The sequence below is a fragment of the Pristis pectinata genome, chromosome 18 (genome assembly GCF_009764475.1).
Source record: "Pristis pectinata isolate sPriPec2 chromosome 18, sPriPec2.1.pri, whole genome shotgun sequence".
Lineage (NCBI taxonomy): Eukaryota > Metazoa > Chordata > Chondrichthyes > Rhinopristiformes > Pristidae > Pristis > Pristis pectinata.
In genome coordinates, this window is record NC_067422.1 from 13,328,286 (window position 1) to 13,400,374 (window position 72,089).

Below are 72,089 nucleotides of genomic sequence, written 5' to 3' on the forward strand. Positions count from 1 at the left end.
AACACTAGTCAAATCCAATCACTGTGATCACTTTTATCAAATTAAAAGCAGTGTTTATCTCTCATAACAATACACAGCATGAAATGACAGTATAAAACAATATGATTAACAATGGTTGCATGCTTAGCTGAATGCTAGTGCATAGGTGTGAATAATATTCAGAACAGCAAAATATTTCCTTTATTTCATAAGTGTTAGAATATGAAAGGAAGAGAGGCTTGCTTCAGTTGTGCTGAGCATTGGTCAAACCCAGTCAGAGCTTTGGGACTGAACCACAGGAAGGATATATTGGCATTGCAGAGCTTACGGTGCTGGTTCGCCAGAATGATACCAATGCATAAAAGCTAAAATTAAGATAAAAGGCTTCATACATTTGGTTTTCATTCCCTTGGTGTTAGAAATTAGTTGCTGTGTCACACTAAATCAACTCTAAGGTTACTCAACATTGTTAGCAACTGATGCAAGGCCTGTGTCTGGAAAGGCAATGGAATATGAAGGAAGGATTTGACAACACAGATACTGGAAATGCAGACTGAGGGAAGGGATTAAAGAGTGAAATCTGACAGACCACAACATGTGGTAGAAACCTGGAATTCACACCAACGTCCAATTAAAAGACTCAAAACTCTGGTTCAAGTGAAATTTTCAGGACTCAGATCAACAGATTTATTTTTGTTAAAATCAGGCAGGGGTGTCAAGTGATTGGTATCAAAGGAGGGTACATGGTGTTAGGTCGCAATTTATTCATTGAATGATGAAACAGATGTTTAGGCTGAATGGCCTCCCAGTTTCTACTTTCACAGTATGCAGTATTACAGAAAGCCTGCACATGAAGGAATCAATTCCAGAGTGCTGGCATCACAGCTCAAACTAAATCCCTCTGTGTATTAAAATTACCCCCTGCATAAAGAACAAACGATTGCAACAGCGATCCTTGGCTATGAGAGAACAATTGTATTACATCCAATTTGCAGTCTGCTTGAACGAGTGGTTTTCATGATTGTGTGTTTGTACTGCACATGAAAAAAAGCTCATACATCTTTTTACGGCTTTTTCCTTCAAAGTCTTCTGAAATGATCTCAACAAAATAATAGCAAGGCATTAGCAACTTGTCCTGAAGGATTTGAGAGAATGATCACACTTGACCAGTCCCAGCACACCAAAATAAAAAAAAATACAGATGTTGGAAATCTGAAATAAAAGCAAAAGTTTCTGGAGACCCCCACTGGATCATCCAGCATCTGTGCGTGAAAAAGAACAGATAAGTCAATGTTTCAAATGTGGACACATCTTCAAAGCTCATATATGAGGAAGACAGGTGCATAAAGTTGTTTCTTTTATAAAGATACATTCCCCTTCCTTGCTTTGATTCTAATAATATATTTGTCTGCCCTTTATTTTTCAGCACCCGGGATATTAATTTGTGCCTCTGCCAAAACTGCCTGATCTGTTGATGGCCAAAGCATAACTGTTTTCATTTCAGGAGACTGAAAATTCAGCTCTATTGACCAAAAACACTCACATATTAAAAATATTCATACATTTTAAAAGAAATGAATGGCTCTTCAAAAGGAAGGTCAAGCCCAACTGAATTCTGGTTCTGTTTCAGCTAATTTGGTGTGTTTCCCTTAATTAAAAAAATTGAATAAGTATCTACATTTTAATGACTATTTATCAGAATCATTTGACATTGTCTCCCATGTTCCACTGTATTCTTGAAGTGGATTTATAACTCATTTTACAGTGTTTTTTTCCTTGCTGCATCACTTTCACATCAACAGTAAAGTAGGTCCAAGGCTGCCACTGGCAGATGCAAGTCCAAGTTGATTGGGCACATAATTCCAATTTTCCATGAATGGTTTCAGTCCCTTTAAGTCACTTAGGCAGAGGGAAGCTGTTGCCATTATGGTCAAGGACAAGAGAACACAGTTTCAAGTTTTTTTTCTGACGCGATACAAGTGGGATGTGAGGCAATTGTTTTTCACTCAGAGGACAGACAAAAGTGAATTCACGACCTGTAGGGGAGGTGGAGATGGGATCAATCTGTGCTTTCAAAAGGGAATTGGATAGACACTTGAAAAGGAATAATTACCTACTGGGAACTATAGGGGGAATGGAACTGACAGGCTGTTAGATGATGAGTTGGATGGATTCATTTTATGCATAACAATGCTACAATATGATTCTGTAATATGAAATATTACAATATTTAGATTTAATGCATTATAGTCCTCTATAGGGTGGAGAATTTTCATAAGTTGCTTTTGTAAAAATGAAGAAAAACTTTGATTCCATTTTCTGGCAAGTGAATTGGAATAGGATGGAATCCTGTCCCACAGAGGAAATAAAAAAGAACAACTTGAAGTATTTGGAACAATGCTAAAACTAACTTAAAGTACATTTAACAAAGCACTATGATCTAATGTGGAAAATTGGGAGTGGACAGCAATTAATTCCAGTTCTCCCTAAAGCTAAGCACATTGGGCATCTAGTGGGAAGTAGCATGGAAGCAAAAGCTCTGGCATTGTGGTAAGCTCACTGTGCAACAACTGCGCAAGATCACATAAAATCAGTTAACGCATTCCTATGGAAAAGACTTAGTTGAACTTAGGTGCCAATTCATGGCATTGTCACAGTCAGAATCAATTTATTCAAGTGAATCATTTCAGGCCCTTCAACCTCCATTCCTGCTATTCTAACTACTCAAGGTCATTTGGAGTCACACAGAGTGGCCGATGTGGGGAAAGAAGGGGCTGGAGATTAAACTGAGTGATAGAATAGGGAAATAACCCTTTCCTTCCCCAGTCCAGGCAGATTAAAAGAAACAATGAAATAGTGGGCCTGCCTACTAGATTTTCAAGGCATTTATTAAAGCTCATTGCCGCTCTGAGGAAACACAAAGATCACAAGCATCACAATAATAACCGCACGGTCAATTTAATCAAAATAATGTTCTTTCATACTATGTGATTTAACAGGTAAGGGCGAACCACAGTCCAGATTTGCATAAAGATTACACCGGGTAGTGGTAATATGTTCAAGAAGAATGTGAGGGAAGCAGTTGGGATTGGATGACAGTCCTGCAGCCAGTCATTTAGATGACCAAGGAGCCGATCATATTGAGACAAACCATTAAAGCACAATTTTTAATTCACTTTTCAAACATCATGTAGAGTACAAAAGAGAATGAAGCATATATTTTTCTTGCTGAAGTGTCATAAATAAAGCAGTTTACCAAATTAAAATCCTTTATATTTTGAACAATTTATGTGGTAATTACAATATATGTACATGAAATGAGTTTGTTTTAGGTCAATAGTTTTTACAATGCAGTGATTATGGAATACTATGCTAAAACTTATGTAATTAAGTTTAAGATTTTTAGGACTGTTTTTTAAAATGGGACAACTTAATTTATTGCTTAAGTTCACGTCAATTCCAGTGATTTCCTTTGATTGAAGTCGAGGAGATGTCAAGCAGCAATGCTCATGGATGAAGGCTAAATCTCTCAGGATAACTTTAAGATTTCGATTTAAGTCACACTTGTATAGAAACCCTGAAGCTGCTGTCAGTTTCAGAGTGACAGCAGCAAACACAAATAATTTCACTACTATTACATCTGTAGAATGTACTAATGTGGTGAATGTTGTACAAACATAAGATTAAATGGGTCTTCGTGCCCTCAATCTAAAGGGGCTGGAACCCATTTAAAAATAAATACAGTAAGATAATGCAAAAAAAAAGATTTTTCAGTATTTTAATGCACTGGCAAAGAAAATTAAACCTCTGAGAAGAAGTAGCCCATTTCATGTTTTAAGTATGACGAGGCACAATCATTGAAAACAGTGGATTCTGGAGAATACCACGCCTCCCAATCATAAATGCTATCTCCTTGGTGTAGAAATAATCTCCTGTTGCAAATTCTGTTTTTCAAAATTATGAAATAAATCTAGATGATTAAACAAAAAATATTCTTTCACCACAGCGTTACAGCAAGTTAAGAAGAGGTAATTCATGTTACTGCAGGTTATTGAGACATGATTTCCGAGATAAGCCTCGGATTCAAAATTGTTTGGACATGTCTCCCAATAATGAGGTTTGGAATGAGCCAAGATCCACCTCAGGTAATGCATTGCACAAGTGTACGACTTGTAGTTGAAATTCTTCTCATCGGTTGGTGGTTACTTGAGCTGACAAGTAATCAGGTTTGGTAATGCCATCAAAAAGTAGTCTGCTCAAGCCGTGTAATCCTGAAGCTGTATATTTAACTTTGATTCAAACTTTATCACTGTTTGGAATGCTCAGAGAGCTGTGAAGGCTATCTTTGAATATATTCAATGCTGAGACAGCAATGATTTGGACCATGGGGAGGTTTATGGGGAACAGATAGTAAAGTGGAGCTGAGTGCAAGATCAGATCAGCCATCTTATTGAACAGCAGAGCAGGCATAAGGAACCAAATGGCCTATTCTTGCTCCTAATTCTTATGTTCTTAAAGGTTTAAGAAAACAGCTAATCAATTAAATTTGTAGTTTACAAAATCTGTTAACATTCAGTGGTCTGAGGCATGCTGTTGCCTCTGAATTTCCTTGGTGAAGCTTTGTTCCCTTAAACAAATGTTTTCTCTTTCTGGACTCTTCTGGTTGCTTTGCCTTTCTTGCTCCAGTACATATCTACTGCTGAAAGTTGCTCTCCATTACTGAATTAATTGGTATCAATGATGGACAAGCTCAAGGCTGCAAGGTTATTGGCTTTCCATGATGGTTAATTGGTCAATCAGGAATAAGGAATTGGTTTGATTAAAAGGTAATGGAGTCAGTGTTTGCAATATAACTTTTCCCTCACCAAGATAAGCCAACTGAGCCAAGACCAGAACTCGGTCCTGGAGCCTTGTTATCTGTCATATAAATCAGTGATAATAAACCTGATTCTGATTCTGTGTGTCATCATGCCTTTATCAAACAAGCAATTGGGAAAACCTCTGTGACCTTAATCCCTATGTTTAAAATTCATTAAAAACCTGAGTAGGATTTGTTGGGTTTTTTTTGTAATTTTAATTATAAACATTTTGCCATCCAGCAAACAACTATAATTTATGTGTATGTCAGTGAAGTATTTGACTACCAAGGGCATGAATGATGAGCTGACCTTTGTACGAGCATGTAACGTGTGATGACCTTGCTCCTAGACAACAACCAGGAGTAAGAACTCTGTTGAATTTTACCTGCCCCATTATCCATTTAACTTGATGCAATATTTACTCCCCATATTGTATAATGCATTAACTCTGCAGATATCAAGCCAGGGTGGGAATCTCACACACAGTATATCCCAGTACCACATCATTTACCCATTCATCATCTGAAGGAAATCCTAATTCCTTTTTATGTGCTCTGCTATATTTCAAGAAAAATATCACATAACGAGTAAGATTAGCCAAGCTCCATTCTTCGGCATAGTTTTGTTGCATTGTTCCAACTCGGTCACTAATTTCTGTATGTTTCCTTTGCAAGTTTCCTGTATCATGCAATTAAACACCCATTAAAAACACCTCACATCCACATCAGCATTAAGGCAGCAGTCTCAGATTGGAACACTTCTTGTATTAAACTCAGGGTGGCTGCATGTTCTGGCAGAAAATAATTAGGTTTATTTTATAGTATTGGCCCTTGGTCCAAACAGCTGCCTTGCCAAGTGCATGCTGCAACAAGTTAACTAGACCACATGAAAAGGGGGTCTTCAAAAAAACTGAACTCACTAATGACAGATAGCACAGTAAACTGCAGAATAGTATGGTTAGCTCCTGCATTTGTACAAAAAAAAGATCTTTTGAAGTTCATCTGGCTCACATTACAACTGTTTCAAACAATTAGCAAAGTAAAACTTTAAACCATGTGATATAACTGGTATTTACATGTTAATTGAAGTCTTCCTGTATGGCAATAATACAATAATGAGTGGGAGTTTGGTTAAATAATGTTTAAGAGGAAACAAAGTTTTGGACTTAACCATTTGTTAACTAAACTTTGCTGAAGTGTATCAATAGCTTAAATGACCTGATAATTAACATCCTTTCTTGTATATTAGACAGCAGGGCAAGCATGATCTCCTGCTGAACTACTGTTATTGAAAGGGACCATTAAAGCAAAATCTGATTTGTGTGCATATGTTTGAGAAATCCCTGTACATCCAGAAAATCAAGAAGCCCAAATATGTCATTAGAAATTCCACAGATGAATACACCATCAAGCACAATGCCATTCCTTCACAACCACTCACATCCCTGGCCAAACACCATCATCTTCCAGACTTCTGAGAACAAAAGGATATCCAGCCCAAACAATAGCTGGACACAATTAAATCATATTTTTAGTTTGACATAGCAATATGTGAAGTCATTGCATTCAAGTGGCATCTTTTGCATCCTAAGAATAATGCAAAATGCTTTACAGCCAATGAAATATTTTTGATGCAGAGTCACAATTGTGATTTGGGAAAACATAGTGGTTAATATGCCCACAGCAAGATCCCATAAATATCAATCAGTTAAATGGCTATGGTCGTGGTTAAAAATGAATATCAGTGGAGGACACAACAAGAACACCACATTCTTCACAAAGACTGCCCCATCCATCTATGGAAGAGGACACTGCTTGAACATTACATCTAAAACAGAACATCAGCAGTGCACACTATTTGAAATATTTCTTAGAAATACAGGCCTAAATGGCATTATGACCATTTCAACCTGTGTCTCCCAATTCAGACATGAATATGTCAGCACTAAGCCACCCTTGCAATTGTATATAATATTTATGTAGAAACACCGTAAATATATTTTACATGACAGAGCCAAAGTTTTAATTTGTCTCACTGACTTCTGTTGCGTGTACATATATGTAGTATTCCTGAATGTAATACTCTGGCAGTGCACAGTCCTTTTCATGGCTAAGTAATAATGCTTTCTGTATGATTTAAAATACTGATTCTATCACATGACTTTCAAAATCACCGAACTTACACTGGATTTTGTTTACTGATCAATCAGTAGATCTCTGATGTTAATCTTCTGACAAAATGCTCCTTCACATTCTACAGTACAGATTATTGTAACTTCTGGAATACCAAGTCATGATGGGAAGGGTGGATTTGTGTGACCTGACCTTGGTCTCTGGGTGCAGAAGCAGTATCTTGTCATTAGTATGTATTTCACATTGTACTAATGACTTTACGTTTGTTCTCAAGCCTGATCTACATCATAAATCTGTGAGAGGAAGAGACAACTACAAAGAAGCCATCAGAACTTAAGCTAGCATTCAGTTAATGACAACACCATTTTCTCAAGTCATGTTAATGCAAGTTCATCTTTCAGACATCTTAAAGATGCAGCGCAATTTTCTTGGTGTGCCTTTACTTTGGAGGTCTGCAGCTAAACATATATGTGTAAAGCAAATTATTTCTTTGTTGCATAAAGGTGATTCAAAGGAATTATTTGTGTTAAATTAGAGAAACACACTGCACAATCTCAATCTTTTTCATTTAGCATTCTTTAAATTACCTACTTTTCAAAAGTGTTATTTTTGTATTTGTTGTGCAAGTCATTATAATGCTCTGATGGTGAATAATTTGGAATCATGTGCCTTAATGAGATTATTTCTACTTGACAATACCAAAGTATGGATAATATGCTTGTAGCATGTAAAACTGAGACAGATGTATTCACTTGTTTTTTGTCTCCTTATTGCTGGCTTTTGGAACTGCTTGGAATGGATTCTCTCAGCTTTCAGGCACAATTGGTGAGTGTTAGAGTGGATTCATAGGATGAAGAGAATGGAAATAAAACTGTGGAAGTAAGCAAGTTTTCCACTGAAAAGTGTAGATAATTGTTTTGGTTATAGAACTTCAGGGCCAGTGGAGTCTGACTTTAAATTCCTAACCAGTCAAGACATTGGCTGTTGCTAACCATCTCACTACCAATTTCTACCCATCCCCTGCCAATCATTTTCTTTGTCCACTCGGGAAGGTCTGTGCAGCAAAGCTCCTGAATTGCCTCAAGGGCAATTATCCTTGAGCAGGTCAATATGTAGCAATCAGCCTTTCATCTGGCTAAATAGGACACACACGTAATAGTGATAAGTACAATAGCTTGTGATTCCATCACGTTAGAAGTTTTCAATTGTCAGTAATAGATGGTCCTCCTGAACTGGTATTGCAATCATCATGGAGAGCTCTGACTGGTTAATCCACTTGGTTAGTAATCTTGTATGTGTGCAACTAACTGACAAACATGGGAAGTGTAGAATTGGGATTGAAATGTATTTAACATTAATTCCTATTATAGCTGTTCACTTCACGCATAATCCTGCATCAACTAGAAGAGCAAGTTCAACACAGCTCTCAACTACTGAACACAAAGATCTCACTGCTTGTGTCCTTGCATATTTCTCCTGAAGCAAAATAATCACACGCCAATATTTCCTGGATGATCTCTTCCACCAAATATGAACAGGAATGGCAAAAATAACTCTGGCTATGATCAGTCCATCCAAACTGCGATCAAAGTACTTTGAGACTAATTCCAAAGCTACTTGGATGGCATGTTGTCTACCGTCAAAATATGGCCTGTGAAGCCACTTCTGTGAAAGTGAACTTTGCCCCAGCTCTCCGATTAATGTCCCAGCAACTAACCAATAGACCTGGATCTATAATATGTGATTTATGATTAGTCACAAAATAAACTTAAACAGCATCATTTACCATTTCAGGGTTTTCTTTTCAATGATGAGTCAAATATTCTCCTTCCTCCTGTTCTGGTGAAAACCTTCGTTCCTTATTGGGTATCATTCCAGGGGCGCCAGTCACTCTCAGATGCCTTGTCAAAGTGTTCATTGGCATTACAGCTTTGCCCAACCATGTGCCTCAATTTCCACACCCAGTTTTATTGGAAATTCCTGCTGTTTGGCAGCTTATCTTATCAATATAGGTCTGGAACTAAGGCCAGTCAACTCAGTGGAGATTTTTCAGATTTTAGTGCCTCAAAGAATAAATTACATGACCCATGGAGTAAGTCACCAAGGTTATTTCTAACATAGGATTCGGATTCAGACTCAGATTAGTTTATTATCATATACACCAGGGTGCAATGAAATTCCTTGCACGTGTGAAGCTCACAACGTGAACAGTATACACGGTAATAATAAATACAGCAGTAAATACAGCGACAAGCACAAAACAATGGGACGGTGAAACAGAATGGTGCAAAGATAGTAGTGCATTCTGCAGTTTTGCAAGAGAAATGCTAAAGTGTCAATAACAGAATAACCAAGAGAAGGAGAATTTTAAGAGTAGAGATTACTCCCTGGCTACAACATAGCTATAGAATATCCACTGGCACAATTCACACCGGGCACTGGTTAAAATCCACAAGGCTGTGTTTGAGGCAATTTCAATCAGAAATAGAGCTTCCAGAATTAAATCTGGGGATGTTTTTAATATCCGTTTCCTGCTGTTATTTTGGCAAGCAAATATAATAAATATTAAGGGCAATTATCAGTGACAGGCACTGTCAGCAATTAAACTTTTGATGACTGTGATAAGTAAGAATGTCATCAATGTACAGCAATTAACTTCAGCAGTTCTCTTAATGGTATGAATTATTTATCTTACAGTTTGCATTTAACTCATAACCATAGAAGGTAAAATGTCAATTCAACATTATAAAACTCTCCAAACTCTCAAGTATGTGTTCCTATAAATCATTGTTATAAATTACACCTTTCATTCTCATAAAATCTTTTTTATGTGTTTTGAAAATGGCAGTCTTTCTTGCTGCAGCAGTTGTCCATGTTTTTGCAATCATTCCAGATTACTATCGTAAAAATGGACTAGGAACTCTGTGAGAAGGTTGTGGTGCAGACCGGAACAGATTAAGAGCTGAAATTGTTGTTGTTTTTATCATTGAACGCAGTCGACAAAAGCACATGAAAGAAAACCACTGTAAAATTGGTTTCCGGGTTCTTTGTCCACATGTCCATTGCCAACTGCATTTGGAGAGGTTCCAAGATAAGAAATCAGAAAAGGCTTCCAAGTTGCAGTAGCCTTTTTGTTTGGGTTTCTTCAGCTGTATTTCAGACTCATAGGAAATTATTAGCGGGTGTTCACAGAAATAGTGAATGCAAAAAAAACACACATGCATGAAAAAACACCATGTTGCTTGAAAGATGACAGAGTTAGTAATGGGACAATTATCAAGGAAAGCATCAGTACTGTTTCTCTCTCCACAGATGCTGTCCAAACCATTGAGCATTTCCAGCACCTTCTGCCATTACTTTAGATTTCCCCAACATCCACAATGTTTTGCTTTTACATTCACTAGGATTTATTTTCTGGACTTAGAAGGTAAAGGAGTGACTTCATTAACGTTTTCAAGATATCGGGAGCAACAGATTCTTTTCATTCTGCAAAAATATGTTTTATTCATAAAGTATACAGTTATATAACACAGGATATTGCATTGTTTTCACTCACTGTACAAGCACAGCATTGCATTTGCTTAAAATGTTTACAGCATATCAACAAGTCACTGACACTTTATTCCCAAACATTTCATCAATGATACGTTTGAACAAATGTTACACAGAGTCCAGCTCCTCAGTGTCCATTGATGGGAAGACCCGATACTATGACTTTTCCCCACTGAGTCTCTGCAGCAGCTGCACTTTGTTTCAGAGTCAACTTCAGCACATACTCCTGCATCTTGGAACATGCTGGTTGGCATCATTTAATTATGGACAACTACTTGCACTGGAAGATCAATAAGTTTCAGGTAGACCAAATTGCATCTTTCATTGAGTTGATGATCTTCCAGCAACTGTTGATGTTTCCCTCAATATCTGTCCCAGGGAACAGCTCATAAAGCATGGAGTCCTGTGTTACACAGCTGCTCAGGAAGGATCTTAACCAAACTTCTCTGGCAAACATGCAGTCCACAAGGAGATGAGCGAGTGTCTCGTCTGTACCACAGCCACCTCAAAAGTAGTGTGCAGTGGGATGAAAACTCTGGCTGTGCATGGAAAGGGCTCTTCTCACCACCAGCCAAATGAGGGCTTGGTGCTTGTTTGAGAGTTCTGGTGATAAGACATTCTGCCAATTGGCTTTGACAGTCTGTTTGGGGAGCCAGCTAACAGGACCCACTAGCTTGACATTTCATGAAGACCACTGACTGATTGACTTGTGGTCAAAGATCTTTTTCCATGGAAGCCTTTTTACAATGGACAGATGGTGCAGTATGATCCAACTGAATGGAACCTTCCACAGCAAGAAGGTTAGGTCCATCCTTTGAACAGCAGCTCAAGATGACACTTGATGTTTGCATACCAGGTTCTACACACAGCTTGATGCTACCACACATCAGAATGAGGGGACATTAGGTGTATTTTTTGCCCCTTTTCTGGAGTCCCTTCCTCACATCCCTATGGACATGATCTAGTTTGGATCTTGAGATGAAGATGGCTCCGGTGGTTTTCATGGTTCAGGAGTGGGATATTCTCCATGTTCAGCAACACCAAGAGCATTTCACAGCTGATGACCAGGTTCTTGCCCAATTGAGAGAGAGACTTACTCCCATATTAACAATTTCTGTTTCATCTGGGCTATGCACTCCAGCCAATTCTTGCCACATGCCCCAGCATCTATAAACCATGTTCCCTGAACCTTCAGGTAATTGGACCTGACCGTGAAGGGAAATGTGGATTGGTTGGACCAATTGCTTTTGCTGTGATTGACTCTGGCCCCCAAGTGAAGGGCAAAGTGAAAGGAAAAGGCATCGAGTGGACGAGGGGAAAGGAGATTGGCAATAAGCTGGATCTCACTGTCCACAGGAGATGTGGGTGCTGAGTCAATCAGAGTTTTTGAAGGGGAATTGACCAGGATCTTGAGAGAAAATCATTTACAGTGCTACAGTGGTGAAGCATGGAATTGTGCTCATAAGGAACCAGTATAGCCTTGATTTGCTTGCTTCTGCTCTATGTTTCTACTGTAGTCTTGTGTCGGCTGTCACTCATTGATTATGAATACCAACGTACAACCACATTAAAAATGAACTGTCCCAATTATTGTTACTTCTTCTGGAGGGATAACCAAGCTGAGGAAAACCAAGTTTTATATGCTGGATTTAATCGCAGGCCTTGGCATTCATTCCTTTTTGCAGGTTTAAGTGAAAGGACAAGCATGACCTCACCCCAGTGTTGTCCATTGCAATTCTACTCTAGGTGAAGATTTTATTAAAACACAATGAATACATGCTGAGATATCTGTGTGGCAGACCATAAAATACCCATTTTGGCAGCTTTATATGTTCACCATTTATCCTGAATTATACAATAAGTCAAATCTTTCCCATTAAAATCATTCAATTTATGGCAGTTATTTAAGCGAGTGAAGGGTATTGTGGAAATTAACCCTCCATAAACCAATTCATTTGTTAATATTTGGACTGCATGCACTGATTAATTGACCACTTATTGTGTGACTACATTTCTCCAGGCAATTAACCATAAACAGCCAAAACAATGTTAGGTTTCCACAGAATTGTGAACTTCATATAGCTTTTCATATACAACCAATAAATCAAACTAATAGGCATTCTAAATGGCCGCATGCCTACTTTATTTTGGGAAAATTCCCAAAGGGTAGAAAGGGTAAAGAAAAAGTAACTTTGATTGAGAACATATATAAAAATAGAAGTGTACGGGTGTGTTTGGGCAGTTACATGAATCAGAGAATTTGCACGCCATAAACTCAGACTTGAGACTTGCAATTATTGGCTAACTCTGGAAATCGTCTAATGATTTTATAAGTTATTTCTCTGAGTTTTCTTGGGTTCAAGGAAGATTGTACCTGGATGTTGTTTGTGGTAGTCACACTCTTTTACAAACTTTTACAATTTTGTTCACAGAGCTTGACACCAGCTGACATAACTACCAAAGTGAGCTTTGCCAGATGTCATGACAGGAAAAACTGAGACTGCGTTACTCATCTCATTTGCCTCTCAGATCAACCAATCGTCAAAAGTAACTGGCGATCTCTAAAGCCAAAACCACTTTGTCCTCCAGACTGGACGTTGACTGAACTGGAGAGAGACCAACAAGGACTGAAAATGGAAAGAACATTTTCCACTTTGGAACTTGAAATCTACGCTGAACAATTGCACTGGCCCAGAATTGTGATGATGGCAAAGCTGTCCAGTTCTGCAGTTGCTTATGCTGGAGTCTGCACTTGCATATTTGAATGTGGAGTTCAGGACTTTGCTAGAGTAACAAACAATCTTCTGGAGGAAGTCAGTGGGTCAAGCAGCATCTGAAAAAAGGAATTGTTGACATCTTGGGTCGAAACCGTACTTCAGGACCTGGTGCAGGGATTCGACCTGAATCATTGACAATTCCTTTCCTCCCACAGATGCTGCTTGACCCACTGACTTCTTCCAAAAGATAGTTTGTTGCTCCAGATTCCTGCATCTGCAGCCTGTTGTGTCTCCATCAGGACATTGCTGTTTGTGATACCCCATTCCCCCACAGACTGTGCTGTTGAAGTCTTCCCAGACTCAGCCGAAATAGAATGGGGGACTTTACGCGATCTGCAAATTTAATGCACAATTCTCTCTGTTAAAAAAAATATTAAGCACTGTTGAAGCAGGTACAATTGATTTTTTTCAATTGAGTACTAGGTTATAATGACAGTTGAAGAGCCTCTCCAGCTCTCAAAATACAAACATTAGTTCATTGCTTCCACCTTGAATGATAAAAATTCCACAGATTTTAAAGATAAAAATTGCTTTTAACGTTTATTTCATTTCATTTTGTCCCATTAACTCATGGTTAAAATGGTTAGAAAGTTTGTGATAGCCGTTGCTTTTTCTTCTCTGTTTGTTGTCTGTGGGCATTCATCAATCTGATTGGTCTCTTAGACTATTTGATGACTTCAACAGAGCAGCAAAAATCCACACAATGCAGCCCACTGAATATTTGAATGGAACAAATGATAAGGGCTGCAGTACCCTCACCACTGAGCTCAGTCAATGCAACCCAATACAAAAGGCCACCTTTCCATAGATTTCAGACTTTATGGCTTGTGCTACCCACACTAACATAGTTCCAGTGCCAGTTTTGAATATAATATTTACAAAATAGACGATTGTGTCATTATGAAATAGGTGCCAACAATATGAATTGAAGAGAGAAAGTGTTGTCTTATGAATGACCTCAACATTTTTATCATTTGTACCGAACATCTCTTGGCAAACTTTGAAAAGATTGTTTAAGCTAGGATTAGTAAGCAGCACATTAACAAAACAAAACTGTTTCAGCAAACTAAGTTTATCTCTACAGTTGTTCATGCTGGTGGAAAGATGGAATAGATAGAGGCTCCAGTCAGCTGTGTGACCTCATTGAGACACCCCTGAGAACAAAGGTGTTCATTTCTCACCATGAGATAATATATATTCCTTTCTGTACATGTCCACAGCATTTCAGAACAACTTGTCAATCTCTGGCAGTTAATGATGTTACACAATCATGAAACAAGTTTGGGTTTTGTGCATACAGCGATTCCTATCTGGCTTAACTAATGAATGAATCAGAAGCCTGGGGATGTCTTCAGTGTTGTTAGTGGTGCATGCTGCTGTCGGCAACACACTCCAGAACCTGCACATGGCACATGCATGATGTCATCATGTCAGGAGGTCTGTAACTGAGAGACACTTGCCGAGAAATTCTTCTATGCCCATTGGAGTACACCGAAATGGCTTCAGGCATAACAGACCAGGCACTGAACATTTTGGTGGCTGGAAACATAATACCCAATCCTCCTGGGGAGCTTGTTGAGATGGAGGTGGGAGTGGGGTTTGCGCCACAGGACAATATTTGTACGGGATGGGGATTTGGGATTGGGATTAGAGATAACCAGCAGGTAGTGTTGTTGGTAGAAATAGGGTGGGAGGGTTGTTCAGGACAGAATGGCAAAGTGGTCCCAGGGATTAGTGGGGGTGGATAGAGAGAAGGACCAGCAGAATGCTGGGCTGGGGTAAACTCAAGAGGATGGTGGAGTGTTGAGGGTGAATTGAGGAGAGGTGGGTGTAAATCTCAGGGCCACCAGTGAGGGAAAAGCTGAAGATCACGGGGTGGGTAGGTGCCATTTAAATACGGGGGTAGGAGCCAACTCTCGAACTGTCAAATCTCTCAATGGAGACCGACGTTAAGGATATCTTCTTACAAAAATCCAGCTTCTTTCCACAAAAACGGTGCCTCCTGTCAGTGGTGAAACATTACTGTCAATTGGCATCATTCCATGTTTGATGCCATATTGGCAACAGCAATGGAGAATTATGGACTCATTCCACCTTCATGGGCTTTTAGTGCCTGTGGCAATGAGGGTGTAACTTATGCAATATACACCAAATAAAAGCTGATGGTTCACCAACAATTGGCACTTTTGACTTATCTCAGTACCCCTTGGGCATCAGCTGGATAAACCCACAATAAAACAGTATCTGATACTTGAGACAGATAAAACAAAAATACCTATCAGATATCACTGTGATATGGATTCATACCATTTTCCTTATAATGAATAGATGGGTTTATAAAAAATTATCATGGCGTGGAAACCCTATTACATGGGCTAAAGGCACAAAGTGGGACTATTGATCCAATGGGTACCTACCATCGAAATAACTGGCTTATTAATGTTAGGACTGGACTATTGATATGTAGAACATAGAACAGTACAGCATAGCACAGCACAGAACAGGCCCTTCGGCCCACAATGTTGTGCCGACATAGCTAATCCCTCCTACCTACAAAATGCCCATATCTCTCCATTTTCTTCTCATTCGTGTGCCCATTCAAGCCCCTCTTAAAAGCCCCCAGTGAATTTTCCTCAACCACCCTATCAGGCAATGCATTCCAGGCATCCACCACTCTCTGAGTAAAAATCTTACCCCTCACGTCTGTTCTGAACCTAACCCCTCTCACCTTAAATGCATGCCCTCTGGTATTGAATCGCTCAATAATGGGAAAAATATATTGCTTGTCCATCCTATCTATGCCCCTCATAATTTTATACACTTCCAACAGATCACCCCTCAGCCTCCACTGCTCCAGAGAAAAGACCTCAAGTTTGTCCAGCTTCTCCTTATAGCACATGCCCTCTAAACCAGGCAGCATCCTGGTAAAACTCCTCTACACCCTCTCTAAAGCCTTGACATCCTTCCGTAGTGAGGTGACCAGAATTGCACGCAGTACTCTAAATGTGACCTAACCAAAGTTCCATAGATCTGGAAGCACGAAATCAAATCCTATCAGGGCACCTGGAAAATTTAAATTTAGGCATTTATATCAATCTGGAATAAATAATTAATATCAGAAACTAGAAGACTGTTATAAAACCCATTTGATTCACCAATGTCTTTCTGCCATCTTTATGCCTGGCCCTATATGTGACTTTAGACCCATCAACATAATTGATTGTCAAATGCCACTTGAAATGAGAACAATCTGTGATGGAAAATATATATTGGGCCCACTAACAATGTTCACAACGCATGAATATGGATGATGTGGGCACAGTCAAGAAAGTCAAGAAGGTCAGGACTCTTCTTCAGGACCCTTCTTCGGGTCCTGACCCGAAACGTTGACCACCTGCTTTTCTCCATGGATGCTGCCTGGCCTGCTGAGTTCCTCCAGCATCATAGTGTTTTTCATCGAGATTCCAGCATCTGCAGTCCTTTGTTTCTCTTGTGATTACATTGAAAAGCATGTTATATTATGTCTGACCAATATTAGTACCCTGCTACAGATGAGAGGATGAATTTAATCCTTCTCCATGTTCCCCAAACTTTGTGGCATATAACAGCGCAAACTGTGGAAACAAACACCTTGAACACCACTGATGTAGAGGATGGGGCAGTAAAAACAATGGTCTAACTACTCACTATAAGTTTTCACGTGGTACGTGCCCTGAGTCTGATCGTCCTGCTTGAAACAACTAAACTTCACCAATGGGTTCTCAATACCTATGGTGAGCTGTTGCAACATTCTATCAAAATACTAAAGGGGCTTCTTTTATATATTGAATACAGGATGGCAGCAAAGTCTGAGCAGTTCACCTGTGAGGTGCGTCTTGGTTAAACTGTGAGTCACCTAATCTGAATCTGCAGTGTTGGCAGATATGTAAGTAGTACCCTCATAAACTGCCAAAATCCAGGCAGACTTTAATTATCTGAAGTGGAAAAAAATAAAACCACAGCAAAATTATTTATGGGTGACAACTGAAAAATTTCATTTGACTTTTGCAAAATTATTTCTGAACAGGTCTGGGCAATTGTTGTCGAACTCATATCATCACAGCCTGCCTTAGGGAGCGAGAAAGAAAACAGGTAAAAGCAGAATAAAAGCTGCTTCACAGTGCAGGAAAGAGCAGAGAAAATGAAAGACCAGAGCAATGGCATTAATGATATTTCTTGCAAAGTAATTAGAATTTGAGTATAACAGAGGTGGGATTAACCTCAGCATAACCACAACTGGGCTATTGAGATAAATGTGAAGGGAAATAATAGAAGAGTTTTAGTTCTCTTCACTTATAATTTTAACTGAAATGATGAACATTTTTTTCACACTGGAAGAACTTTAGATTCATTTTTGGTGCTTATTTGACACTGCCTGAGTTGGTTGTAACCTCAGGAAAGGCTTTAGTTGGCCACTTGGTGGAGACTCTGGATGAGTGACTTCTTCCCTGATCCTGCAGACCATGCTGTTTGAGGCCTGAAATCTGGCAGGATCCCCCTCAACCCTCCTCCAAAAAGCACGGTGGGAGGATTGTTGGGACTTTGCACTTCTTCTACTCAGATGTTGGGGATGAATTCCTTCTCACAATGGAGATTCATATCTTCACCTTGACCAGTAGACTCCCAAGCAAACACTTTAATCTCAACTTCCTCATGGAATGAGGTTACCAGGAGAACAGATGACTTGATTGAAGGATATTCTCGAAGCCTTCTTGAAAAAAAATGTAACATTGTCATCCATTTGTGAGAATCCTTGGCCAATGACGTTTAAAATGGAAAAGGAACTAAAGACACTGAAAGCCTTGAATCTTTTCATTGGGACCACATAGGAGTTCAGCAAAAACTGCAGAAGGAGCACACCAGCTCCCAAACTCCCAAACCCTGTCCACCCTGTCCTTGTTGTCACAGGGTTTGGCGATCCCACACTGACCTCATCAGCCACTTGAGAACCCACAGAACTGCAATGGAAGCAATCCTTTCTTGACCCCCAGGGACAGCCTAAGAACAAGAAGAAGAAGATAGGTTCAATCCAGCCTTTTAAGTTCATGTTTCCATCAGCATCCAACACAACTTCAGAGTAATGAAGAAGTAAAAACAAATAAAAGCAGTTTTGCACCTCCTGGGGTGTGGCAAGTTGAGACAGCAAGAAACTGAGACTCCAGTTTGTGATGATAAACAGATAGTGGATGGGAAAAAAACCAGGAAGACCAGGAACTTGCAGGAACAGCCATGACATGTTCAGGTTCTTCTGTGCTGTTATAACAGAGGCGCCCCTCTGCTCTGAGGGAATTGAGGGAAAATCAATTGCTTCCTCCCAGTGGCTCCCCAAATCACAATGTGGACTCTGAGCCTCTAGATATGGAATGAGCATGATCTTTACCACATGACAACTCTGAGAAGAACGCAAGGAGCAGACCAACCAATAGACATGCTCTTTTTTGCCATTAACTCCACAAATCAGGGGGGCAGTAAAGCATGGTCCTCAGATTTGTCTGTAATCATTTTACGTTGGCTTCATGCTGGCATGCAATCCATGATCCTAACAAATGGATTCTCAGCAGAACCAATCTGACCAGTGCCAAGCAAGGATGCCACATTGCCTCAACAATTATTTCAGTCTTTCTCGATGCAATACTTCACCTCACCTCCAACATGCTTTCTGCTGGAGTGGAACTAATTTATAGGAATGATGGGAAACTATTCAACCTGCAATGCCTCCAATCCTACATCACCTTAACATCAGTAGTTGAGCTGCAAGGTTTCTGTTTGCTGAGATTCTGGGTGCCTGGGTGTATGAGGCTCCAAGGTAGAGAATTCCAAATATTTACCACCCTTTGAGAGATGGTTTCTCCTTATTTCGGTCCTAACTGGCCTATTCCTTATTGTGTAGCTGTGACACCATAATTCTGGACTCTTTAGCCCGGTGGAAACATTCTTCCTTCCCAAGGGAACATCCTCTTGGCAAGGAAATTTTCCCTTGGTAAATAGACCAAAACAGTACACACAACCCCAGGTGTGATCAGAAAACCATTTGCCTTCTTAATTAATTGCTGTTCCAACATGATAATCTGTGAGGGCAGGCAATCCTTCTCACAACATTAACTTGCCTCTCTCTGATTTAAAAAAAAGATCTGTCCTCCATTTTTCCTTCCAAAATGGAAAATTCCTCAATTTCCAACATGCTACATCATCTGTCACCTTCTTGCTCATTCACTCAACAGATCTCTTTTGCAGCATTGCTTTATCTTCCTCACCATTTATTTTCCCACCGAGCTCAGTATCATCAGCTGACTTGGTTATATTACACTTTACCTATTCATTTGAGCCACTGATAGAGATTGCAAACAATTGACACTTGAACACTGATCCTTGTGACACTCCTAGGGTAGCTGCCCGTCATTCTAAAATTAACTTGTTTATTCCTACTATCTGATTTCTGCCTATTAACTAACTGACTATTCATCGCAATGTTCTCCTCCAATCTGGTGCAAACAGTCTCTTCTCTGACATGTTCGAGAATGCATTCTGAAAATCCTTTCATACTAGGATCTTAATCTCTCAACACATTGATCATGCTAGTAGTTAAAAAATTTTAAGTAGCTGAAAAATGAAGAAACCATTAAGAAATCATTATATCTCTTAACTGTTACACTAATGTAACTAAGGCAGTTTAAAATGTAGATATGCATATTTATACTCAATGCATTCTTCATTAATTTATGACCAAAAAACCTTTGCCACCTGAAAACACTGAATGGCCCCACTCGTTATCTGCATTGGATTATTGACTTCTTCCTTGGGTAAGTGCAACCACTTTGTCCTTGATCTCAAACCAACAGAGGAAACCCAACTGATCCAAGAAAAGCCTCCTCATCCCATTTGGTGTATGGGTCAGCTACCTGGGAAGATTAGTCTGCGAATAAGGAATCTACATGAAAAAACAACAGCATGCTGGAGGAACTCAGCAGGCCAGGCAGCATCTGTGGAGAAAAGCAGACGGGCAACATTTCGGGTCAGGCTACCAAGGCGGAAGGTTGCTGCCTGATACAGTTGGATTCAATTCCCTGCCCTGTCCATTATAATATCACTAAGGAAAGGATGCCATACAGTCCAATTTGCCTCTGTGCCAGGTTTGTGTTTTGTATCTGTTAGAATTTCCTGGTCTATCTCAGGACCAAAGCTATGAGCATTTCCAGGCAGGTGCCCTCAAGGTCATTCAGGTGCAGGCTTGAATTGGTACATGTGCCCACACAAATGGCGGGACCTGACACACCAGAAGCTGGGTGCGCACACACTGCCCTGAAGGTCAGATGTATAGACACAGATCCAACAGTGGGTGACCCCAGAGAGATCCCTAAATTACTGGATATTCAGGGTCAAATCCAGAGCAATCCCAGGTGCGTACTGAACCGCCTTACACAGAAATAATGGTGCAGGCCAATGAACCATGGATTTGATTAGATCATCTATTATACCTCTGACAGTCACTTCACTAATTCCCATGTGAAAATACCATGCAATCGCTGCAGTACCTGGAAATGCAGGATAACACTAAGTGATTTGATAATGGTGCTATGCAAATCCATTCAAAAAGTGTGTAAATTCTGAATCACAAACATAATAAACTGGCAAGAACTCGGACTGGCAGGTGTCTGGCTGTTGCAGATAATTTCACACAGATTGGGCAGTGACTTCTTTCTTTCATTCTATGTCCCCCTTAGAAGCTTCTGAGCACAAGGGGCTTAAGCAGTATTTACCCTGCTGATTGTGAGAACCAAGCATGAAATTGTCCACTTTCACCTAATTTAGCAGTCCCACTCAAAGCGACCACAGCAGGTGCATGTGAGGAGAAAAAATTCATAGCTGTACAATGGGAATGCGATTTCAATCTTGGGGATTAAGACTCATTGTTGGGAAACTGTATAGAGAGCTCCTATTCTGCACCTGTGCTACACCTAGCTTTAAAATGCTGGTCACTGTCGTTGGACACTGGAGTGATGCATGGATTTTCCTGTGTGATGCAATGGATCACCTCTGACCATTAAAAGTCAGGCAATAAGGAACACACATCTTTAAAGTGAACAGGAGGAAATTCCTTTTAAGTAACTTGACTGGTTCTTCTTCATTCACATAAATGGAAAAAAAATTAGGTCATTTTCCTTCAAGGTGTGCCCTCCAAACCTCCCGATTTTCTGATATTCCTGGACTTAGGCCACACAGAATGTCTGGAGACCACCCTGGATGTCAAGTATTACAAAACAATCCATTACACCAAGTATAGCATCATCCACTTGGTTGTGGGCTAAATCCTTCACTAAGAAATACAGATAATTAGACAGAAAATATTTAAGTCCCTTCTACTCAGTAGCTACTTTGAGATATTTGGTATCACTACAAAATGGTGAATTTATATTGGAAGTCCAGACCCTACATTTTAAAGTTGCAAACAGTTCAGCTTCTTGGCTCCTTTGTTGATGACTGAAGCCATCTGTTTTAGAGTCATAGAGTTGAACAGCATAGAAATGGGCCCTTCGGCCCACCAAGTCCATGCCAACTTTTTTTCCTATCTACATTAATCCCATTTGCCTGCACCTTGACCACTTGCACAGCCTTTGACAGCAATAATTGTCGTTTGCTATTGATCACTGACTAAAGATGTGCCCTTATATCAGATGATAAAATCTGAGTTATTAATTTCACTGATGTAGGGCAACATCGAACTGTGTGGGCTTATTGCATGAAAATACCTTGTTAAGCGATTATTGATTGGCAATGTATTCTATGGTGTTTACAGAACACAAATAGCATGAAAAGACCATTCTGTTTGCTGTTTGGACAATACTGTTGCTCAGTGGTTCATTCATTTGCTGCTTATAATGTTGTTTTGTCACAGGTATAAAATCAACTAAACGTTGGCATTTTTTAACACTGAGAGAAAAAAAATTTCAGTGCAAAAAAAAAACTATCAGGTTGCCCAAGGTGCAGATTTGCAAGAATGTAGACCATAATACTTCATCTCATATTCCCTAAAGCTCTTGTCGCCCAGTTGTTGACATGACAACGTTTATATAAGCCTGTCCTCGGTATGAACTGTGGTCTTGAACTTCACAAAGCAGCTCATCTCCTTCTGGGACAGGTAATTGTTGTGAAGACAACTGCTGTTTTGTGCAGGTGAAAAATGATCCCTTTTGCTACAGGAAGTTTTTTTTTGAAAAGAGGAATTAAAACCACAAAAAAATCCCTAAAGGAAAAATAGACAGCACCTTCACATTTGAATGAGTGTTGATGTCAAGTGAAAGATTCCAGAATGATAGCTATTCTAAATTCATCCCAGAAAGAAAAAAACCTGTTTAAAAGTCAATGTGTTCATGGCTCATGGCTCAGGTAGTGAACGTACTGCTTTACTTGGAACTGAATCACGCAGAGCAAAGTGGACTGGGGTTCAATCCTTAGCACATGCTAATGTTACCTCAGCCAAGTTACAACACACATGCTAGTATAGCCAATAGTCCTCAAAGGGTAAAGGATTGAGGGAACTGAGGTAGGAAAATTAGTTTGTGCACCTGGTTGAGAGTCTTGTTTCTCAAAGAACGTTTGGTTTATCCTGATTGACCAGCCGTGAAGTGTGGACACGTATAGATGGAACATTCCAGGAACATGTCGACAAGATAATGCAAAATAAATTAACATGATTGCATTATTTTATGTGAGAGCCTTCACGAAACTTGTTAGCTTAATTTGAAGGAGTTCACCAACCCAACGCTGCTGCCTCCATGCAGTTGGTGAAATCCAGAAGAGTAGATACAGTCTATTCCTGTGTTTGTAACATCCATGGAAATTTGGCAATCAAGAGATATCTGGAATTAAAATAAAGCCGAGGTTATCATTTTCATATCAATTATTATTTCACAAAAGGAAATCTATGGAATAAGACATTAATAAAGATATGAAAGTGAATGAAATGTTAATTTAGAATTAAAATTAATGAAAAACTATGAATTTAATAATAGAATTTATCATATATTATGCTGTTACTTTAAATTATGGGTGTTTGAGTTGTAATAGCTAATTTGTATTTCCTGAGTTACTCTAGTATTTGTCCAATACAATTACTAAACTGAATAGTTCACCTTAAGTTAATGTTTCAATAGAGACATTTTAAACCATAAACAGAAAGAACAAACTGCAGATTATCTCTCATATGAGTAAGATCTGTAAACATACGTATACCATGCTATTAGCAAAGATGAGTTTCTTGCTCTTTTTCACAGAGAAGATAATCTACATTTATGTCGCAATGTTCAACATACCCTACTAATTATCCACTTGTACTAACTGCATTTTCTTTAATGACAATGGGTTTAGGTCGACGGTGCAGAATTTCTTCAAGATTGAAAAAGTAAAGGATGAGTGAAGGTAATTTGGTACCAAGCTTTACGTTTTAAAAGCCCAAAGGTTGTAGGAAGAAGGATAGATGGAGAAAAGGTAAAACAGTCTATTTTTTATGCCTGCATTAGGCAGAAGTAAAGATTAGGAAACAGCAACACTAGAATGAGGAGAAGATGTAAACATGGGTAAAACTAATGAAAGACACCACTCCGACAAGAAAAATATTAACATTTTTCAGGAAAAGCATGACTCTCAAACTGTCTCAAAATATACTGCAAATTTTGTGGTATTCTGCGGTGTTCATGCTTGGATGTTTTTCAAGGAAGAAGCCTGGAGAACCTGGAAGTGGCACTTTGGGGCGAGGAAGAAAAAAGAGTGCAACTGTAATGGGAGGGCAGAGGTATGTGTGGGGGGGAGGAGAGGGGGTAAGGATAAAGGGCTGCCACTCTCAGCATAGGTGGTGAAGCAGTGGGGATGTCACAGGTTGAGTATGATACAGTTGAATGGTGGTGTAATCGTTAAGTTACTGGACTGGATCCAGAGTTCTGGACCATTGATCCAGAGATACGAGTTCAAATCCCACCATAACAATTAAGTTTAAATTCAAGGAATTAAATAAATCTGGAATTTATAAAAGAAAACTAATCTTGGTAATGTTCACCATAAAACTTCTTGAGTATTATAACGCCTATCTGTTTCACTAATGTTCTTCATGCAAGAGAATCTGCTTTCCTACCTGGTCTAGCCTACATGCAACTCCAGACCCACAGAAGTGCTTGACTCTTAGCTACCTCCTTAATTCAGGACAATAAATGCCTACTTTGCCAGCTTTTTCTACATCTTATGGGGAAAAGAAAATGGATTAGAGACAATTTGAAATGCAAAACGAAGTGTGCTTAACTAAATCCAGGGAAAGAACGGGGCCTGTCACAAACCGGCTCAAGGCAGGGAAGAGCATGAATTTGAATGGAAGAGGTAAAAGACAATTTGTGTTGTTGGAGGAAGAGCGGCAGATTAAGTTGTAAATTGGGGAGTTTGGACAATGGGAACACTGTCATTGTGATAACTGGAGGATCTGGGTAGAACAGTAAGTACAGAAGGTTTTGGGGTAAGGTGGGACAGTTGGTGGTGTGTGACTTTTAACTGTGTTTGGAGGGAATGGAGTATCGCTGTCAACTGGAATCAAGATGATCCAGGAATGTAATCAGAGCACCAACCTTTGGGGAAGTTGAAAACACAATTGATGATTTTGATGCTTCTTCTATTTAAGAACCTATCATTTGTAGATAGAATTTAAAAATTGCTCAGAATGCAACATTTTAAAGTAAAAATATCAAGCTGTCTTGGATACCAGATCAACCACCTGGAATTGCACCAATTCTGTGCTTGCAACATTTATGTTTCTTCCTTTAGGCTTTCAATCATAATGTTTTTTCCTCGCCAGTACAAGTGAAGCAATGTTTATACCTTCGTCTTAAGTTACAAACCTACGTAACTATTTGTTTTCACATGTTGTGAGGTTATAATCGGGCAGTTCTTGTGCTGTGAGCTTTGAGAAAGCTGTTTCAGAATTTTTTTAAATAGTTGGTTTATTTATGTTGATTTTCTAGACTGTATTACTTACATGAGCATCAAGGTGATGGATAATTTAAGAGTTAACAACAATCCAATGGTTTGGACCAGTGGTTAATAATTAGAGTAGACTTTCCATCCATATGTAGCACAGTGAAGTCTTTACAAATCTTAACAAATGCCTTTCATTGTCTTGGCTCCCTAATGTGAATCTCTTTATATCAACCAGTCACAATTCATCCCCAGACCATTTCAGACAAGTGATATTTGATACAAACATAGAGTTCCATATACTAAAAGACTTCCCATTCATCTCCATTGTTTGAGATTCCTGATCCAAGCATAGCCATGGCATACAAAATACTTATCCAAGCATAAAATAATTCCCAACAGTCCAGTTTTCTTGCACAGGTTATAAAAATAAGCCCAACTCATTGCAAAAGCTCACTTATGCACAATGGAAAATTTTAGTCATTCTGTATGAACTATCTATTTTGTGTTTTCTGTTGTACTTCTTTAAAAATAGATGTGAATTGCTTAGTGATCGAATTAATGGGGAAGATTCACTAAATTTAACTGGACATTTCTTCTTTTCTCTTGAAGAATTTTTGGGTCTCCACATATGGGAGCTGTCAATGCTGGAACACTCTACCTATCGAGAATCATCAGATATTTCTGAGGGAACTTCCTTTTGGAATAGAAACAGAGTAAAATCTAGTCAAAGCAAAGTACAGCATAGAAACAAGCACTTTGGCCTACCGAGTTTGCACTGACCATCAAACATTCATTTTTACACTAATCCTAGCTTAAAGCGTGTTATTCCCCCCATATTCCCATCAACTACCACCCACCTACACACGTGGGGCAATTTACAGAGTGCAGACGAGATTTATAAGGATGTTGCCGGGACTTGAGGGACTGAGTTATGGAGGGAGGTTGAGCAGGTTGGGATTTCTTCTCATTTCTTTGGAGCATAGGAGAATGAGGGGTGATCTTACAGAGGTGTATAAAATTATGAGGGGCATAGATAGGGTCAATGCACACAGTTATTTTTCCAGGCTTGGGGGAATCATGAAGTAGAGGACAGAGGTTTAAAGGGGAGAGGGGAGAGATTTAACTTGAGGGGCAACTTTTTCACCCAGAGGGTGATGAGTATATGGAACGAGCTGCCAGAGGAAGTGGTTGAGGCAGGTATATTAACAACATTTAAAAGACACTTGGGCAGGTACACGGATAGGAAAAGTTTGGAAGGATTTGGGCCAAACGCAGGCAAATGGGGCTAGCTTGGATGGGAATCTTGGTCGGCATTGACCAGTTGGGCCGAAGGGTCTGTTTCCATGCTGTATGACTCTATGATCCTTGGTGGCCAATTAACCTACAAACCCACACATTTTTGGGATATGGGAGTCACTTCCCCTTTGTAAATCAGCCTCTTAAAGCAATTATGTTATTAATTCAAATCACCAGTTTCGCATATTCAGATTGAATACCTTCCAAACAAGTTCTGCATTTATTAAAATGTAAGTATGCATTAACCAAACAAATAGTCAACAAGCAGAAACCTGCAGAAGAAAATTAGGTGGATGAAGAAGCAAATCATATTCTCGCAATCTGTCAGTCTAAAGTGTCTCTAATATACAAGGAAGCAGATAAAAAGGTAGGCAAAGACTTGCATTTATATAGTGCCTTTCATATTCTCAAGCATTTCAAATGAAGTACATCTGAAGCATAATTACTGATAAAATATAGGGAACACAACAGCTGTTTTACACATGTAAGCACCCACAAACAGTAAAGCTACAATGATTAAGAAGTAAAATAGAAAATGCTGTAAATGTTCATCAATCAGGCAGAGTCTGGAGAGGGACAGACTTAACGTTTCAAACATTACTGCTGTTTCTCTCTCCACAAATGTAGTTGCACTCCACTGAGTATTTCCAGCAATTCCAGTTTTATTTCAGAATTCAAGCACCTGTAGCGCTTTATCTTTGAATTCATGACTAAGAACAGAAAGTGCGAGAAACACTCAGCAGGTCAAGCAGCATCTGTGGAGATAAAAACAGAGTTAATGTTTCAGGTCAATGACTCTTCATCACAACTGGAAAAGTGGGAAAACCAGTGTGATTTATGTTGCAGGGAGGGCCAGGGGTGGAGAGAACTGAGGGAATGTCAGTGATAGGGTAGAGACCAAGTTTGTCCGGGTGACACAATGTTTTTCGCCCTGCTCTAGCTAATGGGTGAATGAGAATAGTTAGAGAAGAGAAAGAAACAAAGAACATATTGGGACCACGAGATGCAGAACACAGAAGCTGTTGGAAATCTGAAACAAAACAGAATGCTGGAAATACTCAACAGATCAGCATCGATGGAGAGAGAAAAAAAAGTTAATATTAGTGCCTGGCAGTCTTGTGCATTTACCAAAGAGAGTTGATACCCTAATCAGAGAGTTAGCAGACCTGACAGTGCAGAACTTCGTCAACACTGCACTGAAGCATCAGACTACCTTCAGGTTTCTCGTGTATGGAAATAGCACATGCTTGACTGAAGTTGATTCAATAAAACTGTTGGGTAGATCCTTAAGGAAGAGAACATAGACAAATGTGGGACTAGGCATGAAGCTTTTGAAGAACTAGCACCCATATGATGGGCTGAATGGCCTGTGCTGTAAACCATGAAATTAGCCGTTGACGTACCTGTCCTGTTCTAAATCCATGCAGAGTCAATTTCTTTCACTAGCATTCAAACTGAGCAAGGCTTCCATGACAATAGATTGAGATTGGGTTGGGAGGGGAGGGGGTCACATGAATACAGAAAAGTTATGACTTACTCAAGAGAAGTGGTAATGTTTTCCCAGGGCTTTTAAATGTTCCTTGCAACTCTGCTGCCACAGTATTTCCTCTCTTTCCTCCAATAGTCAACAATGCAAATGTTATTATTTACCCGGATATCTGTTTCCAAGCCTGCTGCACATGTCTCAAGCTGCAAAAACACAGGAAAATGCCCCTCTGTCTATGTCATGATGCAGCTGTCGCTCTGCAGGGTTGGAGATGGGAAGGATGTCTCCTGCATCTTGGAAGGAACGTGGGGCTGGATTACACACAGCGAGCCTCTCACTAAATTGGGATTATCAGTTTACTCATCTGCATTAGCAATGTTGATTGAGGGGTAAATGTTGGACAGGACATCTGGGGAATCCTCCAAATAGTGCTGCAGATTCCTTCACATGTACTGAAATGGACAGATAGAACTGTAGTTTAACAGTTCAAGCCAGGCTGCTGCAGTGTAGCCATGAGAATAGTCATTGAGAAGTTGGATTAAAAATCCAGATATCAAATGCTAGCATCAGTGGAAGAGACCCTGAAGCTACTTGGTTAGTTTGTTGATATTGAGTGCAATGAGAGAAATACATTGACCACCAGGAACTCCATGACTGAATAAAAATTGAACCATAGTGGAAGAAACTTGCCGCCTTTATTTATTCTGGTCTGCATGTGATCCTAGTCCACTGCATCTGGGTTTGTGCCTTACTGCTACATCAACAATTTAATTTGAATATCTCCCAAGAAGTACCCCTTTAAAAGTAACTGATCCAATGGAGGAAATGTATTCACCATTCAACAATCAGTATTCACTTGTTGTAAGGTAGAAACAGGAAGGGCACACTTCAGATTGTTGCGCTGTCCAATGGGATCCATTGGTCATCAAAGTCCTTCTTAGAGTCTTCTTCATTGTTACTGATAATGCCCATAATACACTGACATCTGCGGGCTGCAAGCAAGATTGTGCACACTCATTGCTTACTTGGATAATTTAGGTTGCTATTTAAACAGCCATTTGCCATTCCTATAGCGACACGGGCCAACAGGATACAACGGTGTATTAAGCACCGAGTAGAATAAGCTAATCATTATGTTGGGAAAGTACATGGCAAACCAAAGGCCTGTGACAATCAAACCACTTTTTTACTGCACCATAGAGTCAGGAGAATAAATAAAGCAACTTGATTGTTCTTGAGTTTATAAAGTACAGTGGTCTCCAAGTAAACCATACAACTCACAAGATCTACTCATATTATCTTAGTTCAGTGACGGCATGTTCTCTTAGACAGTCCCTCATGAGACAAATGTTCATTCTCCTGTTTGTATTACACCTCCAATGACTTTTAACCATCTTTGTCTGAATTGGATTTTGGCAGTTGTGCTCACTGAGCAGGGATTATTAGAAGGCCTATCGCTGTAGGGGCTTTTATTTTGTTCTTATTGAGTAAATCCAGACAGCCGGGCACTTGGTTGGTTGGCCCAACTTTCACTTTGCTTGTGGAAAACAGCAGAAAAGCTTCAATTAGCTTCTCATGAAACCATATCCTTAACGTCAGAATGAACACATCAGAATAACAACAAGATGAAGATGGTTCCTGGAATTAAGTGAATCCCCTTCAACTAACTTTTAGCCCATAAACAAGTGGTTACACTTTCTGCTTGGTAATTTAAAGAAACAATGCACAATATAGGTTCAGTTTCACAGGCAAACATTTATCAATTACAATTTTTCATTCCTGGAAACAATCTTTGTTGAGAACAATGAACTGCAACAAAAGCCAACAGGCTGTGCATTGATCTCACTGCAAACAATTTAGTAAGAGCAGACCATTTCCTTTAACTTTTTAAGCTCCCAGGCGTTGGTCTAGAGCTGCCAGCTAACATGAGTGTGACTGTTGGACAAACTGGCTCACAGCTCAAATTTAAAGTGATCTGCCAACTTAAACGTAAATGGCTGTGAATATTGAGTGAGCAGGAGTTCATCTCTAGTTGCTGGTACTAATCACATATGGGCATATTACTGTCTGATTGTACTCATCACCACACATGCACTGGACATGATGCAGAGGAGACTTACATGCAAGTTTCATGGATTCCATAGTCATACAGCATGGAAACAGGCCCTACAGTGCATTGATTCTACACTGACCATCAGGGACCTTGCACTAATCCTCCTCAACTCCCATTTTTTTCTCCCCACGTTTCCATCAGCTCTCCCCAGATGTCACCAGGATTGGAAAATTTTAGCTATAAGGAAAGATTGGCTAAGATTTTTTCTTTCGAAAAGAGGAGGCTGAGGGGTGAATGAGTTAAGGTGTATAAACATAAAACACCTAAGCAAAGGGGTCAAAGTCTGAGAGGGCTTAGATTTAAAGAATTAGATGAGGGATTCTTTTTCACAAAGTGCACAGTAGGTGTCTGGCACTTATTGCCTGAAAGAGTGGCACAGGTAGAAACCTTCCTTACATTCAGAGAACAGTTGGATGAGCAGCTGAAGAGCTGTGACCTGCAAAGCTTTGATGTGATGCTAGGATTCAGCTGGCAAGCTCTTTTTACCCACCCAAATACATTTGGCTAAGCGGCTTCCTCCGCATTGTAATTCTTCTCTGGTTCTATGAAACTGATATATCAGAAGGGAAAAAAGCTATGAGGAAAAATTAGATTGAATTGGAAGTTTCCTCAAAGAATGGTCTCACTTTCTGCTGTGGTATTCTTTTGTTATGCTTCAAGTGTTCCGAAAAAGACAGGCTTGAGTGCAAATTTTCATAATATGCTGTACATTAAGCCATAGGCCCACCTTCCCTGACTTCTTCTTGTCCAGGTTATTCCTGAAAACATTGAATTCTTATCCCAATGTGTTGGTGTATGGTAATGTGCACAATCTGGCTTTTATTAAATTCGATTTCGGGAAGTTGCCATTCCTGGCAGCTTTAATTGGTCATTACTAATTGCCTTGAAAAGGTGCTTGTGTGCCGCTTTCTTGAAATGCTGAGCCTTTCTGGTGAAGGCTCTCATGACAGGATAAATAATGATGATAAGAAAAGCTATAATCTTTTCACACTTGATTAAATTAATAATTAGGATTCTTTGTTGAACATGAAGCTTTGCGATGAGGAAAGCAATGCTTTCCCACTGTGACAAGCAGTTGCAGGCTGGATATACCACCAGCCAGACCTCTCCTCCCAACACATCATGTGTCTAACTCCATCCTCAGACAGAGTCATCCTGTTCTTTGAGAGTTTTAAAAATTCTTTGTATTATTTTATCCTCACAGATTTCCAAATAACTCTCAACTACCTTGAACTGCCAAAACAAAATCTTTTTTGCTCTGGTTACATCTGGATAGAAATAATTCCGAGAAGTCCAATCACAGTTCCAGTTTAATCGTCCGATCTTCATTACGCAGTTTCCCGGCCACAAGCCACCGAAAACATTTCATTGTGGCTGGCTGAAATGTTTTCACACTGACATTTTTGCTGTGGCTCTCAGTGATGGCTTGCCAGAAGTGAAATGCAGTCCCACCAAGGTTTAACCAGTCTAGTCTAGGAACAGGGAGTAGATGTTGTGAAAAAGAAATCTGGTGGAGCAGACCCTACTTGGGAGTAATGAATAGATATCCTCAGTATACCATGCCAGCACTCATTGCATAAGATGCTGTGAGCTCTATTGATTATTGTGCTCTGAACCCAAAGCTTGGAGCAGGAGTCAGGCATGTCAGTCTATAAGCCTGTTTTGCCATTCAATTAGATCATAGCTGATCTTATCACATCTCTACCTTTCAACTGTTCTCCTTAAACCTTGATTCTCTTAAGATGCAAAAATATTCCTATCTCAGACTTTAATACATAGACTTCCCACTGTTAACAAAAAAATGCAGATATCACTAAGCAAGCTGAAACATGCAAGCCCTCCAATCCCAGTTCCAGCTGCAAACTGCTCATGTTCTTGACTCCCAACACAACCCTGAGCCTAGTTCTGGCTACACACCTGGTCCACACTCTGGGCCCCAGCTTCAGCTGCAAACCTATTCATGTTCCTGACCCCCAATGTTCTTGAGCCCTGCCATGACCTTGTCCCCCACTCCAGCTGCTAACCTACCCATACTTCTGACCCCCCTGTGTTCCTGAACCCAACCCCGGCTCTGGTCGTGTATCGCCTCTTGATATTTCACCACCTACTAGTACAAAACATCAAGTGCAATCCATCTTATGGCAAACAGGATTCACCAGACACTTCAGGAGAGGGTTCTGGAGGAACGGGCTATTCTACCCAACAATCCCAGTAATATACAGCTGACCTCATCAGTGCATGGATCGTAAATTGGTGAATAATGAGGATTGAGAATATTCAATGACTCATCCTCCACAGAACACTGAAGTAGAGGATTCCAAAGTTTCACAATCCTCTCAGAGAAGAAAAACATCTCCGTATCTCCAACTGAACTGTGTGACTCCTTATTTTGAAACTATGCCCGTTAAGTTTTTGACTTCCCCACAAAGGGAAACATTCCCTCAGCAACTACCCTGTCAATCCCTTCAGAATTTTGATGTCTCAAGAAGATCTCTTCTCATTCTTCCAAACTTCAATGGTTAAAATTTCAACTCTGTCATTCCTCATAAGACTCTTTCTTCATCCAAAATTCAACCAGTGAATTTGTTGGTCTGCTAAAACCTGTATTTGGACCACTGCTTAAGTAAGTTGGAGAACAAATGTACCTTTCAGGCCATTTTAGTTCTTAAATGCGTCGTGTTCAATTGAGTTGGTCCTGTTAGGGATCACTGGAGGCCGCCACTTAAAAAGAACCACAAGACTTTTTTTCTTTATCTTAGTCTGGAGCTAGAAAGAACAAGAGTTCATCTCTTCACCCCACTCCTGACCACCCCCCCCCCCCCCCCGACCCACACACACAAACACACACACGCAGTCAATCACACACACCTAAAGCATAAGTCAAACTTGAACCTCCTATACAGTGGGATATAACCTTCTAAATGTCCGTTTGTGTCGTAATGTTAATTCTTGTTCATTTAGAAAGCTGAAAACAGCAATTAGTGTTGTCTTCTCAACATCCTATTTTGCAGTGAGAACATGCCCAATATCCCAATCCTTCAATCACTTTGCTTGCACCTCCATTACCCTTTCTGCAATAACTTTTCTGTAGTGTGATAGATAGACCAACGTACAATATTTTAAGCATTTTGACATCAATGATTTATAGCGTAACGCTATTACAAAGCCAGCGACCCGGGTTCAATTCCCGCCGTTGTCTGTAAGGAGCTTGTGCGATCTCCCTGTGTGTCTGCGTGGGTTTCCTCCGGGTGCTCCGGCTTCCTCCCACATTCCAAAGACGTACAGGTGAGGAGTTGTGGGCATGCTATGTTGGTGCCAGAAGAGTGGCGACACTTGTGGGCTGCCTCCAGCACATTCTCAGTAATGCAAAAAGACACATTTAACTGTGTGCTTCGACGTACATGTGACTCATAGATAAATATCTTTTCTTATAGATCGCTTCACTATCTCAGGTCAAAGTTGATCTTTTAATTCATTCTAACATAAATGATCACTTTCATCAAGCAACAATTTGACAGATTCCATTTAATGTACATTGGAATACCTGGACCTTCTTCATTTTCTATGCACATTATTTTCATTCCACATAACTGTTATCCCAGCCTGGATACTTCATCCCCATGTGAAACACTTTGCATTGCTGTAGCATCAGTTCTTAACTCATTTAGTTTATTCATTGAGAACCAGGAACCTATCACTGGGCGAAGCAGCCTGATACAACATACAAAACTATTGATCATCATTATGTCCTCCATCTGCCTTGAATGATTTTCACCAAACTGCGAAGATCACATCTCTAACTTGCAGCCTGAACTGTTATGAGTAGCAAATGCTGTCATCTCAAACCAAGCCACTGGATAGTTAAATAAGATAGCCTTCCCAAATGAAATGTTTAACAAGAACTAGCTCCAGCCAAGACAAATTATATGTTAACATTATTCACACGGCTATTTAAGAATGAGAGGGGATCTTATAGAAACATATAAAATTATGAAAGGGATAGATAAGGTAGAGGCGGGAAAGTTGTTTCCACTGGTAGGTGAGACTAGAACTAGGGGACATAGCCTCAAGATTCAGGGGAGTAGATCCAGGATGGAGATGAGGAAGAACTGCTCAAGAGAATCTGTGGAATTCTCTGTCCAGGGAAGCAGTAGAGGTTATTTCATTAAATATATTTAAGGCACAGTTAGATAGATTTTTGCATAGTTGGGGAATTAAAGGTTATGGGGAAAAGGCAGGTAGGTGGATCTGAGTTCACGGCCAGGTCAGCCATGATCTTATTGTATGGTGGAGCAGACTCGACGAGCCAGATGGCCATCTCCTGCTCCTATTTCTTATGTTCTTATGTTCACACAAACATTTCAATCTGTAATTCTTTTAGCAATTTGATACTTTTATTTTACATACTAGTTATTTGTATAAATTCAAATTAACCAATTTATTGTTCATGTCATTCCAAACAAAATCTTTTAAATTGCAAGTCAATCCAAAAAAAGTGAAACGATAATTTAATGCACAGCATTCTGTGCTACAGATTATTTAAAAAATGGTGCCTGGCTTTTCTTTGCGGGGCCACTTTTAGTGTGTCTGTGACACACAAAAACAATTTCTTTTCTGACCATCTCCTTCATTTGTCTTAAGGACACTCTGGAGCATCTGTGAATATCTTCATACTCATTTGAATATTGATATAAATGACATCGTCAAAGTGCTTGGTGTGTACGTGCCAGACGTTACGGAGTACATGAACAGATCAATGGCCATCTCGTTCAGCTTCTGCTATCAGGGTAGTCACATGATATAATAATTATCACAATCAGTCTCTGTCCATTATTCCCTTAGTCCAGATGCAGCAATTTCCTCAATTATTTTCTGAAAGATTGTCAGCCACACCTCACTGAACTCCAAATATTCATTTACCTGAATGTAATGTAGCTGCTTGGCAACAGTATTGATACGAATGTGAATAGTGCTACAGTGAATCTCTACAACACCATTTTCTCCTTCCAACATAAATAAGTATCTGCCTCCTCTTGCCTAAAGTTTGAGGCAAAAAGCATATCTTCATTTTTTCAGCTTGTGTCCAACCAGTTTTCAACCTTGTATCCATTACAGTTTCAAGAGTCTCACTGCATATTCAGTATTCTTTTGTTCTTAAAATAACTAGTACAAAAACTGTTATCCTTCAATTTAGGTTCTACATTAAGTTCCGAACTTTGCCATTTTGAGGCACTTCTTAACAATCTTTGAATGCCTTTACATGTCAAATTCACCTTAATTTCCCTCTGGTGTCAGTTGTGACAGAGTTGTTAGCACTCCTGCCTCTGACTGGAATTTTGTGGGTTTGGTATTGGTATTGGTATTGGTTTATTATTGTCACTTGTACCGAGGTACAGTGAAAACTTGTCTTGCATACTGATCGTACAGGTCAATTCATTACACAGTGCAGTTACATTGAGTTAGTAGTTGGGTTCAACTCCCAAGATCCGAACACAACATTTTAAGCTTACGCTGTAGTGCAGTGCTGAGGGAGTGCTGTGCTGTCAGGGGAGCCATCTCTCAGGTGATAAATTAAACTGAAGCCCCACCTTTCCCTACAAGTGGGAGTAAGAGATTTCAAGACACAATTCAGAACAAGAGTTAAACAGTTATCCCTCAATCCACATAATTAAAAACAGATTATCAGCTCATAGCATGTTGCTATTTGTGGGAGCTTGCTGCCCACATATTGGTTACATTACAACAGTAATTACTTTTCAATAGTACTCTATTGATTAAGATACCCTGAGGTTCAGAAAGGCATTATAGAAATGCAAACAGTTAAGTCTTACTTCAATGGCAGCGGTTTATTTTCCCTGCATGAGTTATTTATGTCTCCGTTGAATTAGAAAGGGGTCCTTTGAGCTTGCAATGAGTGCTCATTTGGTTTGATGAAGTACACACTGGTCCATTGCATTTAGTGTCTTCTCCTTGATGGAATCTACAGCTCCTTCACTTAGACAGCTAAATTTACATCTTCCAGGCCAATTTGATAAGGCCTTCAAGCTCATAAGATTGGGCTTCCTTATTTCACATTTCCTTACAACATAGAAGAAGGCTATTAGGTCCATCAAGTCTATGCTGGTTCTTGGAGCAATCCCATCAGTTCCATTCCCCCACTATTTCCTTATAAACTACTCTCTCTGACATACCCATCAATGGTCCCCAAGTCTCTTGTGACCCACCTACATGAGGGAGAATTAACAGTGGCCAATTAATCTACTGGCATATCTTTGGGATGCGGAAGGAAGCCGGAGTACAAGGGAGAACGTCCACACTGATGGCACCCAAGGTCAGGATTGAACCCAGGGTGCTGGAGCTGTTGCACCTGGTGGTAATTGGTAACTGGTTTATTTTTGGCATGGGTACCAAGGTACAGTGAAAAACTCTGTTTTGCAGGCCATCCATACAGATAACTTCACAACATCAGTACATTGAGGTAGTACAAGGGAAAATCAATAACAGAATGAAGAATATAGTGTTACAGTTACAGAGAAAGTGCAGTGCAGGCAGACAATAAGATGCAGACCATAAGGAGGTAGATTGTGAGGTCAAGAGTAAATCTTATCATACAAGGGGACCATTCAGAAGTCTTATAACAGCAGGATGGAAGTGTCCTTGAGCCTGGTGGTACATGCTTTCAGACTTTTCCTTTCAATGAAGTTAAGGTAAAACCTATATAAACTTCTGGGTTTAAGTAACATGAAGAGCTAACTAAAGTTCTCACTGGCCATCCAAGTAAGTCCCTCCACATGTATGTGTTGGAACTTGCATAAGTCTGCTGCTTTGTACCATTGTGAGCATTGGGTGGGAGCAGTCAGCGGATGGGCAACAATATTATGATTTCAACTTGAGTCCAAGATTCAGTTTTTATTTGCCTCTTTGATGAGATGCAAGTGCTGGGAGAACAAAGGAGCTATGGAATTCCTTCAAGGAGATAATCCTATATGCAATGAGCCCATCTGAAGCTGAAACACCAGCTTTTGAACAGAACCAAAATGTAATTCCCACAAGGGAAATAATGCATTTAAAATCATAAAAGAAAAATACATAAAATCACAACAGTTTCAACACAAAAAGGCATGCCAAGCATTTTAACAAGGACATTGTCCTATCCATCCATATTCCTATAATAGTTTGCAAATGCCTTTCTTCAATTACACTGCTTGGCTTGCTTATACATACATACATACAATATTGGGAATACTTCTGCCCAATGACTAAGCTCAGCTTGACTACAAAGTTGACTTCTGCCTAGGAATTCATCCTTGATTGTAGAGCACCGTAGTATTGGTGCATTGCACAATGCCATGAAAATTCATTTGTTTGAAATTCTATGGAATGAATTCATAGGAAGAGTATTTATGTCTTGATATGATTAGATAGCATGTGCAATGCACCAATGGGAAGAATTTCTCAATATTCAAGATGTTTTTGTCTAATGTTGTGAGCTTTTGTCTACTTCACTTTCTCATATTATTTACACTGTGCTGCCACTAATATAGAATATATCAGGACATAAAAATGTCTTTAATTAAATTTCAAAAGCGTAAATAAGAGTTGTGCCGTTAAAATCAATCTATAAGAGTATTGTTAACTCATACGATTACTCAGAATGGAATCTCCCCATTCACTGAAATTCCTCTCATATCTTCAGATGTCAGAATCTAATTCTTAGCTTTCAACTCGGAAATAAGACAGTCTGAGACAGGCAGTGTTAGGTGGTGGTGATTGGAGGAGATGGGTTAGAATTAGCAGGGAAATAACCCTGAGGCAAGAGCGAACCAGCAGAACTGACAGGCTGAAGCATATCCTCATCAAGCATTTATTAATAATTATGGTTTACTGCAAGTGTCATTTCAAAAAAATGTGCTGACAAGAAGACTTGCTAAGGATTTTAAATATCTACATGCCCCAACGACAATCTGCTAATTGAAAATTGATTGCTCTCCTGATATAATTCAAAACTTATTTGAGAATATTTACATTGGTAATGGTGGGTTGCAGTATTACTCTCAAATTAAACTTATGGCCTCTGGTTTTAGACTCACCTATCCTGGGAAAAAGACTGTGAGCGTGATTTTATAAACCTCCATAAGGTCACCCCTCAGCCTCCTTCACTCCAGAGAAAATAGTCCCAGCCTATCCATGCATCTATTTATTTTAAAGAATGTGGTTTGCCATTGTCAGGGTCATTCTCATTAAGATTGGCCTCAATTTACAGTCTCCTTTAGCCCAGCTGCATTATACCTGCAACAAAGTAGAGAGGTACAAGAAAGAAAATGGTGGAAATGCTCAGCAGGTCAGGCAGCATCTGTGGAAAGAGAAACAGAGTTAACGTTTCAGGTCTAAAACCCTTCCTCAGATCTGGGAATGAGAGAAAACAAGTCAGTTTTACGTTGCAGAGAAAGAGATGGTTGGTATCAATCCCTTCCCCAACATTCTCTGCAATTCTGTTTCTCTTTTCATAGATGCTTCCTGACCTGCTGAGTGTTTCCAGCATTTTTGTTCTTATGTCAGGTTTCTCTTTTTAAAATATCTGCAAAGTAAAATCGTATTACTATCACTTTAAGCATGTGATAATAATTTGGTCATGAGGTAACGCTAAACAGGCTCAGGACAGAAGCTTGAGGCAATAGTAATTCTCATCACATCACCCTCACACTTGCTGATCCACAATTAGGCACACAAGTGATGTTGTTTTGTATTCAGATAGCATATTTCTCCTAACATTAAAATTCAAGTGGCAAACTCCAGCTACTGAGTCCTCCCACACATTCAGCTGGCAAAGTGATCTTGGAAATTATGCTCCACCGAGGTGGGGTGTCATTGTATGAGACTGCAGTACAATGTCACTCATTAAAATAATAAATTTCTAATGTAGAATTATTTTATAGTGCAGTTTCTTGAGTGGAAACTGTACTTCAGAGCTGCTTGCTCAAGTTTGGACATACTGCACAGGTTTTTTGGTGGACCTTGCTGTCTTCGGGGCTTGAACACAAAACTGGGCGAGATTGTAACTTGCAAAGAGGATGCGAGGAGGCTTCAAGGTGATTTAGACAAGTTCAGCAAGTGGGCATTTACATGGCAGGGGCTGTACAACTTGGGTAAATGTAAAGTTATCCACTTGGGTAGGTTAAATAAGAAAAGCAAAGTATTACTTACATGCTGATAAATTTAGAAATGTCGATGTATAGTGGGATGTAGGTGTTCTTGTACACCAGTTACTAAAAGCAAACATGCAGACAGAGCAGTGAGAGAGCGCAAAATACTGGAGGAACCCAGCGGGTCAGGCAGCATCAGTGGAGTAAAAATGGGCAATTGACGTTTTGGGTTGAGACCCTTCTTCAGGACTGGAAAGAAAGAGGGGAGATAGCCAATATAAAGAGGTGGGGAGAAGGGGTGGAGCAAGAACTGGCAGGTACAGCAAGCATTTGAAAAGGCAAATGGTACACGGGCCTTCATTAGAAGAAGTTCTGAGCACAGGAACAAGGATACCTTGCAACACTTAAAGAGGATCTTAGTGAGACTACACCTGGTGTTTGTGTGCTGTTTTGTTCTTTTAACCTAAGAAAGGAGTCAGAGAGGAAGTGCAACTAATATTCTCTGGACTGATTTGTGGGACGACAGGACTGTGGTATGAGGAGAGATTGGGTCATCTAGATTTATATTCATCTGTGTTGAAAAGACAAATGTACAAAATTCTGACAGAGCTCGGCAGGCTGGATGTGGGATAGTTATTCCATTGTTGAATTTGAAAGAATTGGGGAAAAGGAGGTAGATGAATCTTAATTCCTTTTACCTCCCTCTTCAACATATTCCTTCTCACCTTCCTCATTAATATTTACTCCAGAATATAGTTTCTTTTGCCATCATCTTTTGGATCATTTCCCCCTCTGTACCTATAGTTATTGTGGTAGATGCACAGGAAATCAGGATATAAGCCAAGATTCAGTTACAAAGTACCTCCTCAGGAATTAACAAAGAACGATGCTTGAGGCTGTGTACAACATTTCACAGGGATGATAGTGACATTGTGGGGTATCAATTGCCCAAAAGACACTGAAATAATCTTCTTAACCTCAGTATTTCCTTTGACAAGAGCAGGGTACGTTCCTGTGAGCTCCAGGGATTTCTCCTCGTCATTCATGAGCTGGTTAAGATTAAGGCCTGATGCTGGCACATCAGTAGAAAATACAGACTATTCTGGTAGGGAACAGAAAACACACCACAGTCGCACAGACTTCCAAGGCCAGCAATAGATGCTGTTCACCCTTTGAGCTTTCAGGTTCTGGCAGCTGGCAATCTGGTGAACAACATTGACTCATTCAGAGGCTGAAGGAGTGGCAATGACTGAAGTTGTCTTGGCCACTATTGCCATCTCTCAGGACAGCAACCTACACTAAGTCCGTAAAGTTACTATGTGCCGTGAAAAACAATTAGTGCCAAAATCATGCCCCCAACTGCAAAGTACACAAATGGGGCATCGCACAGTCTACCACATCACAATGTTGGCAGTGTCAATCACTCCTGATGCCAGTCGAGCTTTGAATGTTTAGTTATCCCAAGTGTAAAAGCAGGAAACTCAGAGCAGCAATGTCATGTAAACTGGCAATTTGGGAATCGGTGATTATCATGAGAAGGGCAAGAAAATTCAGGGGGATCAACTTCAGGGTGTAAACACTTCTTGCCACATTTTGCTGCCAAAAAAAAGTTGCTTGGATCAATTAGATATTAAACTTAAACTGAAAAAGGTATGAAATCTCTCGGTTTAGCTCTTAGATTACACTGTTCCACCCTATGCCTGAAGCAAGTACAATGATTATGATACTATTTATTTAGGATTTGACCTGGAGTCCAATGTAAAGTATGAAGTGATGATGCATACTGTCATCTCTATAGTTTGGATTGAAAAAGATTTATTGCGCTTGAATAGTGCTTTTCACAACTCAAGATGATGCAAAGCACTTTAATGCATGTAGGAAATGTTCTTTTATAGGACGTGAGCATTGCTATTAAGGTCAACATTTCTTGCCCTTCCCTCGAACTTACTGACTTGCCAATCCATCCCAAAAGCCAATTAAGAGTCAACCACCTTGATAAATAGTTGATCTTCCTCCTGGAAGGAGATTCGTGAAACAGATTTTTTTCAACACTCTAGAAGTTTCATGGTCGCTTTCACCGATAACAGCTTTTTCATTCCAATAGCTTTTAAAAATGTAATTACTTGAACTTAAATTCCCAAGCCACTGTGGTGGGATTTGAACTCACATCTCCAGATCAGTTACCTGGACCTCAAGACACAGTCTGGTATCATAAGTACCATACCACGGTTTTCCAACCGTATACACTAAGATTTCACAAACAGCTACAAGATAATAACCAAATAATCTACTTTTGCGATGTTGGTTGTAGAATACTTCCTTAGAAAGTATCATGGGATATTTAGCATCCACCCGGTGCTTGCTTGCATATAAGGCAGATTACTAGAATGCCAGCCTGGATTTTCTGCTGCATTTCAGAAGTGTAACCTGAATCCACAAACTTCTGATGAAGATGTAGGAATCCATCGAATAATATCTCAGTTATTTAATAGTTTAATGCCTGATAATCAGTTTGCATCTGCCTGGCAGACAAGAGGCTTTTAAAGCTTACATTTGTCCCTCATCATTACTTCCAAATTTATCACATCCACCTTCCTGTTCTTTGGTAGCATCTTGCACAATCTGCCTTCACCTTTACCCTGGACCTCTCAAAAAGAACAAAAATAAAATGTACCAACTGAAATGACAGGATTTCAGCTGAGGGCAAATAAGTTAATAAAGAAAACTAGACTGATCAAGTCTCATTGACTCATTGTCTGCTCTGTCAATACGTTTCAACCTGCTGAATGATTAATATCTGTCTTATTCTTTTGGATCTGAAGCACTTTGGATATCCTAAGGTCATAAAAGGCACTGTGCTTTGATTACTGGATTTCAGAAAACTTACCAGAGAAGCAGAGAGGAGTTAAATTAATTTAGCACAGTCTGTATGGCTAGTGCAAGTAGTTTTAACTGAAATATTCAAAAGAAAGTTGTATATATTTGTGAAAAAGAAACATTTTCAGCCCTTGATGAAAATACCCCTTCCCATCGTTCCCATGGTCTCATGGACCTTTTGCAGTCTCAGATCGAGCTTCAGGCCTTAGTGATGCAAGATTCACACAAAGTGGAGCAATCGGTGAACAGTGACTAGCTCTCAGGAGATGAAATCTAAGGCCCTCTTTAACTGTTTGCAAATGTGTCTGATAATCAGACATTTTAAAGACGCTGAAATTGATTTAAATAATTTAAAAATATAATAAATTTTCACTTTACAACATTTCTGATTATAGGAAGTAAGAAATAAGCTACTTACCTGCTCTTAGCTTTTCTTGCAGGCTGATGAACACATGAATGGCTGGTGTAAAGTTGAGGGGTCAGATATGAAGTGCATCCAGCCCCCTCAGTTCACCTCAGCATGAACTTGTCCCCTGGTGAGTTCATCAAAGGTGCAGAGTGTTGGATGCACGTGGGTCTGAGCTCTAGCATGTTCCCGACTTCCGTGTCGCAATTCGGAGCCACGGAAGTCAGGATCAAGCTGACTCACACAATTGTGTCTGAGTGGCAGTTCTCCACAGAACCACTATCAGCATGAACTGGCCCATTGTTAATAAATCTGTTCTAAGCAAGTGCATGGCATAAAGCAGTTCTACATAGCTCCAAGCTGGTTTTCTTTTGAAAAATTTAACAAAATAATTCTTCCACTCATTGACATTGGGTTTATAGTTACTGAGGCAAGGGATAACAGCATTAGATGAGAGGACATCCTACTATGTTTTACATATAATGCCAGTATTAAGACTCCAAGGTCAGCATTAGTACAAAAGAATATGAAGCTCCTGTCACTCTGTTGCAACAATCTTAATAAATTTCAAGTTTGAACGAGCACTCTCTCTATATCTGTGGGATATTTGCATTTCCCACAATATCTGGCCTTCAGACATACTTGCGCTGCATTGATCAATAAGTTTGTCACTTTAGCAATGGTTTTGTTTATTCAGAGCTGGTTTGAATCAGGAAAGCAATTTTCAATCTTCATCATAAACAGTCGATTGGACTTATTGCTGCTCTTTAGGCTGGCTTTAGAATCCAGAGGTGAAGGGATGACAATCTGTTGTCAGTTGACAATCTGTTGACAATTCACTCAGGATCTATCAGGGCAGCACATGACTGCAAACATTAAACATTGCAGCAACTATAACTGAACACTTCATTAAAACTTCTCGATTAACCTGTTGGTTAATAGAATAACTGATTGTACACCATTCCTAATCAATATCACATCCTTCTGATAATGTTTGTGGATTGCAATTTCCAATAACCCCTGAATGTGATGAAATATTGTGGTTACACATTGGCAGGGAAATCTATTTCAAAGCACATGAACTACAGGAAACGTGCAGAAGAGAAGGCATACACCAAAATTGTTTACACAAAAGATTAAAATCATCGTCGATATTGTCCCACATTTAACATGCATAAGTGAAAATCAAGCATATCCTCATCATCAGAGCCAAACAGTAAGCCAAAACTTTACTGCTGGGATCTGTGGGAGATAAGTGTGCCCATCCCCACCCCCACCTCACGATGTAATGTTGAGAAGGTTCAATGATCAGAACACCTGGATCACAGCATCATCACCATGGTTACTATCAACCCCCTTCCCAGCCTGCCTGCCAAGCTTATCTCATCTTCCAGGATCGAGACCATTCCCCCTCAGGTAAGGTGAAGTGTGTCAGTCAAGGCAAGCTGAGGCACATTAATGCAGTGTTGCCGGTGTGTATTATCCCTGTGAAAGATTTGTGCTGTTCCCATTATCTGATTAAATGGGAATACTGTCTTATCAGCATTATCTAGAAAAGTACATCCTGATTTCAAAACACAATTTGTTATGTAGAAGTTCATTGGGTTATGTTCCAGCAACTGCCCATTCATATTCTTATCCTGAATGCACAATTTTATATTCTGAATACATGTATTCATTGGCTTTCAGGCATATTGTTTTACAAGAGTAATGCATTTCCTGTTTTACAGAAATGAAAATTACAGGTAGATTTTGTTTCACAAATCAGAAGTCTTGATTTTAAGCAAACTCAATTTTTCAACCATTCACGCATCTCATCCACACATCCTCCAGTTTTGTCTGTAAGCAGGAGTGCATCTTGCCGATATGTCTTCATTCAGACTAGCCAAAGGGTTTTTTTTAATTTAATCTCTGATTTCACCAGTGATTATGACCACCCACCAACAGATAGGGAATTATTTTGCTGTAATTCCCTTTCATTGCACGTTTCTCTATGATTCATCTGTTCTCTCTTTCCTTTCCACGTGGTCACCTCTTCCATGTGCTTTCCCTGCCCCCCCCCCCACTCCATCTTTTAATCCCTTTAATGATTTTACCATTAATGTCCCAGCACTTAACCAGCGCTAGTCATTGTCAAACATAATGCCCTCTGTGATCATGTTGTCCTATTCCTCTTCCTCCTCTTTGACTCTCTACAATTTTTATCTGGTCAACCGTACCATTTTCTTCCTTCATTGTCCATACTGTCCTTGTTACTTTGTCAATGGCATCCAGGGCACCTCAAGCAATGGATTCTTTTCCCATCACAAATAATTATCACCCATGTCCCCAGTGATCAATCATATCCTTCGTCTACGTGCTGTCCCTCATTGACGTACATACAGGTAGTCACCTTCCAAATGTATGCAGACATCATCCAATCTTATTGCACCATTTCCCTGGACCTCACCATTGTATCTGTGCTGTCAAACTACTTTTCCTAGTCTTGGATGGACTGCATATCGCAGAATCACAGACCATGGCAAAGAAGGAAGCCATGCAGCCCACTACACCAATCCTACCCAACAAAAAATCCATCTTAATGCCATTTCTCAGTTCTTGGGCCAACGTCTTACAAGCTACAAAACTGGGTGCTCATCCACAGTACCATGTCCTTCGCTGGCATTGAACAACTGGTGTTATAGAAATCATACCACAAGTGGTTGAACTGTAGTCAATATATCATCCAATTTTGGTTCGCTATCTTTTGAGATGTTTTTTTCTGTATTGAAGAATAAATGCAAAAGCTGTTTTAACTTCTCCTCATACTTTTCCACACCATTTGTTACTTACTCTTGAATTTGTTTCGTACTTTCATTTGTTGATTACCATTCTTTCTGTTTTCCATGCCTAGATACAACCCTACAGTCCCACTCCCTGTCACAACTTTCAGCAACAAGAGCAAATAAAGTCATCCATTTTTCTTTTTAAAAAGCTCCTGTAGGATCCAAAGCAGATTAAATTTCAACATTTACAAAATGATACTCCCAAGACTTCTTGCTTATGAGGCATTTTAACTAAATGGACAACTGTTGAGCCATTGCTTCCAGACAGAGCACTTACTTGAATTGTGGTCAATGGCAGCTTCATCAGCAAGCAAAAGTATCTGCAAAAGAAGGGGGATTTATTTTACTTGTCTTTGAAATTGCATTACATAATTAGAAAGAAGGAAAGCAATCTGCATTTGTACAATGCCTTTCAGATCCTCTTTACAATGTACTTAATAACCAATGAAGTCATGGAGTCATACAGCATGGAAACAGGTTGTTCAGCTCATTGAGTCCATGCCAACCATCAAGCACCCATTTACACTAATTCTACACTCATCCCATTTTATTCTTTCCACATCTCCATCAACTCCCCCCAAATTCTACCACTCATTGACACACTGAGGGTAATTTACAGTGGTCAATTGACCTACTGACCTTCACGTCTTTGGAGGTGCACCCAGAGGGAAGCAATGCAGTCACAGGGAGAACATGCAAACTCCACACAGCCAGCGCCAGAGGTCAGGACTGACTCCCAGAGTATTGATGCGAGTTTTTTAAAAACATCATCACACACCATGCTTACACAGACAATAATGTGATAATGACCAGACAACCTGCCTTAAAATTTTGGTTAAAAGAAAAATATTGGCTGCTAGCACCTGAGGGAAAATTCCACTGTACTTCCTCGAAACACTGACATAGGATCCATTGGGAGGGCAGGCAAGGCTCAAATTTAACATCTCAGCTGAAAGACAGTATCTCCAACAACATAGCACTCATTCAGTACTGCATTCCAGTCTCACCTTAGATCCTGTTCTCAAGTCCCTGGCGTATGACATGGACCCTAATATTCTAACTCGCAGATGAGAATGCTGCTTGCTGACCCAAATCTGACACCATCAGAATGGACAACTGAAATGTGTCCCACAGTGTGTAACCAGCTCCTCTAAATGGTTACCATTATGTTTTCTTTTCTTTCAAACTATTACCACAACAAAGCCCTCAACATTGCTCACTCAGAACAGGATCCAATTCTGCAACAAGAACTGCACAAACAAGTAACCATATTGCACAATCTCATGATCATGACAACCTCAGCTTTGTAATGGTTAGATTCCAGTTCTTCAGTCTCAGGCGAATAAAATGATTGGACTTTAATACGCAGGTCAAGTAAACCACAAGAAGAGTAGTGGTATTAAGTAAGTATGACTTGAACTTGGACCATGGGTTTTGGGGTCTTGTTGATACATGAAATATCCTGGTTTGCATTAGAACCAAGTGGCTCATTGCACAATTTTGTCCTGGATCAAATTAAAATTAATAGTGCCTCATCACCCACACACTCCTCCCACTGGGTCCCCTCCCCCTACAGTTCCCATCTGCCCACCCCACCTCCCTTATTTGATTCCATGCTCCGACTTCTTTTCCTATCAGATTCCATCATCTGCAGCCCCTTGTTGTCTCCACCGATCACCTCCCAGCCTCTGTCATTATTTCTATTCTTCCCTCCTCCTCCCCACCTGGGTCCACCTATCGCTTGCCAGCTCTAGACCCACCCCTTCCTTTTACCTTCATACTAGCTATCTCCCCTCTATCTCTCAGTCCAGATGAAGGGTCTCGATGCAAAATGTTGACTATCCATTTCCCTCCGTAGATGCTGCCTGACCCGCTGAATTCCTCCAGCATTTTATTTGTTGCTCCAGATTCCAGCATCTGCAGTCTCTTGTATCTCCATCACAATAATACCTCGGCACTTAATAAGTAATAAAGTATCACAGAATTCCCATAATTTAACATGGAGCTTCCCAGCCCAGTTCTAGGACAATTGGAAATGTTCATTGACTACCAAAAGAACTCTTTCAATAGCAGTCCACTGTTGACCTGATTTTAGGCAGAAGGGCTAACCTGGGGCCAGAGTGGGAAAATCATGTGATCCAAACTTCTGATGGAAATCAATGGAGGAAAATCACACAGATTTTCTCAAAGATATGCCTTCGAACCTATCTGGTATTCACTAGGTCACATGCTGATAGACTATTGAAAATCCACCCCTTGATCTTGGTCTTGTCAATCTTTGTGAACTCCTGCATAGGGACATCGGGTGTCTGGAAGAGTGATGGAGGCAGTAACCCACATTGCATTGAAAAAGAATCTGGATAAACACTTGAACAGCCACAGTCAACAAGGCAATGAACAAGTAGCTGGGAAGTGTGATTGTTGTTTAGCAGAGTATTTAGCTGACCGGCTACAACTGAATGAGTTCCATGCTTCAACTGTTGGTGAGACCACACATAGAGTAATGAACATGAAGTTAGTCTCCTCATTTCTGGAGTACAGAAGAATGAGAGTGATCTTATCGAAACTTATACAGTGCTGAGTGGGATTGACAAGGTAGATGTTTTGCCTTATGGGGGAATCTGGAACTAGGGAGAATGATTTCAGAATAAGGGTTTGTCCATTTAAGGAGATGGGGTGGAATTTCTTCTCATCAAGGGGCATAAATTTTTGGAATTCTCTTCCTCAGAGAGCTGTGAAGGTCAAACAAGGTCGAGGTCGACAGATTTTTTTCATCTATTGGTGAGCTGAGGGTTACCCGGAACAATCAGGAAAGTGAAGCCATGATCACGTCAGCCAGGATCTTATGAAAGCTGTATGCCCAACCCTGCTCCTATTGAAAATGTCCTTATTTTCTTAACCTAACTTGTGAATTTTTAGCCATCAAAGAGAGTGATAGGTGCTTGGAATGCACTGCTGGGGGTGGTGGTAGAGGTTGATACAATAGGAAGATTTAAAAGACTCTCGGATAGGCACGGATAGAAAAATGGAGGATTATGAGCTGTGTAGGAGGAAAGAGTTAAATTGATCGTGGGGTAGGTTTACATAGGTCGGCACATCATCGTGGGCCGAAGGGCCTGTACTGTGCTGTACTGTTCTGTGTTCTATGTCCTTCGTAATAATGGGCTGAATGGTCAACTTCTATACAATACATTTCAATGAATCTGTCCTACTCTGTGATGCTTCATCAGCTCTGGGTCAAAATCCTAAAACCTCCCGCCAAACGACCTGTGGCAGTCCCTTCACCAGATGGACTAAAGGGGATCAAAGCAGTGGCTCACTCTCGTCTTCTCTGGCCTAATCAGGAATGGGCCACGGTCACATCATACCCATGAATATCTTTTGGGATCTTGAACCAGAATCTTTCACAGCTGACAGTAGGAATGTAATGTAGATATAAAAGATTTAACTGACTATCGTAAAAGCCTAAACATGGAGAACCACCTTTTTTACAATGAAGGGGGTAACTTTACACATTACTGAGATTTTCTATGTTGAGATTAGGACACTTATTAACCTTTGTCAGATGGCTGAATGACATTGGAGCCTGGTGAAGGGAGGTGATTAATTCAGGTAAAAGGACAAATCTCTGTATGAATGAGGTTGAAAAATCCACACAGATACTGTCCTCTGAACTTCACACACAGTGCTGTCCTGAAATGGAAAAATGATGACTATGGAAGTGGATCAGCACTTGGACTCTATCACCTTTAACCTTTAGATGGCAGCTCAGGAGTCTTAGGTGGTAAAGTTTGACAGTTTGGGGCTAGGAGAGATGATCAGGTGAAGAGGTCAAACAGTGCTGTCAGGGACAGAGGATATCATTCATTTAAGGCTTATATTAGCTATGATTCATTGTTATGACACACTTGAGGGATCTTTGTCTGTAACGGCTGCTAATTATATTGCCTTAAGACACTCCATGTTAAATAGCGCCATTTTTCTTAACTCATTACTTATAAAGAGCAAAATGTTGTCATTTATTTGTTTAAAAAATGCTTCTGTCATCAATGGTATAGGAGATGGTCTGATAAATGTTCTGCGTGCCTCCCGAACAATTCCTTCTTGAGGGGAATTTTAAAATCTCAGGGTAATTTGATGAAAGCTTCTGTTTCAGTGCAATTGCAGAAAATTGCAAATTAATGGGACTGTGGAACCAAAAGAAGGCCTGAGCAAATCCAAGGGAATTGGACATTGCCTCTGTGCGACTGTGTGTCAGACTACCAACAAAATATGGAGAGGAATTAACTACCATCACCATCACTAGAGAAATTGTATTAAGCAAATTAATGCAGCGAAAGGGCGATAAGTCTCCAAGAGCTGATGATATGCATCCTCGGATCCTAAAAGAATTGGTTACTGAGATAATAGATGCATTGTTGTAATCTTCCAGAAATCCTCAGACTCTGGAGAAGTGACAGAGAAATGGAAAACTGCTAATGTGCCAATCCTTTCAGAAAGGGAGTAAGGCAAAATGCAGGTAACCTTTGGCTAATTACGCTCACATTTATTGTTGAAAAAAATGCTAGTATCAGTTATTAAGGAAGTAATAAGAGCATATTTGGAAAACCATAATCTAATTAAGCAGTCACAGTAGTGCAGCATACTTAAGGAAAGATATCAGTTTATTGGAGGTGGTTAAGAGAAATTCACTAAGGTGATTGCAGGTATGGAGGAGAAGCCTGATAAGTCAAGGTTAAACAGGTTAAGGCTCTACTTGTTAAACCTTAGAAGAATGCGAGGTAGTCTTATTAAAACATGTAAGATTCTGAGGGTGCAATAACTGCTGAGGGGATAAATTCCCTTCATGGGAGAATCCAAAACTAGAGGACATGGCCTTAGAATAAGTGGGCTCCCATGTAAGACTGAGATGAGAAAGAATTTCACCTTTCAGAGGGTTGTGAGTCTTTGGAATTCCTTGCCATAAGAGGTCTTGGGACATAGATGTCTATATTTAAGGACGAGATACATAGATTTCCAGTCAGTAAAGGGATTGCAGTTTATAGGAAAAGGACAGGAAAATGGTCAGAGTCAGAGTTGTACAGCACCAAAACAGGCCCTTCAGCCCACTATTTCCATGCCAACCTTTCTGCTCATCTACACCAATCCCATTTGCCAGCATTAGGACCATATCCTCCTATGCCTTGCCTATTTAAGTGCCTGTCAAGAGGTCTCATAAACGTGCTGATTATATCTCTGGGGGGGGGGGAGGGGGGAGAGCATGACTGCACTTGGGAAGGAAAATATGAGTGTTTACAGGGGGCAAAAGAGTATGAACTTGTAGTGGAGGGCAATTTATGCATTTACTAGTTGCATTAGAGAGAGTGGAGTCGCAGTGTGGAGGAGAGAGGGGGCATTAACTGTGAACCTGTACTGAGGCAGGATAGAGGGGAGCCAGTAGATGTATTGTATTGGGGAGGAGACTGCAATGGTGTGACAGAGGAGGAGAAGGTGTGCTTATACTAGAGGATGGAGAGCATCAGCATGTACAGAACAGGAGGAGGTGGATGGATATTGAGTAAGGAGAATGTGGTTGTCTATTGGGAGGGAGGGAGGGAGGGAGGAGAAAATTTTAATGTGTTTTCTGAGAGGTGAATATGAACAGTTATTGGGAGAAGAGAATGATGCAGTACTGAAGCAACAGAGAGTGAGCCTGCACTGGGGATGGAGGGTTTGAGTGCAAATGGGAGTGTAAATTGCACTGGGAAAGAAGAATGTAAGAGCAATGCACACAAAATGCCGGAGGAATTCAGCAGGTCAGGCAGCATCTACAGAGGAAAATGAACAGTCACCGTTTTGGGCTGAGACCCTTCATCGGGACTGGAAAGAGAGAGGGCAGAAGCCAGAATAAAGAGGGGGAGGATCATGAGCTGGCAGGTAATAGGTGGATCCAGGTGAGGGGTGAAGGTGGGTGGGTAGGGGAGACGGGAATTGGCAATGATATGAGAGGCTGGGAGGTGATCGGTGGAAGAGACAAGGGGCTGAAGAAGAGGGAATCTGATAGGAGAGGACAGTTAACCATGGAATAAAGGGAAGGAGGTGGGGAACCAGAGGTAGGAAAGTGTGGGTGTGGGTGATGGGTGATGGCAGATCGTGAGGGTGGGGGGAGGGAAAGAGAAGGAGTAAAGGGGCCAGAAGGATAAGGGGAAACCAAGGAGGTGGGGGGGGAGGCACAGAGGGGAGTGGTTACCGAGAAATTGATGTTGATGCTGTCAGGTTGGAGACTGCCAAGATGGAATATGAGGTGTTGTTCCTCTAATCTGCACCTAGCCTCAACTTGGCAGTAGAGGAGGCTTTTAGCAATAGAGGAAAATGTAAGTGTGTGTTTAGAGACAAGTATGCAAGCATTCGCAGGAGGACAGAAAGGCTCAGGGTGTCTTGGTTGGGAAAACGTTAATGTGAAGTTAGGGTGGCGAAGGCAACTGTGTAGTGAGTAAGTGAATGTGAACTGAGTTTGGGGGTGGAGCAGGGTAGTGAATATGAGCATTGACGGGGGGAGGAGCATGTGAACATTGACTGTGGGCTGAGAAAGTCGGCAAAGTACTGAGGGAGGAGAGTGAGAGTGTGTAAACTAAAGAGAATGTGAGTATGCACAGGGGCATAGGTGAATAAGCATACACTGGTTGTGTGGTGTAAGAGGGTGGGCAGGTACCAGAAGGAAGAGAGTGCACGTTGTGTGCTGTTTGCATTGGGGAAGAGTGTGAATGTGCAGTAGAGAAGGGGAGAGTGAGTATTACTGGTGAGTTTGTACTGCTTGGGTGGGATTATTGTGCAAGTGTGTACTGGGAGTGGAGGGAGCTTTGAGCATGTTCTGGGAAGTTCCAAGAGGGTCACCAAAATCAAATGGAGTTGGAGGAAGGGTTGAGCCTGTGCTAACTGGTGGACAGAGAGAGGCAGGAGGAAGATGCTGCGATGAACTTGCTTGTGGGGAAAACTATTGAATTCAAAAATTTTAACCATTAGACTTGGCAGCTAGGCTTAAACTAGCCTTCCACCACTGCCACCTCCTCTCCAGGGTAGAGAGAATGAAATCCTTCAATTTTTGAGTTCAGATAAATCAACAGCAAAACTGATGCCCTGTGTAACTGTTTGTTTGAGACCGATACTCATATCAGCTTTTCAATTCTCATCCATTGATCCGATTTTGCTAAATTCCTCACTTGGCTTGGAAGCCTGTTTCCTCTATTCTTAAAGATGTCAGAAGCAATACATTCTGGGAAAATTCCTCCTATTCACCGGCTTCATTGTAAAGTCAGAATAATGACAAATAATCATAAACCCTGGTAGGATTAATTCTCATTTTTATAGAGGGCATACGAGCCTGATTTATGTCAAATGGAGACAATCTGTCTGTACTTAAAAAACACATCTTCTGAAATTCATTTATTACCTGTAGTCTAAAATCAAATAAATATGTCCAAAGGTTCAACCTTTTAGGTCTGGAGACTGGTGTTGTAAAACCAAAACAAAACTTGGAGCCAAAAACAAGTGAAGCCAAGTAGAAATGTGTTAAATCAGTGGCACAAACATGACTTTTATTAGACACAACCTGTTTACCACTGCAATCCAAGTCATTGCCAAGTTATTTAATTTAAGAGAGCTTTCTTTGTGTTTTCTCCCAACATTCGCTTTGGATATTTGCTTCCCCTTGCCGAAGATCTATTGACATCATTATTGCCCTGCGCAGATGTCAAACTACACAACTGAAATCTGCATTGCAGAGGACAATTTGGGGTTTGCTTGCCAGAAATGAGTGAGGAGAGTGTAGATTAAAGTCTGCCCTGTTTCCTTGAATTGAATGCCTTGCAACCAATGTAAGTAACACAATCTAATCAACTTGAAACCTTAACTCTCTCTGTCTGGATATGCTGCCTGACCTGCTGAGTACTTCCAGCACTTTGTGTTTTTAATTCAGATTTCCAGCCTCTGCAGTATTTTGGTTTTGTAGTGAAGGTGTTCAGTCCGCCTTAATCGCAGGGATCCTCATTGGATCTTTGGTCTGTGACAAAAGATCAGGGGGATTGAGGGCTATAGGGATCGGACACAGAGGAGGACGAGGTCTGGGGTAGAACACATTGAATGGCAGGGCAGGCTTGAGGGTGTTCTTGACCTACTTCTGCTCCTATTTTCTAGTGTTCTTCTGATGCTGAGTGCTCCAAAGCCTTAGGAGGATCAAAGACCTGAAGAGTGATGGGGAGAGATGAAAGGTAACCTTCGGACTGAGGATAGGATACGAGGCTTAATGGGAAAGAGATTTGAGTTCTAAGGGACCATGGCATGCATGGGACTTTAAATGTACTGATTTTAGGAGTGGCACAAGTACATATTTTCAACTTTGGAGACACAAGAGACTGCAGATGCTGAAATATGGAGCAAGAACAAAATGTCGGAGGAACTCAGTGGGTCAGGCAGCATCTGCAGAGGGCAGTGGACAGTCCACATGAAGGTTCTCAACCCAAAATGTCCACTGACCATTTCCCACCACAGATGCTGCCTGACCCGCTGAGTTCCTCCAGCATTTTGTTTGTATTTTCAGAGTTATCAGATGAACCCATGCAAGTGTCCATAACCTCTCTGTTAGCTGTGGAGCAGGGCTAGGTGCCTTGCCCCGTTTCCCTTTACGCATACTCTAACAGGTCAATCTCTTCTCAAAGGCTGAGGATGATATTCCCCACCTACATCTGCCAAGGTCCATTTGCAAAGATTTTGAAAATAATGTGAACGCCCAGTGCTGGCAATATTTGCACAGAAACAAAAAGAAAAATCTCACAATGATGCCCCAAACACTCTCATGTGGAATAGGCAACAATAATAAAATGCAATCATTGTTATTGTATCAGCTTGGGAAGCAGTTTGCATGCAACAGATAATAACCCTGCTCTCAATAGGATCATGGTAGATCCTGCACACTCCCCTGCTTGATCACCATTAGAGTCCACTCTCCACACTGAATAAGGTCACTGATCAAGTATCCTCAGCCCCCTGAGGTGGAGAATTCCAAAAGTTTACAATCGTCCACATAAAGAACATTCTCCTCACTTCAGCTCTATGTGCCTGATCCTCTATCCCTAGACCATGCCCTCTGTCTATCCCACCAGTATCTCTCAATAGAATGTCCCAGTGTCGACCCCCTCACAAGGTGAATTCTTCACTCTTCCTGACAGAATTGCCAGAATAAAAACAATGGTGTGAATCCTCCACTTAAAAGTCGCAGATCCATTTGCTAAAGTTCAGCCTTCTGCTCCAGTTACAGATCATCTCCAGGACACCTGTAGTGCGCCAGTGGGAATCCTCATAGAATCCATTGGATTAGTACTAATTTCCTCAGATGTCCCAGCTCCAAGGCTGGGAAATCTCCCTGAGAACCCATGTCAGGTTACACCTGGTGTTCAACAACCTCATTTCAATCAATGGGAGGAAACAGCTATCCACTGAATGGTAACTTGACCTCTTTGTGTGATTTATTTCAATTGATTTAATTGTGATCAATTGTTTCTAAGTGTTGGCAAATGAACTTTAATATTTTACTTTATTTAATTTAAATAATTTAAATACTTTTATTGTTTTCATATTTTTCTAGTATCCATGTGTTTTTGAGAATTTTTGAATGACAGAAATATTCAGTCTTAAGATATCTTTATTAGTCACATCGATACACACAGTGAAATACAACGTTTGCTTTCTGGGAGCAGCCCGCAAGTGCCGCCACGTTTCCAGCGCCAACATAGCATGCCCACAACTTCCTACCCCGTACATCTTTGGAATGTGGGAGGAAACCGGAGCACCTGGAGGAAACCCACACAGATGCGGGGAGAACGTACAAACTCCTTGTAGACAGTGGTCAGCTTCCTCAGTGACGGCTTTAACAACAGGGCAGCCGGGCACCAACTTTCACACAGAAGATCTATCCCATTATTTTGTTTATTTGGACCAGAAGTCAGTAAATAACACTCTGACCATGAAGTGGAGAGCCCCTGCAGTATGCTAGGTTTTACCGATCAGCTAGGCATCCATATCCCAATGAAAGACTCCACCAGTAATCAGAATAGAAAAAACAGCATAGTCCAAAGGCAAGTAAGCAGGAATCTTGGCTGTGAGCTGGTCAGCAGAAGATCCAGCCCAGTAGATCACACAAAGGACAACACCTTTGACAATTTTATACCTTCATAGCACTCCACTGAACTGCTGAGCTAAGAGCATTAAAATGTAAACCTGCTACTTTGGAGGAGTCCAACTCTGTCAAGCTGACAGGCAATCTCGTTTCAAATTTCCATAAATTTAACTTTGGAATGATACAACCAAAACAACTGCTAAATATCTTTGACATTAGCCAATTTGTTGAGAAGATCATAGGCAATTTGTAATGGTCACAGAGCAAATCATTCCATTGATGCAGGGTGTGCAGATATTCCAGATGGATGTTTATCCCATATATCCTTGTTTTCTCTCTTCTCTGCTTGAGATAATGTGGGATAGAGCCAACATTTCCAGTTCCGGATATGGGTAACCACAGGCCTTTGTTCAGCAGCTTTACAAGGGAGGCCACAATAGAGCTGGTAAAGTATGTCCTTGTTTCCTGATTAGAAAGCACCACCATATACAGGAAAAGGAAGTCAAACATTAAAACATTGAAAGGATGAGTTCAGATCATGAAAAGGAAAGCCAAATCAATTCAAATGATCTCTCTTCTTGAACTTGCCGACATGTTTACATTATTCCCTTCATAAAAGGATGGTGGGATATAGAGCTTTCAGGAATCTTTTTCCTTCTTTTAATATATATAATACACAGAGAATAGGGAAAATGGTGGACTTTCTTAAAGCTGCCTCACTGCTTTCTCATGTTGCAACAATGCTTTGGAGTGAAAGAACTTAAACAAAATCTTTGGAAACCACATTTACAAGGATGGCCATTAATTCAGATACTTTGTGAAGTGTCGATGGTGTTGGCAAGCTTTGAATGCGTAAAAGATCACCTGCTTCTATTAGTGCACATTGCCAGAAAATAAAGGGATTTAAACAACAGTTTCTGCAATTCTAAGAGAACTTGGAACTCTTAGAAAATCCTGTTCCACTCCAAAGCCCTTGGCTTACATTTGATGAGAACAGCAGCAGTACCAGGGAATGTAGACGGCATTGAAGCGAGCCATGAAAAGGGCAGCAACATGGTGTCGAGCTACAGGTAGAAGGGCCAGGAAAAGCGAGTGTAGGTAATGAGAAGCAATGGTGTGGGTGCTGATGGAGATTTTTTTTAATGCTTGACAGCATGGAGCAGACAGTATGGCGAGGAAGAGGGTGGGGTTAGGGGTGTTGCTTTTCCGGTTCACACTCTGTGACAGGGAGATAAATGTTTGTTCTGCTGGAGAGGATGAAATGACTGACTTCAGGAGTTTTGGGTCAGCTTGGAGAGTAGTTGATGAGTTGGTTGGTGCAATGTGTCCCTCCTCATCTTCCTTCAGTTAAGCCATACTGCAAAAAGAAAGAGGTGGCTGCATCCACCAGTAAAGGTAAAACACAAATAATATTCTGCAATAGACACTGCCATAGCAAAATTACCTTTTACTCATAGGTCAAAAGTGATAAAGATCTATTGCCAACCTGATTAAGGTTTATGATGTTGTTTAACTGCAACTCAGAAATCCCCAGCAGTTTATGGGACACATTCACTCATGAACTGCATCTGATGCCATGAGAGGCACATAATTCCCTTTCATATGCAGTGAGGTGCAGACTGCTAAACAGCCAATGAAAGTTCTTGGGCACAGCAATATTTAGGAAAAGGATAGAAGCAAAGAATTAATGGTAATTATTGCTGTGCATTGATATCAATTTTTGAACAGTATCTAGAAAAAGGACAGAGGAAATTTGAATCAACAGATGTAAAGCTAATATAAAAGAGCATCTAGTGTGCTCCTGGTTGAAATGATAGATTACCTTTATATGCAAACATATACAGTGGGGACCAGTGCAGAAACATTGAATATTGGTTTAATGGCCATCTGTTAAAGGATTAAATATAATTTCACCCAATAAAGTATTTCAACTTCTGACAATTTTTTATACCTGGACTTTCAAAGCAAGTAAAGTCTTGTGTGTAACCCAGGACTAGACCATGGAGACATTTACAACATTTAAGGATGCTTTGATGGATCAAGGAACAAGAATCCAACAACCTTAAATCTGGAGTGATGGGGATTTCCAAATTAGTCAAGCATACAATCACGGATCATGCACTTCATGTGGGTGGTAGTACAACCCTGTGGCTGTTGTTACACCATGGCTTGTCCCTTGATTCAGCTTGCAAAGCCCTGATAAGCCATGGCTTTTTCATATGCAATTAGTGGTAAGACTCATCATGATCTCAGTCACTAATACATGTTTCACTCCATGTACCAGCAATTGAATGGCTGTAGCTGTTAAAAGTTCACATCAGGTTAAATAAAACCCTGATTAAAACAGAAACTATGTGGAAAAATTTATGACCTAAGCATTGTCATTTCAACTCTTGCTGTAAAGTGTCACCTTTGTTTCTCCAGTTTAAGTGAATACAAAAAAATTTTTTTTAAATGCTCCAGCTTTCAGACCATGGTCAAAAAAACTGATCAACCTCCAGCTACACAAATGGTAGGTCAGATTTTTTGATAAAGTGCATGTCAGAGGAGAAAGCAAGATCAAAGAATGTGTCTTAATTCACAGCATTCTTAAAATAAATGGAACAAGCTACAATCTCCTTTTGGTCATAAAATAAACCAACTCCTCCCAAAAACATTGAACCAAACCTGGGAGGGAACTATAAGGTTGCAATCCACACAACGGTTCAGATGACATTCTTCAGGCATGTTGAACCTCAAGGCTTTAACACCCAATGTTATTGGTATTTTATAAGATGCGAATACTGAGTTTCTTGTCATACCTTGCTCAGTCTGAAGAGAGTTTCAAGGGTATGGTACCTTGATACACAAAGAGGCATCAATTGCAGCATTTCACTTCAGCAAATAAGCGACATGGCACTCACTGTTCCGTGGTTTGATTTGCATTTGATTGCTACATGCCATGATAATAAGAACATAAGAAACAAGAGCAGTAGTAGACCATTCAATCCTATCCTGCAAGATCACAGCTGACCTCCTATCTCAATTCCGTTCTCCTGTCCTTTCCTCAGATCTCGTGATTCCTTCAATATTCAGAAATCCATCAATCCCTGTTACGAAAGAACTCAACATCTGAGTGCCCACTGCCCTCCGGGCAGAGAATTCCAAAGATTCATTGGACTCTGCATGAAGAAATTTCTTGTCATCGCTAACCCAGATGGCTAGTCCCTTATCCTGAGACTGGTTCCAGATGCCTCAGCCACAGGAAACATCCTCCCTGCATCAAGCCTGTTGAGCCCTGTAAGAATTTTGTAAGTTTCAGTGAGATCTCCTCTCACTCTTCTAATTTTCTGAGAATATAAGCCCACCTTTTTTCTGTGCCAGTTTTTCCTTAGTAGAGATTGAGGCATGCATGATGTAGCTGGTCTGAGGGGGCCACACTCCTACACACACACACACACATACAAACACACATACACGTACGCATGCACACACACACACAGGCACACACACACGTACACACACACGCACACTACTTAGACCTTCTGTTGGATGTTGTGGCTGTAAATAATTATTTATTTCAGGAGGGTGTGTCAGCCAACTTAACCCATGGCAATGTGGTAAAGAGAGGTATTCACAAATTATTGCCCTAATAATAAAAAGTAGCATACACCAATACCAAAACAGTCCGGTGTCCCCCAGGGTGAAAACTCAGACATTCTTTATCTCCAGCAGTGATACAACAGCAAGCAGTAGCCATTGTTTTCTATTCATACACTTCACAGAAATCCACCACAGCAAGTGAGTGACACTGTTTCTCTACAGCAACTACTGCATTTTGAAACACCTGGTACAGCTCTCACTTCTCAGGTGTTCACTGTGTGAACCAGACCACACATCCAAGAGAAAATTTAGTCACACTGGCTACACTTCCATTGTTTCTGATATTTTATACTGCAGCAATGACTTGAATTGCAAGCATCTTCTCTCATACAATACACTGCCTCACAGAATTAAACCCTTACACCATCTTCCCACAACTGCTGATCAAATCCTGTAAAATATAAACATGGAACAACCAAGTTTACAGAGAATTAATGAGGTCATTAAATGTATATTTGCAACAATTACTTATAGCAATCTGTTTTGCTGATTTTCCACATTCAATTGCACTTTCGGTAAAGAATATCTACACTGGGTAACAATCTGCATCTGAGTCCATGATCAGCACTTCAACATTAAAAAGAGTTATAAATCCCTAGTGACAGTAACATAGTTGATTAGTTTCATCAGACCTCAACTGGGCTGGTATGCAGAAGGAAACAAAATGTCAAAGCAGTCTGCCTGCAAGCCAACATATCTCATGCTGAGAGAATACAAAGGCAAATTATTAACAAGATAACTCAATACTAGACCAGTGGCAGAGCAAATCTTCAATACAGCTTCTGACAGGAATTATATACATCGTTCCAGGTTTGAATGGAACAAAGACATGGGTACCAATTGGCAGCAGACCGAAGATAGTTGACTATTCCCAATGGTCCTTTAATGTAGCCCTTGTGATGCACAAGACAAGTGGGATGTGATTGTAAAATATGGGTGAACAATAGTCAAACCTTGCTTTCTGAAGTGCACAAAGATATAGGTTGCACAAGTGGTGAATCTAGACATTTACTGACAGGGGTTGGGAATGCCAATAGTATGAAATTTATGTTCCAACCTGCACTGGGACTGTGGAATTCTGACTCTCAGAAGATTTTTTTGTTGACTTTTAATGCATTCTATCAAAAAGTTGGAGACAATTATGATTCTACTTTCCAAGCCAAGAAAAGACTCTTTTGGATGAGTTTGAGATATATTAAATATGAAATAAATACAGTTGCAGCAACTTCAAAACAATTCATTTCTTTAGAACTTCACCCCCCAATCCATAATGTTTATTTGTGAACCTTTCATAACACTCAAACTGGCACTGCTTTCATCAGACAAAACTGGCTCAACAGCACCTCAGTCCATGACCCAGATCTATTGCAGCCCAGGTATGGGATTATTTTTATTTTTCGTAACTTTAGGAGGGATAAAGAGGAGTCAATAACATTGAAACAAAAGCTCAGGGGTGAATACTGATGAAATGCCACACCCAAGCATTAATCCATCTTTTGCTCTAACAAGCTGATCAACCTATTGTATATTTCCTGCTTTGAAAATACTTTATGAAACAGAACATATTGAAAATAGTTAATGGGTCAGATAGGATAATGCATATTTGTGGAAAGAGAGAGACAGAGAGAGATGGAGAAAGAAAGAAAGAGAGAGAGAGACAGAGAGAGAGAGAGAGACAGAGAGAGAGAGACAGAGAGACAGAGAGAGAGAGAGAGAACTAGAGTTCTGATGAAACACTATTGACCTGAGACTTTACCTGTTCTTCTCTATCCCTGTGTTGGCCCCAACCCGGTGAGCATTTCCAGTGTTTTCTGTTCTAATTTCAGGTTTCCAGATTCTGGAATATTTTGCTTTTTATTTCAATGATTTTATCTGCTATTGCAGACACTTTTCAATGCCAGTATCCAAAATAGACTTTTCTTCTGGAGGCTGGGACATGGGTTGAAATGCTGAAGTTGGGATACATGCGTGAGTCCCTCTTGGTGTGGCAACTACATTGAATCCGGTTGAATTAAAGACGACAGGACTTTTGAAAATAAAGCAAACACATCACTTCATTGCAGACCTAGTTGAAGAAGCCATATAAGAGTTTCCAAAATCCCTTGTGATATCTTATCTCAAATAAAGACGAGGAGGTGAAAGACACACAAAGAGGAAATGGTACAGAAGGGCGGTTTCCATTCGTAGTTGATACAAATCAATTTTTTTTATCAAGAGCTTTCTGCTCTAATAGCTTCTCAAAGCATGTGAAACCAGTACATTGAAGTATATTCCTTTCACCTCTGGAATTTAACTAAATCCATCATGAATTACTGTGATAAAAAATTCCTTTCTGCAATGATTGTAATAGATATCTCATTTATAACTAAGACAAGATGAGATATTTTTGTTAGTCACATGTACATCGAAACACACAGTGAAATACATCTTTTGCGTAGAGTGTTTTGGGGGCGGCCCACAAGTGTCGCCACACTTCCGTCGCCAACATAGCATGCCCACGACTTCCTAACCTGTATGACTTTGGAATGTGGGAGAAAACCGGAGCACCCGGAGGAAACCCACGCAGGCGCACCGGGAGAACATACAAACTCCTTACAGACAGTGTGGCCGGAATTGAACCTGGGTCACTGGCGCTGTAATAGCGTTACGCTAACCGCTACACTACAGTGCCTGCCCAAACAATAAGGCGCTCGTGACCCCAACATGATTTGAACACGCAGCTTTCTGATCTGGAGTCAGACGCACTACGGTTGCACCACGAGGTCTCATGCTAGGCAGCACGGTAGTGTAGCGGTTAGTGTAACGCTATTACAGTGCGAGCGACCCGGGTTTAGGTGCATGAAGGAATATTCCATTGTGGTTTAGGTTTGGATTGACAGTGAGGTGTGGGGTCAAGGATGGGAGAGTGTTGATGGGCAGCAATGCAGAAAGCTGGGCAATATTCAACCTGTTGGACCACCAACCTGAGTACATGATGTCGAAGCTGGAAGCTAAAAGAACAAAATGTTCCTTTCTCTTGCACTGTCCATCATCATTTTAATGAGCACATGGATTGATCAACAAAGATAAAATAATTTTGACAACAGAGGTTCAGGCATTCTGTGAATAAATTTAATTAAAGATTTATAATGAGTGGACAAGACTTGGAAGATATAATGGATCATCAGATATTTCTATGAACTGTCCAGCTGCATTTGTAAACTACATAATCGGCAATGTATATGGTAGCCAGCAGCTCCAGCAAGGCATTTCCCCTTGTCTGATGTCTGCTTGTGCTGCTTACTCTTCCCATCTCATTAAACCCAATAGGCAAACACTCTCAAAGGTTGCAGTCTGCAAAAATGCACCTGAAGCGTTCAGGTTAGTTATTATAAGTTTGGGAAATTTCTCTGAATTGGTTGATGATTGGTTCTTCCTGGGGAGAAGGAAGTGGGCTCAAGGAAAGAGAAAAAAAAACAGAAGGAATTGAGTGGTGAATACATTTTCAAAAGAGTGGTTAGGTTTAAAAGGCTGCCATTTTATATATATTACTGCAACTTATGTCTGAAGGACATGTTTCAGAACATTTATCAAGAGAGACATACATGAGATGTGTGAACAAATAGTTGACATGGCCTCAAGAAATCCAACTGGAAACCCTAAAAAACAATTAGATTCTTGATTACTAGTAAGCTGTGAAAGAATTCCTGAGCTTCTGGATGAATACAGTCATAGTAATTTGAGTGTTTGTATCATTTTTCTGCCTAACTTTTATGTAAATAGAACTTATCGACTCAGCATCTAAAGTTGTCATTGAGAGATGGATTTGGTGCACGGGGAAAGTCCACTGGAGTTCTGGGTTGAGACATTGTCCATTCAGATCTTGAAGCTGAATGCAAGTTGATCCCACAGGGATGAAATTGAAAATGCCCCTTCTCTGCTTGTTAGAGATTTCCTAAATGAAACAATGATAGATAGTTTCAATTTAGTTTTTGTTGGACATAGATTAGAGTCCATGGGATCCAAGGCAAGTTGGCAAATTGGATCCAATTTTGGCTTGGTAAGAGGAGGCAGAGATTCATCATGTTTGGTTGCTTTTATGGTTGGAAACCTATGACTAGTGGTACACCATCAGGATCAGTAGTTGGGGCCTTGCTATTTGTCATGTAGATCAATGATTTGGATATGAATGCAGGAGGTATGATGAGTAAGTTTGCAGGAGTCATGAAATTGATGGTGCCGTTGATAAAGTAGAAAGTAACCTTACATTACAGAGTAAGATTGATCAACTGATAAACTGGGCAGAGCAATGGTGGAAGGAATTTAGTCCCAATAAATGCCAGGTGATGCATATTTGGTGGTCAAATAAGGGTAGCACATACACCATGAATGATAGGGCCTTAAGGAGTATTGAAGAACAGAGGGACCTTGGTGTACAAGTCCATCGAACCCTAAAGGTTGCTGCACAGGTAGATGAGGTGCTGAAGAAGACATATGGACGCTTGTCTTTATCAGCCAGGGCATAGAATATAAGAACATGGAGGTCATGGTACAATTTGGTTATGCCACAGCAGGAGTACTGTGGGCAGTTCTGGTCTCCACACGATAGGAAGGATATGAATGCCCTGGAAAGTGTGCAAAGGAGATCTACCAGGATGTTACCTGGGATGGAAAGGTTCAGTAATTGGGAGAGACTGGATAGGCTTGGTTTGTTTTCTGTTGGAGCAGAGGAAGATGAGGTGGTCCAGGTAGAGGTAAAAATTATGGGGCATAGATAGAGTGAATAGAGAGAAACTTTCCCCCATTAGAGAGATGTCTAAAACCAGAGGCCATAGTTTTAAGTTGAGAAGTAATAAGGTTAGAGGGGATCTGAGGAAAAGTGTTTTCACCCAGAGAGTGGCTGCAATCTGGAATGAACTGCCTTAGAAGTTGGAGGAGGCAGGGACTCTCACACTTAAACAGCATTTGAATCACTGAGGTATAGAAGGCTGCAGACCAAGTACTGGTAAATGGAATTAGCATAGACGTGTACTTGATGGTCAGCATGGATATGGTGGGCTGAAGGGTCTGTTTAAGTGACGCTAAAAATCACCTGTGCAAAATTGCTCATTTTAGCATTAATCCTCAATCTCTAAGAAGGATGAGCAGCAGGTGATCTTCTGAGGTACTACTGCTACCTGTCTGCTGGGTAATCATGCCAGGAAGATATTCCTTCATGTGGAAACATTCCTTGACTATAATTAAGTGAAATTTTCTTTGCAGCAATTTTAATAATGCAAGCATTCGTGAGAACAGGACATGTTTTCACTGGGATTCAGACTGAAACAGATCGTAGATTTGGGCTTGTCTTCTTCCTTGACTTTTGGCAGCCTCTGTACTCCAGTTCTTTTATAATTGGTTGTTGAGGTCCTACAGTCCTACTGCGCACAAAGACACTGCAGCTGTAAACTCATAGTATATGTGTCTATTTTGAACACCTCTGTCTAAGGATTTAGTTACATTGACAATCATGATCAACAGAGAGGGCTGAGGATTTAGAAGTGAAGAGTAGGCAAAAACCTTAAAAAGCAGAAAGCACAGTGCACATTCAACCTTCAGTTCTTTGGCTTTTTTTCCCTTGACTTCCTTTCCCAGTTTCCTATTTGTTATTCAGATTTTCTTTTCCCTTATTCCTTCTGCTTGCTCGTCCTATTATTCCTCTTGGTTTTCATGATCCATGCATTCTTTTGTCTTCTCCACCAACTCGTAACATCGACAATTCCTTTCCCCCTACAGATGCTGCTTGATCTGCTGAATTCCTCCAGCAGAAGGGAACTTTATAGCTTCCATAGACATAGATTGAAGGAATCTAGGATTCAGCCTGATTCTTTCAGTTCTTTGACATGACACTGCAGGAAGTATGGGAGTCCCTTCTGCAAAGGGGTGCTACTTCAGGGGAACTGATTTCCACATTCTGGGCATAATGAAATCAAATGAAACCACATAAATTCTATCAGCATTGGTCTATGGTATGGCAAAACATATGATTAAGAATTAATGGAAAATTTCCATACAGCGAAAACATTGGCTTTTAGAATGAATTGCACTTGAATTAGTGGGTGTGTCAATGCCATTCACACTTCTCACTACTGTTGAGTCTGGTAGTAGGTTCACAGTCTGAATCAGAATCAGAAACAGATTTATTATCACTGACATATGACGTGAAATTTGTTGTTTTCCAGCAGCAGCACAGTGCAAAGACATAAAAATTCATAAATTACAAAAATAAACAATGCAAAAAAACAGAATTATGAGGTAATGTTCATGGGTTCATGGACCGTTCAGAATTCTGATGGTGGAAGGGAAGAAGCTGTTCCTGAATCGTTAGGTTTGGGTCTTCAGACTCCTGTACCTCCTCCCTGATGACAGTAATGAGAAGGGGGCTTGTTCTGGATGGTGAGGGTCCTTAATGATGGATGCTGCCTTCTTGAGGCACCACCTCTTGAAGATGTTCTTGATGGTGGGGAAGGTTGTGTCCGTGATGGAGCTGGCTGAGTCTGCAATCCTCTGCAGCCTCTTGCAATCCTGTGCATTGGAGCCTCCATACCAGGCTGTGATGCAACCAGTCAGAATGCTCTCCACTGTACATGTATAGAAATTTGCAAGAGTCTTTGGTGACATACCAAATCTCCTCAAACTCCGATTGAAGTAGAGCCCCTGGTGTGCCTTCTTCATGATTGCATCAATGTGTTGGGCCCAGGATAGATCCTCTGAGATGCTGCTGCCCAGGAACTTGTAGCTGCTCACCCTTTCCACCGGTGATGCCTCAATGAGGACTGGTGTGTGTTTTCCTGACTTCCCCTTCCTGAAGTCCACCGTCAGTTCCTTGGTCTTGCTGACGTTGAGTGATTGTTATTGTGACACCACTCAACCAGCCTCCTCATTGTCATCCGAGATTCTGCTGACAACAGTGGTGTCATCGGCTTTGCTTGGTATATCTGGCAAGCTCCAATCATTAAATCAGCCACCCTGATGGTGGTGCGATGGGTGGGTGTATGGTTGGTGGACAGCAAAACTGGCAGGTGGACAAGCCACCCTGGGTTATAGGGGTAGCCCACGAGCCAAACCAGAGGGAGATGGGAGACAAAGGGAGGCTTTACAGTGGCCAGCATTAGTCCAAGGGTTCAATGTGGAGCTGGAAGGAACATTCCTGCATCCACAGTTAGTCAAGTTACAATAATAAAAGGTTGACACTGAACTAAAGCAGGAGACATTAATAATGATGAACAAAAGCTTAAAGGTGAGAGAGAGGCGGAGACCGAAAGGATGGAATTACAGCACATCAAGCTCAAATTACTTCAAAAATATTCTGACAAGGTATGAATAAAATCCAAAATATTTTTGCAAATTATACTTTTTTTAGATTTGTGCCAAGCTCTCCTCACGTTTGTACTAAGGCTCAGTTTTTGTAGCAGACAGGAGTCCTATTTTGTCTAGAGAGCTGACTGAACTTCTAAGGTAAGAACTCACAAGTTTTCTATCAGCCATCAATATCTGAGTTAATTAAACTAAATTTTCTTCTATCAAACAATGGCTGAATAGATCCGTCTACAGTTTCTTCTGGGAAAAGAACTTGAATGAAAAATGCACATACTCTTTCATGCTTGGAATGGAAAGGTAAATCAACAGTGTAAAAAAGGACTACAGAAAAAAAACACTAGGGAAACTCAGCAGATCAGGCACCATCGATGGAGAGAGAAACAGATTTAACATTTTAACCCAATGACCCTCAATCAGAATTGACTTCCTATGTATCTCCAGCGTCTTTTGATTTTATTTCAGATTTTCAGCATCTGCAGTTTTTTTTGCTCTCCAATTAGAGTGTAAATAAGGACTATTGATAAAGCAAACCAAAATCATCACTTGGTTTCATGGGCATTGAGTAGATACCTTAAAAATATTAGACGTCGAGTCTGGAAAATTGTAGCTATGAGGAAAGATTGAATAAGCTTGGGTTATTTTCTTTCGAACAGAGGACCCCAAGGAGAGATTTAATTGAGGTGAATAAAATGATTATGATCCAAGATAGACAAGGTAGGAAGGACATACTTTGCTTAGCAGAGGGCTCAAGAACTATTCACAAAGTTATAGAAGCAGAAACCCTATCCTATAAAAGGATCTGCATTTGAAGAGCTGTGACCTGTAGGGCTACTGACAATAGACAACAATGGGCTGAGTGGTCTTCTGTGTTATAAATTTTCTTTTATTTCTATGAATATGGTGAAACATTGTAGCTTCTTGAAGGTTATAAGGCACTTGTAAGAGTCTTATTGATTTATTTCCTTTGTTTGGAGAAGGCAGTAGTTAATTCCAAAGTTGATGGCATTCTTGGTCTACACGGGCATAAACTTTTAAGATGCACCTCACCCACTCCTGCTACCTTTCCCAGGTCTTACAGTGACAGAACAACCAGTAATCACAGTGTCTAGAACATTTGCAAACCTACAAACCAAGATTCGCCTGGAGGGCAATGTTTGCGACATGCTGACAGAGCAAAACAGATGTATTCAGGGCTTTGCATTTCCTCATCAAACTGGTTTCAATAAGAATGCTTTCTAATTTATATGGACTCCTGCTTCATTTCTCCCCCCTGTGCTTAACAAGAGAAAACTTGGCAGACGGTTCAGAAGAACAATAGAGTATCTATTTCATCATGCAATTCAAAACATAATAGAATGTGATTAAGTTCTTAAAACACATAAAAAATTATTTGAAATTTGTGACAGAATGGGAGGAATTGGAAATTCAAGGAGGCTGCACCTACTTTTTTTATTAAACTATTATCTAGAGTTACTAATAAGCAGCTTGTAGTTCAAATTACTAGATCACAAACGAAGTCAGGATACTGCTGATTCAGGCTAGTTCCGATAATGATCAGCCTGCTTCAGTTTCTCTGGATATATTTCAAGTAGGTTATACACAGACAAAGCTCCTATTCAGATAAAATCCCTGACTCTTAATTATTCTAATCATTGCTCATAAAAACTGTGGTCTCCTATTACACAGCTTAAGAGCAAAACTCTTTAATACCGGTAATGTGTTTGATAATATCAATTACTGTGGAGAGGTTCTAATAATGTATAGTTATCTTTATATCTCACTGTTTATCTACAATGTATACACAGCCATAATTTACAATGACATGAAGCTACAAGGATCTATTAATGTACAGAGGTGAAGAAAGAGGTAATTAGAAATTCAGGCAGATGAATATATGAATAGGTAGATTCGGTGAGATTAGATAAGTTTCGATTCCAGACTATATTATGAAAAGATTGGAAGAAAAATCGAAATGTGCTGATGGTAGTTTATCAAGACAGGGCAAGATAACCTATAGGAAGTAGTATCCTATTAAAATAGCTCTGCAACAATTGCATTGTAACTCCAATTGAAATGAAAATAACACCTGCAGGATATTCACCTTCAGTTCAAATTATTTTTAGTGAAAGTTTACTTGTTAAATATAACCAGCATTTGGACAATAATAAAAAGAACTCCATGTATGTGGAGTCATTTGCTTTGCCTCAACAGAGTCCACTGTATAACAATGCAAGGTGTTTACGTTGCTCTAAAGCAGGTACTAAATGTTTCTGCATCGTAACAATAATTAAGATATTACATGACTAGCCAGCGAAATGAATTAAAGTACATCCAAGTTTGATTGATTAGAGCAATTCTCATCATTATAATTCACTGATCACTTTAATGATATTGTTTTATACTGCTTCATATAAAGGTCTTCAGGTTCCAGAAATGTATTTCAGCTTTACACCAAAACACAGCCAATGAATGAATAGTGATGGTAAATGAAGCAACAACTATGCTGTGTACATTCAGACAAAATGATTTCAATCACTGGCATTTAAAAAAGGAATCTGCTTTTAAACTAGGACAAACTGTTGTGCCACAACTACTGACAAGATGATGCCCATTCACCAGATAGCAAAGGACCTTTATCCAAACTGTACCTTCTGCAAGGGGACTGGATCAATGGGCAGATCAGAAGGAAGAGTTGTTATTGTGACTGCTGGTTTTTTCACTGTCCTTCATGCATTTGGGGGAATTCATATGTGGCTACAAACATTCTCCAAGGAAATGAGGGAATAAAAAATTAAAGAATAAACGAGAATTACTTTTAAAGTGATTATAAATAAATAGAAAGATTGCAAATCAACAGGCAACCGGGTCTGTGAAGTAGAGAGGGGTGAAGCATGGGACCCTCCAGTAATCATTAAGCAGTAATATGTAAACTAAGTTGTAAACTAAATACTGCGGCTAAAATTGAATCAGTAGCTGCTAGAAATATTCAGCAGGTCAAGCAGCATCTATGGAGAGAGAATCAGATCAATGACTTTTCATCACAACTATGAAGGGGTGTGTGTGTGTTTAAAGGTAAAGTTTAAAGCGCTGTGCACACCCTTGCAGGCAATGCATTCTAACTAATCAAGTCAGAAACAGCAAGTTAAAATGTGGCAGAGATTAAATGAATGAAAATGGGAGTCAGCAATTGATAAAAGCAGAAATTAACAACAGAGTACCAAAGTACCAATAAGAGCAGAGGCAGAGAAAGAGCAGGTACCAGCAAGAAGCACATGAACTACTAGAAAAGCCAAGGTCAAGAAGTAGGATTTAAGACTGAAAGGAGAATTAATGTGGAAGACCAGTAACAATGACAAATACTATACTGTAAGCTTACATTTAATTTTTTGCCACTTGTACATGAGTGAGAAAATCTTAGAGATGAACTATTTACACTAATAATTTTTGTCTTTGTGTATAAATGTATGTTAAAAAACTCAAGAGGAATGGCATGATATGCATGAAAAGCAGCAATAGCTCTGCAATTTGTCATATGTACATTTAGTTTGTTGTACCTTATACTGATCAGCTTTTTGTGCATATTTGCAGATAATTGTTGACATTTCTCCCTATATTCCCATTAGAAAAAAAAGACATAAATCACCAGAACACAGTATTGTGATTATTCATTTCTTGAGAATAATTCTTAACATTGCATGTTTGGAATTTCATGTTTCATTCCAGTTGTGTAAAGTCTTTACTCTCCTGAGTTTACGGTCTGGATTAGTCATTGTGGAGAAAAGCTACTTTAGATTTACAAAGCTACTGATCAATGGCCTCAAGTCCTCAGTTAGACCGTTTCCCTGCATTCCACTGTGAGTACTTTCTGAGGCAGGAGACTGTTGCAAATGTTGGGCTGAGAGAAGCTGGGGGAGCAAATGGTGTCTGTGGTGTTGACAAATGATTGCATCCATACCACACAGAACAATTCACAAACCCAGGTGTGAAGCTTTTAAGCATCTTGGCAAATTTTTAAATATTCCTTTCTTAATCTGAAACTTAATTACCACTATCCAATAATTTATTAAAAGCATCTGTAGACATTTATATCTAGAAAGGATACTCATTCCCATCAGCATTTCCAAACTTGCTGTTTCCTATATTCCATTATTGATTCAATATCAGGTAGAAATCTCTTCAATATCCTTTACTGGTGTTAGAACAGTACTGTATGTCAACTTAACACTATTTGTGAAATTCACTGAAAGTTTGAAACTTCCAATCTCAATTTTCATCGAATAAAATTATCAGAGTCCATTGTGTAACACCACACTAATGTTTTTGGCATAACATTTCCTATTCTCATTGCTGCCACTATTTGGTCTGCTGGTATAATCTCTGCAAGCAGCATTTTATGTGAAATGCAACAATGCAATCAACACTCTTCCATCTACTGGGAAATAATGTAATTGGGTGAATAGATGCTGCAATGATGAGAGGGGTCTAGGAGAGTGCTCTTAGGAGGTATGAGGGTAATGGACAAGCTGGTGAAGAACAATGCCCACAGGAGGTTCATTCTTTGTTCTTGGGGGCTGCAATAACCTTCAGGGCTAGAGCCAGGTCCTCTTGGCACGAGATTGCCAGGGAAGTCTTTCAGTAAGGACAGGAATGTAGTCTTCAAATGCTTACACTTTATGGAAGTTTGGAAAACACCAAATGTCCATGCCTGCTCTGCCTGCTCCCATGGGCTGAAGGAATAGTAGATGATGTCTTTTCTCCTTGAGCATGGAGCTTGGGTGACCTCACTAATGCAGCACTGCAAAGATTAACAGCAGCAGCCTGAACCGATCATGAGGCTGGGAAGCTGCAAGTGACTGAGACCCTGACCTCCATGAGCACACATGTGATGATGCGTTGGAGACCATAGGAAGTCCTGGATCTCAGTGAGGATAAAGAAAGCAGCTTGACCAGTGGTCCTTTAAGTAGCATGATTGCAGGGGTAACAGGTTAATAAAACCTTGTTCTTCTGTGAGGAAACAAAATCAAGAACTTTTTTTCAGACCAATGAGGTTGAAAATCTCACTGCAGGTGAATTTTGGATGCTGCACTACTGTTGACATTAGTTGGGGAGTTATTACGGAGAAAATGTGCTGTGGCAAACAAAAATCCCACCAAAAGGTCAGGGGGCAAGTTTCTTGGTAGGCACTAAGACACTCAAAAATGTGCACAAAATTGCTCTACTCCAGGTTAAACCAATCTTCAACAACACAGTTTTCTTTGAAGTTCTGCATAGGAATTTCCAAGTCATTTTGTTCTCAATATCCATCTGCAGCTATACATTTTACCAAATTACAAATTTGCATATTGTCACTTTACCCTTAAGTTTTCAGAAACCAACTTGTATTTTGTTCTTCCAAAGTTTGAAGAGGGTTTGGGAAAGAAATTCACCATTGGTCACTGCTGCTGAACATGCATGAGGTTTGAACATCTGCTTGTATGGAAGTCACTGAAATGTGCAGGAGTACAAACAACAGCCAACAG